The sequence below is a fragment of the Coffea arabica genome, chromosome 6e, assembly GCF_036785885.1.
Source record: "Coffea arabica cultivar ET-39 chromosome 6e, Coffea Arabica ET-39 HiFi, whole genome shotgun sequence".
Lineage (NCBI taxonomy): Eukaryota > Viridiplantae > Streptophyta > Magnoliopsida > Gentianales > Rubiaceae > Coffea > Coffea arabica.
The window spans coordinates 10,161,869-10,223,502 of record NC_092321.1 but is presented as its reverse complement, the minus strand read 5'-3'; the positions used below and the strand labels follow the sequence as shown (position 1 = coordinate 10,223,502).

The window sequence follows — 61,634 nt, the reverse complement described above, 5'->3', positions numbered from 1 at the left end:
GCCTCCTCAGGTTAAGAGTCTTGAACTTATCGAGTAATGCACTCAGTGGAAAAATCCCAGAAAATTTGAGCCACTACGTAGAGATGATAGCTATTGACCTAACCAGTAACAAGCTAGAAGGGAAAACTCCAATCGATCAGCTAAGCAATTTGAAGAAGCTTAAACGATTATATTTTACCAAAAGCAATCTGACAGGAGAGATTCCCTCTCCCATTGGGATCTTATAATCATCATTGATCGGACTTGGCCTTGACTTCAACAATCTGGAGGGAATTTGCCTCTGAAGATGGGGCTTTTGAAAAGGTTGGTTCAATTATTTCTCGAATGAACGGGGATTCAATCCACTGAGGCTTCTCTCAAAATGGATGTGAAGGCTCAGACTTCTTGCTATCTTCCCAAGCCAGTTAGTGGATCGAGAGAGCTCCGCCCAAAGAGTGCCTACAGCCCGTGCTAGCCCAAGATCCGTCTAAGCATCCCACAGGTGATGAAATAGTACCGACAACTGGTGGAGTTTCTAGGATCAGATCTGCAGCTCCTTCTGTAACAGCTTAGGGTGGATTGGTTTGAATAGCCCTATTGACTAGGAGAGTCAGCATTCCGGCAGCTTTGACTCTGTTGCAGGAAGGACTACTTGGAGTTCCATACCATGACTTCCATGGCAATCTCCCAATTGATGTGGGTCTCACCCTACCAAATCCGAAACTATTAGCTGTTACGGAAAACAATTTCTCTGGAATCTTTCCCACTTCAATCACCAATGCTTCTGGGCTTGAGGAAGGAACTTGAGAAACTTGCCCTAAAGAAGAAGATGCTATTTTTAACTTCCTAAATTGACCCTGCATTTTGTTTTGAAAATCCTGCAGACAGACAGATCGGTGAACTTAACGGCTAAATCTAACAGAATGGCCACGAGTTTTAACTTTATGCATTTTAGTGATCAAAATCAGACTTTTAATAGTTGAATGACAAAAACTCAACGATTGCAAAAGTTTAGTGGCCAACCGAATAATTTGCTCTATATATTATGACACAAAATTTGGTGAACTCAAGTGTTTGCATGTAATCATTATCACGGGTAGTCCAGCAAGGGGTTGCGCGGCTTCTTTCCCTGTATTTCCATATTACAAGAAGGTGTTTTCCAATTTGCTCTCCCACGTGGTGCTCACCATTTCGGACGTTTTCAGTGGGATTGTTAGCCTTGAATTTTTTTCTCTATTATTGGCTATTATTCTTTTATCCCAAGCAATATTTTCTTGTGATGAAATTTAGAACCATTAGGGACTAATTCTCGAAAAAGAGTGCAAACGAAAGATGAGAGCAAAGAATTTATGGGACGTGGGAGACTGAAGTTGTCAGCAAACTCCTATGCTTAACCTCGTAGTTTTAACTCTGTCCTTTAACTCCAGAGTTATTGGTATCTTGCAACGGTAACGTCTACATGTTTTGCTTCTCAAACGTGAAATAGCCAGTTTCTTGCAAATAGTCGTCATAGAAAGACCTACTATATTATTTTCTGCCTGAACTGCAATTATACATTGGAAATGTAAATTTTGCATCCCATAAGGTCCGGTTCGAAATGCTGGAGGAAATTGACCAAAATGATCCCACACATTCTCAAAAAGCCAGTTTTTAGTTATTAGTCTGTCACATTTAAAATGGAGCAAAATGGTCCCTCGTATATATAAAGCATACATTTTTTGTGCCAGATCCTATATCTGGCTAATTTTTTGGCATGCAAGCTCACAACCAAATTATGTCCTAATGATTTATTGGGACAAATGAGAAATGAAAACTAAAAAAATGGCACATTTATCATATTGCACTTCTCCTAAAATTGAATGCTAATCTTTTTTATAATTACCTAATGTTGGTTATTTCTTGTCCTCCTTTTCAGTCTTAACAACATTCTTTCAACCTAACTCTAATATTATGGCTATTGTCCTGTCCAGTCCTGCTTGTGATGGCCTTGGTCGGGTAATTACGTTTCAGTCCGTGGCTCTTTTGCTAATTAGGTCGGTTGCCGTCTTATGATTCAAATGTTATTCTTTGTTTATCTAAGGAAAATGTCAATGCACTCCAAAGAAGATTGGATGCCATTAATAACAGTTAGAGCGCCCTTAATAACAATGTTTTGAAAATTGGATTGGATTGATTGGTTCGATCAGTTTAATCGCGAACCGACTATAACTGCAATCCGATTCTATATTTAACTTAAGAAGTCAAATGAATCGGTCATATTAAATCAAGAACCGGCCGAAATGGTCAAAATCGATCATTTTTCATATATTAATTTTATCCAAGTAATTTAATATTAAATTAATTAAAAACTTTAAAATCATTGAATCGGATCTCTTCGTTCTCTTTTTCACGTATGTAGTAGTTGTAAAGGAACAATTAGAAGAAAATATTCTCATTCCTTGTATTTTTTTTTTCCATTTTTTCTGAACAACATGTAAACTCTTTGTTCAAATTTTTTTTTTTTTTTTTTTTACTTTGCGTTTTCTTGCTAATCAAAGAATTTTTGTCTAAAATGCAAAAATCTTGAGTGACTTAAATTTTATGCTTTGGTCTTCGAATTTGGAAAAGCTGTCCTAAAAGAAAATTGAACTCTTAGATTTAACGAAACTTCCACGATTATAAACTGAGACATTTCTCAATTTGAGAGATCAAATTAAGGTTTTAGACCATTTCAGAGGACCAAAATGAAATTAACGCAAAACTAGATGCCTCTGTGTCCGTGTTTGCTGCTTTCGACCGTATTGTTAATCGTATCGTACGTTGAGGTCAGCAATCCTCCACGCCAAAAACCAACCCAGCCAAAGCACATTATCAACTGCCATAGGTTCCAGTTCTCAATCACTTCCCCCTTATCTATTCCGTTTTCTCAAAACAAAAGAGACTCTTGCATTTTGAGTTTAATCACGAAACCAAATTAATCCCTTTTCCCGATATTTCCATTTTGGAGAGATGGCTTCAACACCCCTACCAACCGCGAAACACAGTCTTCCTTCTTTACTACATGCTCAAACGCCTAAAACCCTTTTGTCTCGAAAGCTTCCTAATCTTCCCAAATCATTCCAGTCCCAGTTTTGTGGGGTCAAGCTCTCCCATTCATCCAATTTTGCAGTCCCTTCTTCTTTCAAGAAAAGCTCCATTCTTGCTAAGGTACATTACACTTTCCGTATCTCATTCCTGCATTTTTTTCAAATGTGGGATAATTTGTAATTGCTATTGCTTTAACTTTCTTAAAGGTGTCAAAGGGGTCTGTGGCTCCATCATTTTCATTGAAAGATCAAGACGGTAAGACTGTGAGCTTATCCAAGTTCAAGGGAAAGCCTGTAGTTGTTTATTTCTACCCTGCTGATGAGACCCCTGGTTGCACTAAGCAGGTAATAATGCACATTATCATTTCTTACGAGAAATATTCGTGCATCAATTTTTTACTGATTGTACAATTGAGCTACGCGAATTACGTTGTTGAAAGTTTTAGTACAATTTTCAATTTTAAGCCGAGTATCGCTTGTATTAGAATTGAAGATTCTCCACACTTAATGTCAGCTATTTGACATTGCTGCAAATTATTTTTAACATTTTTCCAGTACTAAGTTTGATTAGTTGTTAGGAACAAAGACATGGCATTAGGATAATTAGGATATTCTTGTGATGATACCTAGTTTTGTTTTGGTTTTCCTCCTTTTGAAGCTGCTCAACTTTTCATGCCTAATTGGAAATTGGAGATGTGCATTAGACGAATGAGAGGTGTACTTGTTCCGAAATGTGGCAGACCTAACAATTACCATGAAGTTAATGAAGTTACCCTAGTAGCACCGTCATAGTTTGGTACAATCCTTGTGTAATTGCCCATTCTGTTCAGATATTAATCCACTGGAGGCCTGAAACAAAACTAATGAATTTGCTCAGGACTTAGAAGAGCATCTATTCCTTGTTGAGATGTTCTTTTCCCTTCTCTGTTGAAACTTCCAAGTTGTACAGATCTGTAAACAGGAGGGATGCCTTGGGGCGCATAAGTTGCCATAAAAATAGTTAGATTGGCCATACAAGATTAACCATGACTCTTAAACTATATTTTGCTCATGCTGCTGCAGGCCTGTGCCTTCAGAGACTCGTATGAAAAATTCAAGAAAGCAGGAGCTGAGGTTATAGGAATTAGTGGAGATGACCCATCATCACACAAGGTATCATAGACGTTTCTAGTTGGTTGTGAACCTTATTTTTTGTTCGAAAAAATAGGGTAATATCTAATATACTCAGAAAGAAATTATTCTAACCAGATAAAGATCATATAAATTATTATGCATCACATTTAGGAGATCTTCAAAAGTCATGAAAATTCCAAATATTTTCATGTCTTTGTTTGCTACTAGCGTGTTTCGCTATTCTCTTTCCAATTTCATCTTGTTATGTCTGAAACTTTCTAAAATTGCCTGCATAGACGTTACACAAGAATGCTGTTATGAGTTTTTGTTCTCAACATTGAATTTGTTGACCTATTGTCATACAAGCTTGGGGATATATCCATTTTCTTGTCTTTATGAGAACTGTATCTGCTCAATTAGGCCTTTGCCAAGAAATACAGGCTTCCATTTACCCTTCTAAGCGATGAGGGTAATAAGGTCAGGAAAGATTGGGGAGTTCCAGCTGACCTGTTTGGTACATTGCCTGGTAGACAAACTTATGTTCTTGACAAGAATGGAGTGGTTCAACTCATTTACAATAACCAATTCCAGCCTGAAAAGCACATCGATGAGACCTTGAAGTTTCTTCAAAGTGCCTGAGCATTTCAGAATTTTGAAATTTATGCCTCTTTTGTTCTTTCCCTGTAAAGGAACGTGGTTATGTATGAATGCCATTCTTCTGGGAATTTGATTTTGTAAAGGAAATTCTGTATTACATCTGTAGCTTGTTGGTGGACTGGGCTGCTCTGCATCATTCCAAACTTGTGAAAATGTTCAATGACTTGAATTTAACTTCATATGCAAGTGATTGAGAACTTTGCTGATGCGCGTTGCTTGGTTGCTATATGTTATAGCCATTGAATTATAGCGATTTTCAATTTATTGCAACTATCTGCTATTTTAGAATGTTTGGTACCTGTCAAACTGTCATCTTTCCTTAATTTGCATACAGAAAAGTAATTGATCTGATTGCCTTTGAAGCAGAGAATGATGCAACCTTGATTGTCCTTACAATATCGCAGATAGAAATAAGTTATTCTCATTTTTAATAAGCTTCATTTGTATACTGATACATTTAAAATCAACCTTCTTGACTCTTATGGTCAGGTTTATAGTACTCCTAGACTCCTCGCAATCTTTATTATGTGGTAAAAGGAACTAATAAAACAATAAATAGAGTTGCCATATGTCTAGGACCGTCCAGATCTTATTTATTAGTCGATGTGCTTTTGCTCTTGATAATCTTGGCTGCAATAAGGGCTGAATGCCTCAGCGAGCCAATTGTTTTTCCTCCATGATTTCCATCCCATCTCTTCACAGATCTCATCAGTGTGGTTAATGCTGAAAGTGGAAATGCAACTTCTCTTGTAAAATCTGGTGGTCTTCCTCATGATCCCCATCTCTTTCTGTGTTTGTTCAAGCATCTGTCCAACGCTTGGCAGCTTGAAATAATTGTCTGCGAGTCTAGACAGCCATTTGCAACGAATCTCAGCTGTGTGCAGGTTTGAAACGCTCTCAATATAACCCACGAATGCCATATTGGGAATCAGTGGATGGATTGTACCCCTGCAATTAATGTAAAATAAATTTCCATCAGTAGTGGCCAACTTCTCAAAGCATTAAGGTCTCTATGGTGGATTGTGAAGTCGCAGTGGTGGCATTGTTCAATACCTGTATAAGGGCATCATGCCTTCAGTTTCAAGCAGACTGCGAAAAGGCTCAGGGAGGATGTTTCGTAACTTTCGTTTGCCATCAAAACCGGTAGCAAGAAGCACAACATCAGCCTCCAATTTGGTATTGTCATCAAATTCAACTCCTCCCTCCCAAAAGCACCACTTTGATGCTTTTTTGAAATCAATCATCCCCTTCTCTGCCTCCTCAAACAATTCCTCTGGCAAGATAGCCATTTGGCAGGATCCATAGTCCTCCACAAACGGATGATCAGGTTTCAATCCGTATTTCTCCAGTGGAAGCCTCCAAACCAAATAAGACTCGATTATCTTTGACATTGCTTTTCTCTGTTGAAATCATTATGGATCAGACTGACTAACTAATATCCGGGCAATAAGCTTTGAAAGAAGACGAAGAATTTAAGACTTACCACTGGAGACAATAGCTTGCACAAGATGTTCCTGAGAATCCCTTGGTTTGGTCTTTCATGGAGGAATTGAGAAGCCCTTGTTGAATAGAACAAGTAAAATGGCAGACCCCAGATAGAATAATGTGGAATTGTCCAGTGTAACGTCCTGACCACAATGGTGCATGATTGTCCTTCAGGCCCTAGAAGAAGTCAAAAGACAGAAAACGCCAAATTTAGCATTTTCAATATCCAGCAATGACTCGTAAAAGTTTTCTTGCAATGAGTGACTTATTATGTTGTTTGGGATCAAAGTTGACCTGATTTTGTCAATAGTATGTCCCAAACTTAAAGAGTGTGCAAGACGTAATATAGAACCAATTATTCCCCCAGTAAATGTAAACATTACGTGAACTCATTCTTTTATTTTTTATTTTTTTTTTGGGGAATATAAATACGTTGTAATCCTATGGATAAAGGTTTTATCTTTGGAACCAGTTCCATCAATATTATTTATTGTTGATTCCCATCATATCCCCTAAACTAAATGTCCCTCTTCTTTTTAAACAATTTTTACTCACCAGCTTGAAGAAAATGGATTCAACATGGATAGCCCCAAAATTTTCAGCTACGTGGAAAAACATTAGCAGCATAGGAGACTGATGAATCTTGCTCAAACGTGTTAACTACTTGAATATGCCCAAAAACCCAAACATGATTAGGATCTCAACAGAAGTTCCGTGACCATGAGAAGAATATAGTCGAGATAGGGTCCTCTATTCATGTATAAAACTATTTCATCTTTATTTTGCATCATGATTCGTGAGTGTAGTTATATTATCTTGCTTTTAGGAATGGAAAATGTAAATATACCTTGGTTTGCTTTTGCGCATTCGACAGCTAAATCAATAGCTGATTTCTTGTACCCGACTACTACAACCTTTTTGTCCTTGAGTAATTGCACGGAGTTTTCTTCATCCAGTTTGCAGTAATCAAGGGAATGCAAGACTTGTCCTTTGAACACTTCAGGGCCCTTGTTGTGTGGGAACTGGGGTATTATTGGGACGTCACCATATTTCCCAGTGCAAATCACCAACAATTCAAAGGCATACCACTGAAAGTAATTACATTGATAAAGTTAATAAAAAGAGCTGATCAAGAGAGAATGATTAGAACTAACCATACAATAGTAGGATTAGTTTCGAAAATCCTTTTTTTTTTTTTTTTGCATTCTTTATAAAGAGAAATAGAAGCCCTTAGCATCCCTTGGAAACCGTAGCCATGCAAGCTCTTTATGTAATGCTTCCCGAGGAATTTTTTTTGATTTATCAGGTGATCCAATATATTATACAGAGTGTAACATATAACCTTCTTGTTTATCACAATTTGAGCAAAAAAAATGGTCCAGCAAGAGATATTCCAGTTCGTGCTGCATCTCTTTCAAACGTACAATTATTGGTACTAAACAGTTCTGTGGCAATAATATCACTTACGCCATCTAGATGAAAGAATGAGCCACACAAAAAAAAAAAAAAGAAGAAAAAGATCTCTAGTTGATTATTTTCTTGTTAGAAGTCCAAATAACCAGATCTATATAGATATAAAATTTCAAAAATAACCTTAGAAATCACGATGAATCAACAGATGAAGCTTATATTCTGAATGATGAAATAAAACGTTAGCGTGAGATTTAAATTTAAAAAAATCAGGTTTTTTTTTCTCCTGTGGTTTGATGAAGATGATTTGATGATCAGTGTAAGGAAAACAACCTCAGCTGTGTCAGAATCGCTAGTCTGGACAGCAACCTCCCAGACGGGCTGGCCATTGAGCAAATTTCCATAGCCGTTAGAGTTAACCTGATCATCAGGATCATTGGCATGATTACCAACAAACCTGATTTCCACCACCTTGGAGTTGAATTTGATGAGTTCCACCACCCCAAAATGGGTAGCATAAGAGTGCAAGTATTCCAATACTTCCAAGTAAGTAGGAAAGCTGGAATTATCCCTTTGAGTCCAAGGAAAATCCGAGAACTCGTAATCACAACGAGGGGTTTGCAGCTTAGTAGACCTATAAGAACAGTGTTTCCAGACCCCTCCCAAAGAATCCGTGGCTTCAAAGATAATTGGATCGTATTTTCGGAGCTGTTTGGCAGCAGCTATGCCGCTTATTCCAGCCCCTACGATTCCAATTTTGGAGAAGATGGCCATTGCTATATATAAGGGAACGAAATGGGAAGGCGCTCAAGACTAGAAGGTGAAGGGAGTTTTGGGGTGTGTATGTATTCAAAGGCTTAGCATATAATCTCTAGGATGATTAGCTTGGAACGATGGTTTTGTGAACGTAGAGGAGATTTTGGGAGGTATTTATAGGGGGGTTTTGCATGAAAAATGAGAACGAGTAGGTCATGCTGGGGGCACGTGAGCGGACTTCAGACTTTCAAGACTTTGGAGAACCCGGAAAAAATTAAGAAATATTTGTTTCTTTCTTTCTTTTCTCGCCCTTCACACAGACAAGATTACAAGTGAAGACCGTGTCTTCTTTTGTAAATAAATACATGCACATTAATTCTTGCATTATAGTAATATATTAGTAAGTTAGTAAGGAAATTTCGTCCAAATTAAACCAGCGGTTTGGTTGGTTTCTAAATTCTAACCGGTGGTTGGTTGTTGAGCTTAAACAATTTCTATGTGCTAACTTCAATTTTTGTTCACTGTACGATCCTTAGATTCATCATATCAACTGCTCAATTCCTCATATTTTCCGAACATTAGAATAATTCCTCGTATATCTATTGAAATACATTTGAGCTCGATCCCTAATAATAACGTTAATTAGAATAGGTCAACAGCTGACTATGAACTTGAACGATTCATAAAAAAATAATTCGTGAAATCAGGTCTACTCGATCGGCTTCATTGATCTCGTTATGCGGTCCACAAGAATCTGATTCTTCAAGTACGCTGGTGGTGGTATATAATTTTGTTATGAGAATATTACATGGAAAATGCAGAGCAAATGAGACGATGGATCGAGCTTCATGTTGTTGATGAAATCGTAGGCCAATTCGATTTCGGTCTGGACTAGTTATTTTTTGACCAGTGAGGAGTTGGTTTAGTTTGATTACATTACATGTGTTTTGACCAAGAAGTTTCTTCCATTATAAATTACGTTCAACATATACATATACATATACATATACATATAATCCCTTGGACACCTCCCTTGTCTCTTAAATTTGTAGAAAAATGTTTAGGGGAATAAGCAACTGCGCTTCTGACTATTATATTTTTTGTTTCTTTTCCTCTTTTTTTTTTTTAGGTGGGTTGGGGGGGCAAACAACAAAATCTCAGCACACATCACAGACGCACAGAGACAAATGTGTGTCTGCGGCTGCGGGAGATCAGTACCATGAATGATCAATCGTTCTCAAATCTAAGAAGTGAAGAATTGCCTTCTTACTTTCTGCAGCCTATTTGATTAAATGGAAACGTCCCAGAAAAGAAGAAGAAGGAACATGGGGAATGGACGACGCCATGGAAATCAAACACAGACATTCAGATCAATAGAAATTTGAAGAGTGCACGCCTCTTGTAATGTAACGGGAATTCCATCTTCCACAAAACCATGACCATCTTTAGCTCAGATTCCATTATTTTCTCCAGTTTGAAGATTCATTCTTTCTTGACTCCATTATTAATCAGCACCACCACCAATTTTACGGTATAAATATTTTGTACGAATGCTATATATGCCTTATCTTGGAAATTGATTCGACCGAGTAGCCTACCTACCAAAACAAAAAAGAAAGAAAAGGGAATGCAACACTATTTTCCACTCTTGCATGGCATGCGGGCGGCTCCGGGACGATTTACTTGCTTGGAAATTGGAATGTCCCCGCACATAAGTTTCAAAAATAGACACCTATCTATGCAGCTGAAAATGTTGGATTTAGACTTGGCTATATATGCATGATAGTAGTACAAATTCTGTAATTCAAGTTTACAAACTGACATATATGAATCTTTCATGCTACGCTGATATCAAATAATTGGATGAACAAAACAGTTTCTGTGATCCATAAAAGATCTCCCAAATGGTGGAGATCGCCACAAATATACATATGTTCAGTTCTTCAAAAATTTTCTAATTTTTATATTATCTTCATGCTTTATTGATCAGGGAACCTTCAATCTATCTTCAGTCCAAGCTGTAAACGACTGTAAGAATACGTTAATACGTAGTTCAAACTGACCTTTTCCTTCTGCATTCGTTTTTCTTTTCTACAAAACAAAAAGAAAAAAAAAGAAGGTCATCCAAGCCTCCAAGGTGCTAGTGGTAATTCACAAAACTCTAGAAATCACTTTTTTGTGAATCACGTGACGTCAAGATTAGGAAGTCGTTTTCAATATTCAATATTCAAAACAGCTGTCTCTCTTTTATTTTTTCCTAGCTATTCCCGAATGGTAAACGTATAGTTTATTTTACTTGCCATCTGACCCTTCTTTTTTTTTTTTTTTTTTCTTGAAGGAGTGATAAAAAAGTATAAGTTTGACTGTAATGTCAGGTTATCCACTCCAGAAATCGTGATTCTCACGATCTGTAGACCACAGTAGTAAATTGATTTGTATATGACTGCTGTTTATGTATTTTGTCAAATTCTACAGAATGTTCACCACTTAATAGTTAATACCAAGGTTGTGGCGGTTTTCTTGATTTAACTCACTTGTAATATGAGAAGTCAGGCACTAGGATTCCGCAACGTATCTTCTGTCCCACACCCTGTGCCATTCTCTGTCTCACTTTTTATTATATTGCTATTTCTCCTTCATAAACATCATGTTTTAGTTCTTTTTTGTTTCCTTAAGATCCAATAACTACAAATTCAGTAAAAAATAAATACAACAGCTTCAAAAAAGCAATATAGAATAGAAAATTAAAAAATGCAGCAGAAAATTCATAAAAAAATCTCATTTTTTATGCATTTTGATTTTTTGAGTTTGTTAAATTTTGTGTATTACTAAATTAATAGTTATTGGATCTTAAGGAAACAAAAAAGAACTAAAATATGATGTTTATGAAGGAGAAATAACAATATAATAAAAAGTGAGACAGAGAATGGCACAGGGTGTGGAACAGAAGATCCGTTGCGTTGGGATTCTTAGCCCCTCCCTCCAAAAAAATAATACTCCATCCGTCTCATTTTGATAGTCCTGTTTTCCTTTTTCGTCTGTCCCAAATTGTAGTCCACTTTCCAATTGAAGAATGTAGTTGTATTTTAATTTTCCTAAAATACCCTTATTCAATGTAAGTTGTTGTTACTATAAACCTACCCCATTTAATGAGAGTTGATTCTTTTTTTACCATCAATTCAAGTTCCCATAAAGTTGTGCTCTAATTAATGTGAGGATATTTTAGGAAAATAGCTACCTAAATTGATTGTTCCAACAAAGTTAACTACTTTTTCTTAAACTGTGTGAAAAAAAAAATCAGGACTATCAAAGTGGGACGGAGGGAGTAATAATAAGAGGTCAGACATCGAGATTTTTAGTTACTTTGGGAAGAAAATATTTAGAGGGAGACCAAAAAACAAACTTAACTGGAAGAAGTTTGAATCACTTGAAGAAATTAGCACCATACCGTATTCATTATTATTTGTTTATGTACCCGAATTGTACGTCTTTTTTGGAATTGAAGTGAAATTGAAGCCATGTTAGTATTCAGCAAGTTAATGGATGAGTGAAATTTCTGAACTAGTTGAGCATTGGGAAGATCATTACGTATAACCATACATTCTACTCCCTCCGTCCCACTTTGATAGTTCTGTTTTCCTTTTTCGTTTGTTCCAAATTGTAGTCCACTTTCCAATTGAAAAATGTAGTTGTATTTTAATTTTTCTAAAATACCCTTATTCAATGTAAGTTGTTGTTACTATAAACCTACCCTATTTGATGAGAGTTGATTCTTTTTTTACCATCAATTCAAGTTCCCGTAAAGTTATACTCTAATTAATGTGAGAGTATTTTAGGAAAATAGTTACCTAAATTGATTGTTCCAACAAAGTTAACTACTTTTTCTTAAACTGTGTGAAAAAAAAAACTATGACTATCAAAGTGGGACAGAGGGAGTATTTCATATTTTACACACTGTGTTTCCTCAAGCCTCTCTCTCTTTTTTTCCTTCTTTCATCAATTTTTCTGTTTCCAATAGGTTTCTCAGTTCCATAAATATTTCTTGGCTTCTACATTATATATTTCTTAGTTCAAAGAAGAACAATCTAACTAACATCTTGAACTCGAGCGTTGTAATTGGATAAATCAAGCCCTTTTGTCAAACAAATCGAATTGAATCGTGGATTTGACCTTGACTCTGACTCAAATCTAAACACTTGGACTCTGGGGCATAAATCAATTCAAATCAAACGTTACCTGTTCAAGATTTGAAAGTGTCAAAAATCAGCTCTAGGTTTAGCTTATAATGACCGATCTCATTCTTTATTCTCGCATGACATTCGAAGCATTTGAGTCGAAGTTCATCTTCTCTTTTCTGTTTAGCTAATAAATTCAAGAACAAGTATAAAATGGACAATCATCAGTTGCATCATGTCCCTCGTTGCAAGAAGTTGTGAGTTGTCTGTGGTCAAAGTTCTCTAGTAACTCTACTGTACGCAATGTATTAGAAATCTACATATTCAATTTTGTGGAGCATACTGAGCAAATTAAGCCGCCTCCTTACTTCTGATTTAACTCACATAAAGAAGCAATAATAAAGAAGTAAAAACTCACTTTCTTATGCTTTACTTGTTGGCCCAATTCTCACACCATACACCCCAAGTCAAACTTTCATGTGCTTTCCATTCACATTGAATAAGAATAAATAACTTTTTCTACCTGCCTGGTACTAGAATAATCGAATTAATATTTTGTATGAAGTCAAAACCTGATTTGCCTGTTCCTTCCAAAGAAGAAAGGGACAGAAAATTGTGTTGGATGTAGGTTAAGCTGGTGTAGTAGTATAGGCTATACATGCACCTATGCTAATGCATTGAACTGATGTTAGAAGCCAAACGCTGTTCAATTAAGCAAGCAAGGCGCTAGTGTTTATTATCATGTTAATTTGGAGTATGTTCAATTTGCACCCTTACAGTTTTTGGATTAATTTTTCATACACTGATCGTGTATATAATATTACCGTTAAATGTATGACAACTTATCTATATTTAAAATTTGAACATATACTTAATCACGATAATGTATACACTGCTAGCGTATATAAGATGTATTCAAAATTTTTTAGCTAATTTCCATGTTTCACACCATAAACTCTTATGTTAAATAATTAGCATCTAAAAGATTTTTTTTTTTTTTAGTTAAATTGCAAATTTTTATTGATAGAGAACTAAAACGTATACGAAGTGGCATACACACGCTATCTATACATCAATGAGTCTCTACAATTATTCACAATCCAAAATTCAATACAGCTCATCAAACTGTATCAAAACACTTATGAAAAATACCCCACCTACTTACTCAACAATCAGCGACCAATTCTCCTGAATCTTTGGCGCACATCTTTTCATGAGGCTCCAATATACCGGTTGGTAACAACGTTGCTTCACTTGCATGTATCACGAAAACATCTGCTTTGCTTGCATGTATCACGAAAGCAAGCAAGCCGGAAAAACAGTTTTGAAAATTCCTGCCTGTAATAGATAAATGGTTCTTTTGGAAAAGAAGAATAAAAAAAAAAATATGAACATAAAAGGGAAGGCATTTAACGGCGTCCATTATTCAAAGTTTGCTATAGTGTCTAGCTTGCAATTTGCACGAGAGGATGACTACCGTCTTTTTCAAGGATATTTTAAGAGATACACACATTACTTGGACCTTCACAATTTTCACATTGAGTAAATAAATCATGTGGAAATTTCGAGGTAAAACGAAGGATCACAACCAGCTTAGGTCTGAACAGTCATTTTTTTAATACTTTCTAAAGTAGACTATGGTGATCACTCATAAAGCCAAAATTGGAATCTTGCATTCTATGTTGGTTATGGACTTGAATTCAGAGCATGGTTCAAAGTCGCGGTCGCGGTCGCGGCCGCGGCCCGGAACGTTCCACATCGGTTTCGGCATATCGGTCGCGGTCTCGGTGAGACGCAAATTTTAAAGTATTTAATATTCTAAAAATTGTTAATAATATAAAAAAGTATGCTAAATAAAAATAATTAAAAAATAGCAAAAGAAACGGCCAAGTCAATCCGTCGCGGTGTGACTCGGCTGATTTCTCGTCTTGATTCGGGATAATTCGGAGTGACTCGGTGTGACTCAGCCGAGTCAATCCGTCACGGTGACGACTCGGCCAATTTCTCGACGAGTCAAGTATTTTGGTATCGTTTCGTCACGATATCGTATCGATAGGGGCCGAAACGGTGACGATTCGGCCGAGACTTCGAACCATGATTCAGAGACAGGCCATCACACAATGTTCCAAGTTAACAGCGCCACGACAGGAGGCGATGCACACCCGTTTAGGGTCAAAACCATTTGCTGGGAACGAAACATTGCCAGAAGAATGTCTTAGACCCCAGGATCATGAAATGGAGAAGTTTGAATTTCAACTCTGATTTTCAGGCTAGCAGCTCCGTACCTACCCCAAATAGTCAGCCGTGGTCCGATTGACCAGCTAACTAGGATTTTTTTTGGGCAAACAAAGATGAAAAATCAATAGAATCATCGCCATCACCCCTCATGCAAACATTAACATACACACAAATACACACGGAATTAACTAAAAGTATTACTAGTTTTTACAAGCTTATGCACATATTATAATACATCTATAGCCTTACTTGTATTTTACACTTTATTTTATCAAGCCAGAACCATTCCATAGCCTTCCTTTCAGCCAATGCCTAAGCAAATTAAAGACAATTGACGCTCTTATAGTTAATGCTTAGGTACAATCCACAATAACTACTGATCGTCTTTTTTTTAAAAAAAAAAAAGACTCGAAAATGTCCTACTACTAAATTACCCTACCAACTTATATCTTGAGGGGACAAACCTGCCAAGCATTAGGCTTAGTGTCTCCGCAAGTAGCATAACATGAAGCAATCAGTTGTTCTTGTATCAGTAGCCGTAATGCCATTTTTCTTTTTTTTCCCGTTTGTTTCTTCTTCGGTTGAATTTGTCAGATCATTTTTTACAACTTCTTGGTTAAGTATTTTATCCTATTTATGTGTCTCATTGTCATCCAAGTTCCAAACAGAGGCTTATTTAAAAGATAGTAAATCATATTATCATTTCAGCATTCGTCAACCAAACAGAATTCCAGTTTTTCCCCCTTTGACTAAACAAATGATTCTCAGGGACTTCAAGGGACAGGACGTGATTTTGTTAAGTTAGACCACCTTTGGTGGATTTGCTCTATTAAATTGTGCACTAATTTGAATTTCTATTCCGTCTTCCTATTCAGTGACTTCGCCAGTCCATCTCTCTAATCAAATTATATATCCCAAAATGGAGTTTCAGAGCCATCAGTATGACCATGCAGACAGAACCTTGATGCTACTTCTGTGAGTCAGTAGACTGAAAAATTCAAACCCCGCTAGCTTTCTTCCTGCCTAGAACACAATTGTTATAAGAGTGAAGAAAATCTCTCCAGTAAGAGAAAATATAGTGCACAATTGAATAATGATAGATCACAATGACATCGCCTGCCATTTCATTTTAATATTCTTGAAGGGAGTACCGATTTGATGGTCCAAGAAATGAAATGAAACTTGTTCTAGAAATCCAAAAACCATTGCTATGAATTCTGTTATAATTAAGAAAACGTACACATCATGCAATCAATAAACATGCCCGAAATCTGCATATTGATCTAGAAGAGTTGAAGGCCATATAGAATTAGTTTAAGCCTTCTCATTAGCCTACAGTAGAAGTTCGGTATACCCGGAAAACCGGTTTAAACGCATAACAAAATTCGGAACCATCGAAGTCCATGTTCTCCTTCAACGCTCACATGACGCGAGCCATAAAATTGTTCGATTGCTCTCTAAAAAGCATACATTTAACTCTTCAATTTACCACAACTTTTGGTTATCATACTTCAAGAAAATGTGTTTATAGGTAATACAAATTACGAATTCTAAAATATGCAAATTGTTTGTACATAATATGAATCTGAAAGTTGTAGCGGGAGTCCAGTAATACACAAACAAAAAACAACCTCAAAAACACCAAAAACAACTTCAAAAAATACAAAAAAACAACCTCAAAAATATATTAAAAAAAACTTCAAAAACGTAATAAAAAAAAAAACAACCTTAAAAAATACCAAAAATACAAAAAAAAAAAAAAGAAAACCTTATATACAGTAAAAGTTTTTCAATTACATTGCTACGGTAAAATATTTTAATAACATCTCTAAAATAGTTAATCCAAACGGATCCTATATCTTCAAGGCAAAAGTAGAGGAATCGATTTCTTGTATATAATATATGCTCCTTAACTGGTAGTAAAGGTATAGAGTCTCAAGAATCAATCGTATGCTTGCACAGATACAAGAAAAAGGTTAACGCTTTAATTTTGATGTAGGTGTTGGAAACAAATACTCATAATTTACGCCCTGTAGCAAGGCATCTCAAGAAGGATCAACAGACCATAATTAATGGATTCTTGGTGCTGGAGTACTATTAAGCCTTCGTCGTGAAGGGCTGGGACAACTAGGCCTTCTAAGCCATGTTTGGTTAAGTCGAAATTTGGACGACTATGGAAAACAAAACACATCCGTCCGACTTAAATTAAATCCTTATGGGCTCGAAACCCTCAGTCAGCGTACATGACATGCAAACTGACATAACAGTTACAAAGCCTAATTAGGCTGGCTTGCAAGTAATTAGCAGTTGAGCGATATTTTTGGCTAAAAAAATTAGATTAGTGACCAAAAACGTTAATAATTTAGTGACATTCGGCGTCATTTACTTCTCTCTATAGTCTATATGTTCAATGCAAAAGTGAAGGAACCGGTTTCTTGTATATGTGCTTTTCATTTATTGGTGAATTCTTACGCATGTAAATACAGAAGAAGAGAGGCAATGCTTTAAATTTGAAGTAGGTGATGGAAACAACACTCATAGTTTACTTTTTTTTTTTTGGAATAAACGAATTCTATTAAAATAACATACTAGGATAATTTACTGATAACACCTTTCTTCTGAATATGACGCTTTTTCACAGCACCAAGGCATATGAAGAAGAACCAGACGATAATTTACTGATCTTTGCTTGGGTTGCTCTGCTAGGATAATTTGGTTGATTGAAGCCTTTCGACCTAGATTACCAACGTTTATTTCTGAATGGGGAAGCCATTCTTGAGTGCTCGAGAGCAAGAAAGCGTGGTCTTTTCACTACGCCTTTGTTGTCAAGGGGTGGGACGATTAGGCCCTCTGAGTTTGTTATGAGCAAATTGGGACGACTTAGAAAAGGCAACACTTCGGCCCAAGTTCGCTCCTGCTGGGCTTAAAGCCCTCAATCAGCCGACTGATCACAAGAAACTTAGCGTAAAAGGTTGCAATATCTAATTAGTTTCGCTTGTAAAAAGTTAGCTTTAGCTTTTAGCAAATTGACATAACTATAACTAATTGGCTTTTGGAACCCCTATTCACTAGTTTTTGCTCTTGTGAATTCGATCCCATTTATTCTTATTTTCACAAAATTCCTCAAAAACAACAAAAAAAAAGGAATTCACAAAATGAACGGTGATTATTTATATCTTTGAGCTCCCACACAATCCAAGCAATGAAAAGAGGAAGTACCAAGATTATACTCAACCCAATTGCCATACATCATTGGCAGGAAAGGAGCAAAGATACCGCTCACCCTCTGTATCTTAAATTACCACTTACTTAATTTAAAATCGTGGAAGGAGCTTGCGTCCCATAATTATAAGGTCTTAAGTTCAATATTCACGGGAATGGAAAGGATAATACTGGGAGAGCTTTTTCCTACAAAGGGCCTAATCTAATTGGAATAGGATCAATCGCAAACTGTAAAATGGACGCGAATAGCTGTGGTTTATACCAAAATATGGTAACGACAAATATAGGTATCTTCCGTGAGATGTATAGTATACAACTCACCGAAGCGCTCAGATGAATGAAGCCTACTTAACAAAACGAATGGGCCAAGTTCTATTTTGATTTGGACAAAAGACCTTCCATTTATTTATTTTCTTTTGGGGGCAAAAGAGTAGTATCTTTCCATTTACTGACACCACGATAAGAAATTCGGACGATGTATTTGGGCCCCATCCACGAGTAGTTAACATCGCAGCCCACAAAATCAAACCTGTGGAGGAGGGCAATTTCTCATAAAATCGTTGCAGTTATACTGGAGGACCACAATTAAAAACATATCAAAAAAGGGATATTGCAGGGCTTGAAATCAGCGGGATAGTGTAGGCGAACCACACATCTCCAGATCCAGGGGCCTCTCCAATCCTCAAACTCCACAACCCCTTTAGAGTTTAGCCTTTAGCGCTCCAACGAGCCAACTAACCAATCACAGTAAATGACAATAGTGTCTTGCAAGCTGCCTTCAAGAATCCATTCCATCACCTTGACCTAACCTCAAACATGCTATGCTAGTAAGTAATCCTCCTGGTCAAGGATGCTGTCACCTTCAATTTATTATTGTTGTCTTTCCTAGTCCTGTCTGGTCCACCAGCCAACCCCTTACATAACAATCCCACCATAAATTGGATCGTCCATCAATTTATTACTACTAGGAGGGGAACACCGCGCGATGCGCGGTGTAATTTTCAAGTTTGCCCAGAAACGTTCAATTATTCAAACTGGGATATTCAATATAAAAAGTTACATGAAGGTGCAACCAAATGTTTGTGATTATTTTTTATAATTTTATTATGCAATGAAGAGAGCCACAATTTCAGTCTAGTTGCTAAATGACAGTCATTTTTGGTATGCTGACTAATTGGACAGCAATGGCAATGTCATTAGTTTGAAAATAATATAACACTGTGTAATGCTGCCTTATATTTTTTATGTACACCAAAATCTGTGACTTTGTAGCTCAAAAAAAAAAAGAGAGAGCAGTGTAGTATTGCAGCAAGGCTTAGCCTTATTTTTAGACTCTGATACAACCAATCCACTATTTTCGTAATTGCATCAAATTAACCCAAAGACTGAAAGAAAGACCCATTACTTTGTAGTACAATAACCAAAATGGCTTCATTAGCTTGTAACTTCAAGAAATCTACGGAAAGCAAAAGAATTGTGCTCACATATCAACCGTAGTGAGATAAACTGCATTTGACCAAAAACGGAGGAGGATTACCTAATGCAGGTGTATCTTCTCAATACATCAATAGCATAGGGGATGGTCAACTACTCAATACACAAAAAAAAAAAGAAAAAAGGAAGTTTCACAGGCCTCGATGCAATTCTACCCTTGATCATTTGATGCATGTCAACAACCAGAATCCCGAAAAAGGAAAGACAAGTACATGAGATAATGTAAAAGCCTGCATTTATGAAACTTACGACCAGTAGACTGCATTCCAGAGGTTCTCATTACACATCAAAGCTGTTCCAGCTCAAAAAGGAATATAAGAAAAAGAAGAAAAAAGAAATGCACAGTGTGCATCAAGCCTTTTCCTTGTTATTAGAATCATACACTTCAAAATAACCGAAAGACCGAAAAATGCATTACTCTGTAGTACAATAACTAAAAAGGTTTTCATTAGCATATAACTTCAAGAAATCTAATGAAAAGAAACTGTGTTTACATATCAACCTTAGTGGGATAAATTGCATTTGATCAAAAAAGGAGGAGGATTATTAATATAGGCCATACTTCTATCCTCTCAATACATCAGTAGCAAAAGGGATGGTCAAACTCTTGGCACAAAATAACTCATCCAGTTACACAAGATTTTAAACCAAATAAAAATATTATGATAACACCATCCGCGTGAGATATAATGCATCAAAAGCTGACATACATATACAGCAGGTAATGCAAAGATCAGATAGCTACAGTTAGTGCAAAATCTAGTATCCAGGGTCATACGCTTCAAGGCTTTGATCTTGATAAAGCTTCAAGGGTGGCCGATTCTGCTTCCCACATAAATAAACACGTAGTTTTGTTAATCAAATGGCAGAGGCATTCTTGAGTGGTACTGCAAAAATCCACTTCGTATGGTTAAATATTAGTAACAATTACCATATTCTCCAAAAATATATCATAGATTTTTTTCTTTTATCATTGTCACTTCCATTTTAATCTAACTTTTTTCACTTACAGGAACATCATCATTAGCGCCTATCTATGCAATTACCTATATGGCAGACAAGTTTTTTCCATATAATTATCCCTGAAGGCAAAAGTATGGGGCAAAGGATTTTGTACAATTCATAGGTCGGGGCATACTGCACCAGTGTGGCCAAAGAATAAACGAACAATCTTCAATTACAATATAAAACATGCAATAACTACAAATGAACAATTTTCCATTACATTATTATATACACAATATACACACTGTTGTAAAAAAAATTCCATTCATAGAGATGGTTACATTAAACCGAAAGGTGAAAGAAAAAAGGTTAGAATCAGCACCTTAAAAGTAGTAGAAGGCCATCATTTGCTTTATTATATGCCGATAATTTTAATACCTAATTCCATCATGAAGAGCCAGGTAGCCATCTAATTTAACGCCAAATAAGGACACAAAGAAATGGTTTGCAAGCTAAATAGCAGAAAAGATAATTAACAGAAACTTAATCATTTTCTCATAATTAACAGAAGCATAATCAACAAAGACATCTACTAATTATTAGTATACAAGCACATCTATTTGACTAAGATATTTTTTTAAATAAAGTGTAAACAGCTTACTTGTCTAAAGCTGAACTATGCTAAAAGGCCAAAGCTTGGGCTTAGACTGACTGGTACTAAACGAAGCATTACCCCTATAAAATTCAACCCAAAAGTTAACAAAAATAAACAGGAGCAAAAATAAATTGTTCATATGCAAAATGGAAACAAGTAGCAAAAAAGAAGGCTGTAAAATGTTACACAAAGATAATCACCAAGTTTTTAGCCAAAGACATTGTGCTAAGATTTAAACAACCCATGAATCCAAAACTATATGGTCAAAGAAGGAAAAGAGATCTAGGGATTTTTTCTTCTAAATAATAGGTTTTTTGGTAAACATACACCTTTCATAACAGCATTTGTGGCCAAAGTGTTATCTACCAACCAATCTAACAAATTTTGCCACTTTAACCTCCTTTCCCACAATTAGTTGAAAATTATTCAAAACTATAATTAAAAACTTCAAACTAAAGTCATCAAAAGATGAAATAAGTTCAATTCCATTGGAAATTGACAATGGCGGAGACATGAAAAAGAAACAAAGAAAATTGACAATTTAAATTATTTCGAAAATCCCAAGCAACAACTAAACAAGAGCTGGGAAATTTGAGCATATAACATCTCGAGTGATAACCAATGCAATCTTGATTTTGAGCTCCAAGACTCCAATTGATCAAGTAGTATAGTACAGCATAAACTGAAAAGCATGAAACTTTTGCACTAAAAACCAAAGCCAACAGATGAGATAACTTATTTATGGCTTGGTTCCTAAGCTTAAATGACACCACAAATACAGCAATAATAAAAAATCAACTTTAATGTGCTCAAACTTCAAAGCTTGCGACGTCTGTGCAATCACTCAGTTGAAATTTTAGCTCAAAACACTATACAACGGAAAAGGAATAAGCAAAAGCACAAAAACACATAAAATCCGACATTTTAAAAGCAAAAAAAAATAATCCATGGAATTAATGTTTGGAACCTTTTTTACGGCATGCAGTGCAGCTCCATGACCACTGACGCCAGCGCCAATAATGATGAGATCGTAATCAAAGGATTTGGGAGGGCTTCCATTATCATCCGAAGATGCAGAAACCTTCGTTGGACTCGCCTGCGCTTTTCTCGGAAAAATTAGCCTCTTTGCTCGAATAAACTGGCCGCGCTTCAGCTGCGAGGGAACTGAAAACCCAGAGATTTCTAATATTTCACCTGCAAGATCTAAGCAGAAGAAAATAAAAAACATACTACGGGTAGGAAAGCAGATTTCTAATATTTCACCTACAAACTCAAAAGCATACTCAACAAGAAAATAAAAAACAGCAGATCTCTGGGTTTATAAATACTTCTGACTTTCGCTGCTTTTGGATGAAGATTTTACTACAGCTTTCTTTGTTTGCTCAAAGAAGGAGATGAAAAAATAGTATTTCAGACCTCTGGGTTATTAATCGAAAGATTAACAAATCTTAGCAGGAAAAATGTCTTTCTTTCTTGAATAAAGGAAACTGTAAAACTTTGGGGAAATATTGGAGCTTACCAATTAAGATGATTTCTGTGTCTCATGCGTTTAGTAGCTTCATATCCAGACCAATTCTAACAAGGGAAAAAAATCAGTTAGAATCATATAATTGAAAAAAAAGGAAAGAGAAGAAAGGAAAAAGGGGGGAGGGGGGAAACGGGAAGGAAAAACAGAGAAAAAAGGACCAAATAAAAACAACAAAAAGGAACAAAGAAAAGAAAAGAAAAGAAAAATGGAAGGGGAGAGGAGAGGAGCTCTGGAGAGCAACGAAGCGGCGGACATGAATGAGGGGAAAGAAAACAAGGGAAGCCCTAAAACAAAATTTTTGGCACGCGAGTCCCACGTGATTGACGACCAAATTCTAGCCAATAAAACCCAGCCACGTCAGCAAAACAACCACCACCCTTAACAATCCCATTCGCGCTTTTACTATATAGGTTGATTAATAAAGAAAATTGGGTTCTGATCCTCAGTTGTCAGTGTATTGTTATACTTGTACTTAGTGGTTTTGGTTACATCATCTTGCACTTCATTAATCAAGCAATTCTTCAATTATTATCCCGGAGTCTTCCAACCGCCCTTCATTACATCCAAACATGAAACAACAGTAATGATGGTTCGCATGGAGTGATCATTGTGTTCGATTATGCCATATGTAAAGTCACGCCAATTGTTTGATGGGCTTCTTAATTATGTGCAAGTATTGCTCGTTTGTATACGTACGGTTTTTAAGGGTCGGTTTCGAAATTCGATAACTTGTTAAAAAGTACTTCATCAATGGAGCATTCGATAAATAAGTACTTTTTAAAGTATGTTGTCTGAATACATAATTCAATATTAATCGCTTATTGTGTTGAATAATGTGTAATTTAAAATTTTTTAAATTTTTTTATCTCTTTATTTAGTTCATAATATAGGATAAAATAATTAAATTCAATGTTTCATTTTTTAAGCAACAGAAGTTATTTTAAAAGTACCAAATTTAACCTTTTGCTATTTTTAATTTTATGAGATAATGTTTATCAAACACCTCAAAAAAGTACTTTTAGCACGTAAAAGTGCTTTTTAAACAAAAGTACCGTAATTCCAAACGAGGCCTGTGTGTAAGTTGAGAAAGATGAAAAATTTGTGGATATTCTCTTCTGTTATTTTCCACAGTAAAATAAAGCTCTTCTGTTAAAATGATCAAGCACGACAGTAAAAATTTCTAGTGGCTGCCAAGTAAACAGTAAGGTACCCAAGTTTAGCACGACAGCCACTCTAAACTATACAAGTGGCAACTGACATCCGCTAATTTGATAGAGTTCGGGTATCAATATTCGGATCTTCCTTTCGCATCTCACTCTCGATTCTTGGCATCTAATCTCAGATGCCTTCCAGCTATCCAATCCAACGGCCCCCATTCATCTCTCTCATCCCATAAATACCACTCATATTTTCACCATGCTTTTCCGAGAAGGCGGAAAGGAAAGAAATACTCTACTAATAAAAGGAACCGTCCTCTTACAGCTACTGTGTGACTGTGTGAGAGAGAAAGTGAACAAAAAATGAGTGCTCTGGATTCTCCGCTCGAGGTTCTGGCATTCGACTACCTGCGCTTCGGCCTGTTAACGCTCGTCAACAACGTCTGGACGTGGGTTGCCGTTGTTACGGCCGCCGTCAGCGTGTGGAGATTAAAGGCTTGGTCATTACCTCGCAGCAACTTTCCACGTGAAGCGTCGCGGCCGGTTGAGAGACTGGTGGCTGAGCCTGCATCGGCGACGGCTGTGGTGGCTTCTGCTATAGTCGAGGCAGCTAAACCTTCGACTGCGGCGGCTCAATCGTCGCCGTACTTGTTCAATGCAGAGGGAAGAACGAGCGGGAAGTTTACACTTTACTATGATCGGAGGGAGGAGGATAGACGTGATGACGTAAACGGAGAACTTGACTGCGAGGACGGATGTATCGGGGATGAGAAGCAATGGTTCGGGGAAGGTTGGTGGGAGGTAACGATGAGAATGAGGATGGGAGATCATATGGGGTTCTACCGTTATCAGGATTTAACGGTGCTAGACGGAAGTGTGGTGAGATTGTGGGACGGTTTGCCGGCTGAGAAATGGAGTTAGTAGTTGCGCCTCGTTAATTAGCTGCGGTGGCGGTGAAGGTGGTACCATTATGTGGTAGGTGTATTTTCGGTGGTGGATGCAGCAGCGCAGAATCAAATAGCCGGCGGGCTGGCCCGGCCTTGCCTTGCCTTGACTAGAAGCAAATTATTATTATAATTAATTAATAATACGAAGAGATAGTGGTATTTACTATTTAGTTTTGGAGGTGATCAATTGATAAGGATCATCCCAAAAAAAAAAATTTTGTACATAGTATCAAATATTTCTGCTTGTTAATAATTTAAGATTTGCATTTCTACAATGTCCCTCTCTCATCAAACACAATTACAAAATAACACAACATCTGGAAATGTGCCTGGGCTTCATTTCCTGGCGTATTTTAATTTTTCCTGTTATTGGGGGGTGTGTTTGAGTTTTATTTATTCATTACCAGTATTTTATTTGACTCAATTATCGTCGGAGTTTAGAATTACAATTTAAGGACTTTTTATTTTAATGTGATGTGATTACAGATTATAATGATGAGAAGCGATATCCAGTCAAAGCTTCTATTTCGAAGTCCGTCTCAATTTTCAGTCACGAGCGCAAAACGGCAGGCAGGCCACAGGAATCTCAAGCTGAGTGAAAGAGAAAAGAGAGTTAATTGATGACACGGCTCAAATTCTCGTGGTCTCGTTCTCAACTGCTGACTGAATTGGATTGCTATCCTTCCATTTCAAGTTTGGACAACAAATTCGAAAGGATGGTTTTAATTCCCTTTCTTTTTTATCGAAAAAAAAATTCCCTTTCTTCTTCGCCAACCAATAACAGCTAAGGGACTTCACATATTTCACCCAAAAAATTATGACCACCGGTAAATCAACGGATGAAACCTAAGTTGTTGGCTACCAAAAGAGAGACTCTACTTGGATGTATAGGTCAATAGATCATGTATAGATCAAGGGATCGATTGATCGTGTATAAGTTAAGGGATCAAATCGATCCCTTGACCTACATTTTAATGTCCAGAATATCCTGAAATGTTCAGTTCATGGGTGCCTACGTATCCTGAAATGAAATCAACGTCTCTACTGTTGTGATGAGAAGCAATGGTTCGCCAAGGCCAAAATGTGAATTCTCTACTCCATTCTTCCCTTTATTAAGCGAAGCATCAAAATTTCCTTGACGTTTAAGTCTATTATCACAAACCTATTTATAAACTTTCTTTTTCCTGTATCTGATAATACACTGAACAGCATATGACTGTTACTTTTTCTGATTACACTGTACACAACTGCTTAAAGGTCTTTCAGTCGCTTTCCCAGTATTAACTGTAGCAAATGCTTGTGCTTTTTTTTTTTCCCCCTTAAAGTAGTCACCCAGAGGCAAATTCTCATTTGGCCTCTTTATCATTTTCCTAAAGTAGATTGATGTTCATCTTATTGGCCAACAGTACAAGGATCCATCAAAATCAACCCCCGTAAGTGGAAGAATTCATCTCCCCATTTTATTTAAAGGAATATTCAATTTCCAGATTCCAAAATGCTTTGGTCTGCTTTTGTTCTTTTGTTCTTTCTTTCTTTTTTAAAATTTCCTTGCGACCCTATGGTGTCCTCGTCTTTCTTGCTTGCTTGATTCCTAATTAAGAGTTTTCCATTGTGTAAATATGATTATTATCGTTTGTTTTATTTTATCTAACTTAGACAATCGAAACTGCTTAAATTTGACGGCAATTTGCATTTTTTGCTTCTTTTTTGTAATAAACATTAAAGTAGTATCAGCCATTTCCTTCTTTTTTTTTTTCATTTTGTCTTTATTTTTAAATTTTGGTATCCTTCTAATTTTAGTATCTGTATTCCCTCTTATCGTCATATTCATATCAATTCTCATTTTAATATGTAACTGAATGCCATAAAAGCTTTTTTTTTGGGGTGTTAAAATCAAAGTATGCCCAAATTTGTTTCTTTTCAACTTTAAATGGATACTCAGTTAACTTGTTGTCCTATCATAATCTCTTTTTCCTTTTTTTTTCCCGCAGAAAGATTGGTGTCATAGATTAAAATAAATCAACAAATTTGTGAGTTACTAGAATATTTGTCCTTTAAAAAGAGCTCTATCCAAACACACTCACAGTATATAACAACCTGATAGATGTTAAAAGAAATCAATAAATATAACTTTGTAATCTTCAGGTTTCATTTGACGTTATAAAATCATAACTAGTTAAAAGTGTGTCGGGATAGTAAATTATTTGAGATAATTTTATTAGTATTTTTTTGATATGATGTATGTGAAATAAAAAAGGTGATTGAAAATATGTTGATAATATAAACAAGTTAGTGTATGTAAATAGGGTGTAATAATTTACAATCCAAACACACATATTATTGTCTCTCATCCGAATCAGAGCAAGACAAAGCATACTGTAACAACCTAACCCATGCATTCACTCATTTTCTCCCTCTAACTATGGAGGATTTGTAGGAAATATGGGACTACAAGGAAAGTGAAACTCTATGATCATCTCCAATATAAAATGGCAACTATAGAAACATACTATGGCGTGGACGCACGTGAAAGCTCCTAAAGGAGTAAGAGATACATGCACGTACTCCCTCTTATTTAGGGTGGATAGATGAATCAAGTTAATCGATATTCGAATTGAACTCAATTTGATAAGAATTTGTTCAAATTTGATTGAACAACATTTTATGTTTAATAACTTTCAAATTCAATAGAAGTTCATTCGAGTACGATTCGATAAATAACAGGTCAAAATTAAATAAAATTTCAAATCCTATTAAAATAATTAAATTAGTTTGAACGCTAATGTACTGGATTTGATTAAATTCGTTTACATCCTTGTCCATATTACTTAGCATAATTTCAAACTTTCTTATTCCAAAAACACACACAAGATTCTTTCCCACTCCCCCGAATTTTATAATCGTTTTCTCTTCAACCTTTGTCATTCTTTTTTTTTTTTTGGCCCCCAAAAAGGGGCCCACTCGACAATTTTTGTTTGGACATGACGACGCTGGGGGGACATTTCAGCCGCCGCAGATATGGTTGTCAATTTGACAATTCCTCTCGCCGTTAATGGCAATTTACTTCTACTTTTAGACGCCGAACCTCAAATTTAATATCGTGTAAAATTATGAGACCTACCGTAGCAGTCGTTTAACTTCTATCAGAGTTTTCCGGCCAACTTCATATTTCTGAAAGTAGTAATTTGAAGTAATTTACGCAGTACGCTATGAAATTAAAATAAAGACACAGAAACTGACACGGAATTTTCCTAAAATATCAGGACCTTGTGATCGTTATATATATATAAAAAAAAAAAAAGAAACTATAAAAATCTGTTTCTATTTGACTCGTCCAAGAAAATCAGCACCAGGACAGGAGTATTATTAATATCTAAATGGAAAATCCAACCGGAATTGACTGCTCAAATGGTCTTTCCAGCGAGACGCCAGCTTTGTGAAATTGCATGACTGGAATAAATTGCTTGAACAGGACATTAGCAGTAATTGTCGCGTCTGCCCATTTTTAGGAGCAGTGCTACTACTCTCATTTATTTTGATCAACAACTTGCGCTGCAAATTTATGCTGTCACTGTCAGGCGGCGGGCCTTTTTTGATCAAGATTTGACATCCATATACATATAGTATATTAATGTCTAAACATCAAAATAATAAGGTGGAATGCCCAACAACTTGTGCGTCTCTCTGCTTGCCACATTCAGTAATTCCCCCTCACTTCCCTTGTATTTTCTTCACTTAATTCTTTCTTCTTCTTCTTTCCCTAAATGATTGCTGGTTTTGTATCCTGTCAATCATTACCCCATTTGCAAGGAACACGCCCGCCTTGATGGCAAAAGAAAATTGTTGTTATATTCTTTTCTTGTTTTTCTTCTACTACGATGATGGTGGAAATTTGAAAGGACGCCTTTTAACACCAAAAAAAAAAAAAGAAAAAGAAAAGTCAATCGTTACCATGGCTGCTGAACATCGAGGAAGGTGGAAAAGTTGGCCTGTGAGCATGCAAAAAGCAGGGACGCGGGCGTGCGGTGCTTGCCTTAACAGTCGTGGATAATTGTCTTGATGACTTTCTTTTGCAATGATCATATGGAAATGTCGGGATGGAAATGAATCCTCGTCCGTTAATTGGTGTTTAAAAAACTTGCCATGTGGGGTACTTGTACTGAGTTACGACACCAGACCGGTGGCGGGTCAAGGCAGGGACGCTGAAGCCACGGGGCTGTGCCCACACAATTGCATATCCCTTCAATTAATTTTAGGTTTGCTCCCAATAAAACTTTCGGGTATGAATATATTGTAGGACTAATTTATGATTTGATGAAGTTGAAATATGAACAAACACAAATCAAAAGGTTTTGTCTCTGGTCATTTAGTTTCTTTGGAAGTTATTTATATGATTTGCTCCTTATTAGTCAAAATGACGTGTCTAGACATTTTCCAATTCTTTTTTAAAAAACAAATTACATTACTTTAATGGTGTATCTAGAATTAAGTAAAACATTATTATTTGATTAAAATCCGTACTAATGGTAGAAGTTACATCATCAATCATACACACAACTATCAAAGAAAATATTTGAAAAGAATGGATACTACATATCTAAAGAATAAATAAAAATTAAGATAAAATCATGGTAAACCTAAGAACGTGTATGTATGATTTCAATCGCCAAATCTACTAATTAACTGTTTCGAGTTCAAATATTACAATATGTCGAGTAGAATCAACAAATTCTAAACCTGACAATCAAAATCTGAAAAAAATTCAGATTTAATAATAGAAAAAAATATCTAAAACTCTCGCTACGAATCTTAGAAGAGAAGAAAACTACCTAGAACTCTCACAATACGTTATTAACCAGCAATTTAAATAAATTTAGGATACTTTTTATTAAAAATAGTTTTCCTGGGTTATATTAATCATGATGCAAATGCATTACTTTTGCTTGACATGTAAATATTATTGTTATGTCTTTTAACAAAAAAGTAAATTACAGTATCATATTTGCTTCCACTGAAAATTATTTCTAGCCTTGCCACTGCATGAGATGGTTGCTTTAGCTAAAGTACTGCCATCCAAATTAAGATTGCTAAGCCTTCACTAGTTGAAACTCCTTAAATTATCATATAGGAAATGAATTTAAGGTCTGACAAATTTGTGGACACATTTGGTTCTACCTAATGTACATATACCAATACACACTTTGTGTAGCAGTTAAAAGTAATATGTCTCAATTGCGGATGAAGCAATGAATCTTTACCATTATAATCTTGAACTCATATTGGGTTTTGCCCCAATATGAAGCATTTTTATGAGTTTTTTACCAAAATAACACTCTTTCTAAAAAATATTCTCAATATGATTCACTTTCAAATTTTATTCCCAAATCGATGTTATTGTTGCCACCTAATTACCCTGATTGCCATGTAGGATAACAAAAAATGAAAGTTTTAATCTAGTCTATAATTTCCAACAAAAATTAAAAATTTAAACTATTTTATTATAGAGGCACAAAATGATTGCGTAACTTTAATAAATTCCTTATAATTATTTAAAATAAATTCTACCACTATTGACCTTACTATTATTGCTCTCTGCAATATTTTTTAAATGTATCAAACTTATTGCATATATTTTTCAAAAATAAATTTGCAAAATACAAAAATTACAATGAAAATTGTAAGCAATAACAAGAAAAAGTTACAAAACTTCAAGACTATCATATTGGTTTATATTATACTTCCTACTCCTTGAAAAGAACTTTTACAAAAAATAATCAAACTATTGCAATTAAGATGATGCTAAAGTTTCTTGAAAGTAACAAAAGCCATTAATTGATGTTGAATAAATGTTCAAAAATACTTTAAATATACAAGATTATTTGATCATGTGATAGAGAGGCACTACAAATGAACATACTTATATATGTGGCAGCAATCAAACATATTGAATATGAATCTATGTTGTTACGTAGTTTTCTTCTTAACATTTTATCAAACACGGTGTGAGAAATCATTTGTTAAAACAATTAGTATTCAAATTTTTTTGAAGGTCATGGGAATGTTTCAAAAATTACACAATAGAAAAGATAATAGAATAATTTTCATTTACCTTGAGATTATCAATTTGAAAAGAATATTTTCATCCATAAATACAATATCAGGAATGATAATGAAATTTTAGATGTTATTAATGTAAATATTGGCTTCTCATAATTACATTTGACAAGGAAAAATAATGAAAGAAAAAAGATAGCGAAAGGAAAAAAAAAAAGGATAATTTCAGATACCTCCTTTGAGGTTTCTGACAGTCTCACTCTCCTCCCCTGTGGTTTAAAAAATATCACAAACCTCTCCTGTCAGAATTTTAGGTCCCATTTCTTATATCATCATGGCCAAAAAGACTTAAATACCCTCACAAGTTAGCTAATATTTCGTGATTATCAGGACAAATTTGGTGAAGTTAGTTATAAACACAATTAATGTAATTAACGATAAATTAGAATCCTTTAACCAATATAGAAACAGACAAGTAACTAACATCTAACATAATGTACATGTTTGTAAACTGATTATACCTCATAGATCACCCCCGTGTAAGGTGTTTATAGGTAAATTAGTATTAGTCATATAGATAAAATTACATACCCACTGAATCTTACAAAGAGATGCACAAGTGGGTCAAAACACCAATAACCATTCCAAATGTATGCATACCATTGCACTATGCATATTGCTGCGATGACTAATTACAATATATATGTGAACAAATAACTGCATGTTCAACAATTTATATGCATCGTACTTGGTCAATAATACGGTGTACATTATTTTAATCATATTGTATATTTATTAATTATTTATATACATGCTACTTATTGAAATAAACTATCTCTCTAATATTTCGTGATTATCAGGACAAATTTGTTGAAATTAGTTATAAACACAATTAACGATAAATTAGAATCCTTTAACCAATATAGAAACAGGCAAGTAACTAACATCTAATATAATATATATGTTTGTAAACTGATTGTACCTCATAAATCACCCCGTGTAAGGTGTTTATAGGTAAATTAGTATTAGTCATAAAAATAAAATCATTAATGCAAGATAATCAGGGCATTTGTGGTATATAGTTGTTTCTCTCTCCAACTCTCCATGTTTTATTGTTTGTATTTTTGAATTGGGTCTACTTTGAGACTGCCTATTTAATTTTAGGGAAAGTTTGTGGTATTTTTCAAACCACAGGAGAGGGGAATGAGACTGTCAGAAACTTCAGGAAAGGTATCTGAAATTATCCAAAAAAAAAAAGAGGAAGGTTAAGAGAGAGAATTGAGAAAGATATTAGTTAAAAAAGAGAGTTGAAAAGATATTAGTTGGGAAAGAGAGATGGAATGTGCCTCTATCTATATCCTGCCACATATGCAACTTATGTGGCAAAAAAAGAATTAGAAAGGTAATAAAATTTAAAATTAGGTTACTTTGGGTATATGTTTCAAAAAAAGAGTTAGTTTAGCAATAAACTCCATTTTTATCGTCTTGGATTCAAGTCTAATTAAGTGCGAGTTCAGTCTGTCGCTCTCTCTCTCTTCACACACACATACATATAGCGTTCGTCCAATCATTTGTAGGTTAGTTGTGACTAGTAATATTAATCGCACAAATTTTTTTTTTTTACACTAATAGTTTTGAATATATGCCACATCTGCATGATTTGAAATTTGAATTCATATTACGTGGCATAATCTAAACCTATTAGTGTAAAAATAATTATACAGTATATAAAATTGATGGCTAGCTCAAGAGTCACTCTATTGACGTGCAAGTCAATGTGGACTATCTCTGTTCTAAGCTATGCACTAAATTCTATCTTGGCCCAACGTCAAGCATGCGGGCACCACATGGATGGTCCAGTCCAACATTATCTGAGAAATTCTGGTGTTACTATTGACAAAAAATACTTACCGGATGCGGATGGATTTTATTGCATTGCTTGCGCTGTATAAACAGTTTGCAAGTTCCATGAAGCATTTATTATATCATTCTCAGAGAAATAACCTATTAATACCAATTTCTTTAGAGTTTTACGATTGCTTCTACTTCGTTAAAACCAATTTCTTTAGAATTTTATGTGAGAATATTGGCATCAATAATTTGCGAATTTCATCAACTGTTCTTTTTTTTTTTTTTTTTGCTGACGGAGTGGATGTCCGGGTCAAGTCCTTAAAGGCGGCCCGACTAATCCCACTTCGGCCCGGTCCAGAGCCCCAACCAGACCTAGCACGTTAGATGCACGGAGAAGCTGATGTTGTTGCGGAGATTCGACCCCGAGACATGAGGACCCGAGGAAGAGGCGCCAACCACCAGCCCATTCACGTGGGTCTTCATCAACTGTTCTAAGCTAGCTCAATTATGTGTGCACCAACGCATTGATGTGACTATCTGGGGCAAATTACTTCCCATCAATAAAAAAGCCTCCTACACGTAACATCATGCTTCCTAATATGGCTTGAAGCTTCCCATATGACAACATGTTCTAAAAGCCTAGCAAGCTTATCAGCAGAATCTCTATCATTTTAGCTTTTCCATCCAAAAAGGAAAGAAATTATTATCATAATCCAGTCTGAGCTGTTTCTGTTTCTTCTAGTACTTCTGAGTTAGGTATAGTGTGACTGCTACACTTCAGCTTCTAAAATCCCAACCTATTTCCGCTCTTGGTTTCTTCTTCTTCTTCTTCTCTCCCACAACCCCCTCCTCACGCACCGTGAAGATCTGGCTATGATGATACGTCGAAGGACTAATTATGAACCTCTCACTATATCCAAGGGCAACGGCTCACCTTAACTGGTCCATAGTAAACTTACAAAAAATTGCTGATGCATGGGACATAATAATGAAAACGGAGAAGCTTTAATAAGGTGACCAATGAAGCTGTTAAATGGAACGAGCAACTCGAAAGCTCGATTGAGCTCGACTCGATCAGGCTCAAACTTGGCTCGTTAATTGTGGTAAACGAGTAGAGTTTGAGCTCGAGATATACTCGACTCGTTGTTATTCGAGTAGTTTGATTCGGCTCAATAAGAAAAGGCATATATGTCATTTCACAATTTAAAAGAATAAAAATTGAAAAATATAGGTTTTTATTGTGACTAATTTGCATGAGTTCGAGCTCGAACTCATGAAAACTCGACTCGTTTGTGATAAACGAGTCGAGCTCGAGATCGAACTCGAGTCATATGTCCCATTTGATAAGTCGAATTCAAATATATTTCAAAACTCGTAGGCCTAGTCGAGCGAGCTCGAACCTGACTCGATTTAAGCTCGACAGTCAAATACTAGATTCCACTCGGCTCTCGATTAACAACACTAGTGACCATTAAGTTTTGACTCTTGAGCAACCACTGACTCAATTATTTTCATGGGATTACATCCTGCTGGTGCGCGATAATTTGCTTAAACCGGGGCATTCATTGGATTAGAACTTTTCGAAGTCGAAGCTCGTCTTGCAAATAAAAAGAAGAGAAGAAGAAGTAGACAGACGCAAGGAAGAAAGAAAATTTGATCTCTTTCATAGAATTGGTGTAGCTTCTTTTTTCCTACCGTACAACCAGCACAAGGATGTTGTGGGCAGCTTCTATTCTCTTGGTGCAATTGCAATATTTATTTTTTTTGTCGTCGGGAAGGGGTTCAGGTTTAACGAGATAAGGATTGATCAAGAGAGACGGGTCACAGTGCATATTGAATACGGAGGCATCACGAGTTGTTCAACACAGTTGATAAGTGTAAACTCTTTAAAATAAATGGCTTTAGCATTCACACACTAATCATAGCCCATGCACAGCGAGGAGTCTGGGCCCTTTCAAACCTGCAATGTCCTGCAGCAAGCACATGCCATGCTCTGCTACCCTCCAACAAAAGCGCAGTGCTTTCGAAGGAGAAATACAACGTTTAGATCACATGATTCCTTGAGGTTTCGTCCAATTATTTGATTTGGCATGGCGCCCTTTGTCGTACCATTTGTTTTCCAACTGCAGCTGAGAACCAAATATCAAGAACAGTTGCAAACTGGTGTTTAACTCCGAGTCAAACATGACTTCGTCCATTCCCTTAATTGGTTGGTTTTTGAGGTGTTTTGGTGACCATTTGAGACTTGATTAGGAGTAATTGGTTGGTAAGGATGCGCAAATTCAAAGCTTGAACGGGAGGGATGAGAGGGTTTGATTTCGTGTCCATGCTTGCTGGCCAATCACTACTTAATTTCTGGAAGCCGTGAATCGCTGTCCATGTCATGGGAGTAGCGGAACAAAAAGAAAAGAAAAGAAAAGATAGAAGGGCCCATTTGAATAGTACTAGATTATAACTCCATCAGGTCGGGAAGAACGAATCAAAAGAAAATGAAAGGCATTATAGCAAAACTGAGAAAAGCACTTCATTAAGAACATCAAGAAATTGTCCGAGTTATCCCGTCAATTGCAGACAAGATAACTTTTTTAATTTTCCACAATTTGTGTGAGGAGAAAATTGCTGTCATAGGTTAGCTTGCAGCAAGCACTGGTATTGAGTGGTGATTTTCAATACCTGTGAGATCGTTTGAATTGTAATTTATTTATTCATATAAAAATGAAAAATGCTACTATCATGGATTGATACTTCAGTACAGCATTAATTACTATGATATCAAAATGTGGGATCAAATTAACATGTCGGAGATTTTGTTGAAGATATGGAGGACAATCGGATTGGGTATGGAGTCGAACCCGTCGAACTGATCGAATCCATAAGCCGGGTGCTTCACAATAAGAAGAAGAAGATGCATGTGAAACTTCCTAAATTGACCATTTCTTTTGTTTTAGAAATCGTGCGGATAAACGGATCAGCAAACTTAACGACTAAATCTAACAGAATGGCTTGGAACCTTAACTTTATACATTTTAGTGATCAAAATCAGACTTTTAATAGTTGTTTAGTGATCAAAATTCGACGATTGCAAAAGTTTAGTGACCATCCAGATAATTTACTCGTATAAATTATAACAATAGACCAAAAATAAATAAATAAATAAATAAAGCGAACTGTGCATGGCTGGTAAATTTAGGTGGTGGAATTAATGTTGGACAATTGTGTAGCTGCCACTGCTGCCTTGCCTGCGGCGCATTAACTCCTATATGGGGCGGTCCATTTGTTTTTACGATGAGTATATGTAAATCGCTATCTCACGTTTTTTACTCGTAGGCAAAAATATAGTAACAAGATTGTGAACCTGACCAAAACATATTTGTATTCTTTCAAAGCCCGAAAGATCACCATAGCTAAGGACATTCTCATATTTTAATTTTCTCCAACTTCGAGACCATATACTAAAGAATCTCTTTCTACTCTAAACTCACCTATCCCTACAAAATAAAACCAATAACTTCCCTCTTTCTCACCCTCAAAGCCCACAACACACTATCTATGTACCTAGCTGTTAACGATTGAACCATCATTTCCCACCCCAAACCTACCTTAGAAAAAGAAACCAACAGGTAAGTAACAAGACACTGAGATACTCCGTCTGAGAATGGCTTTGCCTTTCTCTTTCCACCTCTCCCTCTTCTTCGTCGTCGTCGTCCTCCTCTCCTCCTCCCTCTCCTCCACCGCCTCAAAAACCCCCAAAGACCTCGTCCATGCATCATGTGCTCATGCCAGCTACCCCAACATCTGCCTCAGAACCCTCTCCTCCTACTCCGGCCAGGCCAACAGCCTCCGGGGCTTAGCCCAGGCAGCAGTCAAGGTCAGCATTTCTCGATCTCACAAAGTCTCCAACTTCCTTGCACGACTCAAAGGCCACAACAAGAGAGAGCGGGGGGCTTTAGGTGACTGCATACAACAAATGAGTGAGTCTGTTTATGAACTCACCAAGACTCTTTCAGAGCTCCAAAATCTCCGCCAGGGCAGCGAATTCAAGTGGCATTTGAGCAATGCAGAGACCTGGGTGAGCGCTGCCTTGACTTATGAAGATACTTGTCTAGATGGATTCAGGGAGATTGATGCTCAGGTCAGGTCTGATGTCAAAAGGGCCATCACCAATGTTGCTAAAGTTACTAGTAATGCTCTCTACCTCATCAACCGTCTTGATGGATCCCGTGGTTAATCAATCTTGGAATTACAACCTTCAAGAAAAAGGTAAAAAAAGAAAAGAAAAGAAAAGAAAAGAGATGCCTAGTACGTAGTACCATGCTTTTCTGTAACTTATATATATATGAACCTTTTTGTCACATGATGACTATGGATTTTCTGAGTTTTTATCAGGTCTGTAATCTGTATGAATTTGTGTTCGCTGATTGGTGAGTGTTAAATTATTAATCTTTTTTTGTCAAAGTAGTGGCTGTACAACTTCTTTTGCATATTATTATTGTTACCTTTCTTTCTTCTTTTCTCATTGAATGAAGAAAAAGAAGCAGATTTTGCAATAGTTTTTAAATTGATTTGACTACTGCCCATGAGTCATTCTGTATGACAAAAGTATCTGGTGAGTCATTCATTTGCGTAGTTTGAAAGAAATCGTTTCATGCTCTCTTGAATCTTGGCATAGCAGTAGCAGCTGTACGTACATGGCATATTGATGCCGAAATGATCAGCCAACAGCATGATGGGATGCCATGACCGGAGAACCCCACCACTTGTTCTTAAGCATCACGATTACCGTCTGTTTTAGCACAGGCATTCTAAGGATTAATTGTCTCTATTAGCTGGATTCAGGGAAAATCGTATTAGTAATAATAGTCTAGTTGCGCAATATTCAGGCTTCGGATTATTCAAGAATGAGGACAAATGTGAGTTAAATATTTCAGCTCAATAAATCCTTATCTCATAAATGCGCCTGTCTCATGCCCACTCGCCATAATTATTACTAGGAAAGAGTGTTCTGGTATGACGCACAACTGCAGATGCCGAATGCAATGCGCATATTTTGCCCCGCAGGGTCTGAACTAAGTAATCAGGGGATTTTAGCAACGAAAGAAAAGAAAAGGAAGATACCAGATGCTGTATTCATTCATATCAAAAGAACCAGCCTTCAAAAGAAAATCTGGAAATGCATCTAACCAAACAACTCTGGAATCCAAAAGTTTTGGGTTTGGGGTCTTGGAAACGAGCAAACGAGTTTGTTCTACCATCTTTTCAAAAGTTCTGAATAGACTGGAGTAGCTAGCACAGAGGACTGATAAAATCAACAATTTCATCATATCAAAGCTACGAATGATGATGATATTTTCTTACTCACGCAGCACTAATTCATTTCAAACCTAATTGGCACAGCAACATCAATCGATTGTCTTAAATAAAAGACTAGTAGTGTATAACATCTTTTAGTGAAGGAACTCTCAAAATCAGAAACTGTTTTCTTGATGTGAAGGAACTTTTGACTTGTTTTAAGTTACTTCACTTCCTTCTATCATCAATCTTTTAAGTTATTCCTGTTCAAAATGTTTACATTGAAGCTAATGCTCCTTGGAATTTTTGTATGACAACCAATAATGTTTTTTTAAGTACTTCCAAACAATTTTTAATTACTGAAATTCCCTACGATTGGCAAATTAGTAACAGAGTTTTTCCAATTGTTTTACTTCCCGCAAATATTTGTCACTGCATGTACATAAAGTTATGATTAATGATCTTGACTGCATTAAGAATTTCAAAAGTAATATTAAAATTGTTTAGTCTCGAAGGAGTTCTTATCACATGAAATGAAAATTTCGTTTGTTTTCTTCTTTTGGTAAATGCATGAAATAAAATGTAAAATCAGGTTATTAGTGCAGATTTAAGAACTACTTGGGATGCTATTGTGGTTATGTCAGACCTAAGGGGCAGTCATGTAATTTACTTTATTTCCATATCTTCTAAACGAAATAATAATAATACTATAATGTTAATATGTTCTGTTAAACCCATTTCCACCTAAAACCCTAGCGCCACTGCCTTCCGTCACCTGCTGGCCGGCTGGGGTTTCTCACTCCCTAACAATGGAAGGCATTGAAATGGACGACCCCCAATTCCCACACGATGACGTATGCGCTGAAATTCTCTCACAATTCGGCGACGCTGCAAACGAGCATCACCTCCACGTATGCACGGCCATCGGTGCAATGACGCTGGAGTTAAAGGAACAAAATCTCCCGCTCAAACCCCTCTCCTACTTCTGCGCCACCTGTTCTTCTCTCCACCGCCTCTCTTCGGCATCCGAAACGGAAACTCCCGGCCACCTCGTTGATGCCCTAATTACGATTTTGTCTGTCGTCACTGGGAAGTCTAATAACGCGGTTCTGAGGAAGAAATTTGGTTACTTGTCGGACCTTTTGATTCGGATTCTTCGGGTCAAGTCGGTTGGTCCCAATGGGATTGTTCCGGGTCTGAAGTGCGTCTCGCATTTGTTGGCTGCAGCAAAGGAGAAATTCAGCTGGTCTGATATGGCTCAGCTTTACGGAGTTCTAGTTGCTTGCATAACCGATGATAGAACAAAGGTCAGCCAAAAATAATAAATTAAGCAATCATTAACTTAAAATTTCAATAAACTTGTTGCTTTTGAGGTTTTTCAACGCCTTTTATGCATTTCATTTTGACCGTACTAGAGTATATCATATCAATATATTGGAATTTTGGTGTTAAAGTTTACTTCTTTTAGTTGTGTTTTCAATTTTTCTTTGGGTGTTTTCAATTGTTAATCCTGTTAAGTTATGAGCGTCTGTCCTTTCAGTTATTGTAAACTGTGAGTAACAAAATGTTGATGGGTTTGTAGCAGGAGCATGAATTATTCAGTAGCGAGGTTGATTCTTTAAATTTGTGTATTAGTTAAGAAGGATGTCAAGTATACTAGGATACAACTTTGAGCATGTGAAATGCTTAGTGCATCTGAATTAGAATAGGTGTTGTCCACCAAAGAAAGCAATAGAGCTTTTATGATATACTGGCGAAAGACGCAAGCGCAATCAAAGTGCTTCAGGGATTTGTCTTGTTATGATAACCAAATTATCTCCTTTCTCCATTAGCTTTGCAGTTACATGGTCGAGATAAAGTCCAGACACTGAAAAGATATAGACGTGTGTTAAAGGGAAAAAAAAAACATTTTGCTCTGTTTGATAAGAGGGAAAAACTGTGAATAGGAGTCAAAGCTTATTGATTCTCAAGTATTCATATGTTTAAGACATATTCAGTTGTACTGAATGTTGTTTTTACCATATGCAGGTAAGAAAGCAGGCACATGCATGTCTACGTGAAGTCTTGATATTGTATCGTATGTCTCCACTGCATGCTGCATTGCTGACACCAGCTAGTGAAGCCATATTGAAAGTTTTTGAACGGTCTCTTCTGCTAGCTGGAGGATCCAATTCAAACGTTTCTGAAGTCCCCAGAGGAGCACAGGAGGTTCTGTATGTTCTTGATGCTCTGAAAGTTTGTCTCCCTTGCATGTCTGGAAAGTCTTCAACCAACATCTTGAAGAACTTCAAATCTCTCTTGGATTTAAAACAACCTCTTCTCACTAGGCGAATAACAGATTGTCTGAATGCAATTTGTCTCAACCCACCTGGAGAAGTTTCCCCTGAAGCCCTTCTTGACCTTTTATGCTCCTTGGCAACTTCAGTCTCTTCAAATGAAACATCTGCTGAGAGCATGACATTTACAGCTCGATTGTTAGATGTTGGGATAAGAAAAGTTTATTCTCTTAACAGGCATATTTGTGTTGTTAAGCTTCCTATTGTATTCAATGCCCTCAGTGGTAGGTTATTCTTCTTGTTTGGAAAACTTTAAGTCCCGTCGGTCGTTATTCATATATATCTTCTTGTCATGCTTTAGCACTCTTGGTTTACTGATTTTGATACTTTGAAACTCCTGTATGACTATGAAAAGAAAAGCTAACATGGGAAAGCTCTTATTATTGACACCGTAATCAAGCTAGTTTAGAAAATCCTAAAGTTTGAGCAAGAAAATAAAATGATTTGCTTATAAAGGCATTAATGAAGTAGATTAACGTAGCATAGAATTTTTGTTTTCCTCAACAAATGGTTTCAACAAACCAATTCAAAAGTTTGATAGTAGAAATTTGATCTGTTGTTGGTTAGTTTCTTATGTGATATTTGGCTTCTGCAGATATTTTGGCTTCTGAACACGAGGAGGCTGTATTAGCAGCAATGCATGCATACAAGAGCCTGATAGATGCATGCGTTGATGAAAAGTTGGTCAAACAGGGTGTCGACCAGGTTATGTCAAACGCAAGGCAATCTGTGCCAACTATCATTGAAAAGGTGTGTGCAATTGTTGGAAGATTAGTTGACTATAATTTCTCTGCTGTCTGGGATGTGTCATTACAAGTTATCTCAGCAATGTTCTATAAATTAGGTAAGTGCATTCCTTTATCTTCTGTCTACTTCAATTTGGCATCATTTTTTGGCTCTACAGGACAGATATACGTGTTGCTATTGTCAGTCGCCCATAGTGCACAGGTCTCCTGGCAGTACTACATAGCATAGTGCACACAACGTTCCAAGTGCTTATGACACAGTATGAAATTAAAGCAAATACAAATAAATTCTTATAAGAAGTTTCATTGAATCTAATAAAGAGTTGACTATTAACCTATCCCTAATCTTCACAATAGCACAGCACAAATGTATAAATAACACTACACCGGGGCTGTTTCTGCCATGTACCACTTGTAACTAGGATTGCTAATTGACCAGAATTACATAGGAAGGTCTTACCCTTCCCCACAAAAACCAAATTGAAGGATGAAATACTTTTTGTTATTTTATGTACATAGTAAATTTTTTCCGGCTTCCACTTTAGTATGGTATACGTATATAAGCACATAGATATAATGCCACCATCTTTATTTTTCTTCAAGTTTTATTTTTTTCCAAGTATGTAATTCTTATATAACCCAGTGAAATAATGTCAGAAATCTGTACTGATGTGTGGCCAAAATGCATTTTTCAGGCCAATATGCATCATATTTTTTAAGTGGTACACTTCAGAGCTTGGCAGATATGCAAAAGTTGCCAGATGAGGACTTCCCATTCAGAAAACAGGTGGGTTTTTTTTTTCTCTTACACCATTGTGTTATTGGCTTACATACATAAGATGAGGAATAACCCTGGTTCTTTTTGGTTTGAAGATTATTTGGAAAAACTTGCATTTTTTACTCTTGCACTTTTTTGATGTGATGTGAGATAAAAAGGTGGTTGGTAAATGTTTTTGGGGAATACTAAGGTGCGTGTTTGGATTGGTGCTATTTGGAAAAAAATTTTAGGATAATCTGTAGAATTTTTTGCAACGTGACATGTGTGAGTCAAAAAGATGGTTGGCGTGATAGAAAAGTTGTTGGAAAACATGTTTACGATGCAAGCAAATAATTTTTCCAATTAATGTGGTACCCAAACACTCCCAAGGGAAATATTTTCTAAATAATGATTTTCAAATGAACCCACTTGTTTCATTATTCTTCCTTGTTGCAGTTCTGGTCTCTTAGTATTTTGTCTCCTAGGAAAAGTTGTCATTTTTATTTGAGAATTGTGCTGTCCTACAAAATACCTCTGCCCTGAGAATGGACCGCAATCGATCCTGATCATGTGCTAAATTTAAAGTTGGTCATGGATTCAAAGTGAATAGATTTTTGAAGAAGTCTAGATACCTCATTAGGATTGTGCCTCCAATGGAATATTTTCCCTTTTTTGTTCAATGATTTTTTTAATTGTTTCCTTGGCACCTACTGTACCCACCATAATATTCAGCTCTGCAAAATCTGATACAGATTTTATCTAAGTCTAGGTGCCTTAAGACATGATTCTAGCTCATTTTCTTCTATCTATGCGTGTTCTTGGAAAACTTTCTATCATCTATTCATGTGTTTTGCTTTCTCTTTGTTATTGATTGAAAAGCTTCTGTATCCTGGTCTTATATTGTGGTGCTTTGCAGTCGTAACATGCTAACATTTTGATGAATGCAAATATGAGATATGTGGTGCTTACCTTGATTATTTCTAAGAAAAAGCATATACTTTTGCATGCAATGGTGAAATCCTTGGCTAGCTGACCATGAGAAAGCCCCTCTTTTTAACCTGAAATTATTTCTATGTTTTGGAGATTTTAATAGTTGGTCTGATAGATAGAGTCTCAATAAACATACGATAATATGTGATGTCACTAAGTGCTTTTAGTTCTAGCTTATAAGTTATGGATATTTATATAAGCTGCTGGGTAAAAGCTAGTAATGTGCTATATGGACGGTTTCTGTAAAATTTTAGATGAGAAGACTGCCTACGGGAGAGGTAATTGGTGGATCTTATTTGTACAGACTTCTATCATTTTTGCTTCTTTGTGTTCAGCATATGACAGGTGTTCAATTATCATCTGATATCTAGTTTTCTTGTTGATTAAGCTGCATGAATGTGTTGGATCTGCACTTCGCGCAATGGGACCTGAAACATTTTTGAGCATTTTACCACTCAAGTTGGATTCTGAAGTCCTAACTGAGGCGAATCTTTGGTTATTTCCAATTTTGAAGCAATATATTGTTGGTGCTCGGTTAAGCTTCTTTACTGAGTCAATTTTACCCATGATTGGAGCCATGTCACGAAAGTCAGCATTGGTATGATATTTTGATGCTAATGTTCCTTCTAGCCGCCTCCTAATTCGTGTTGCAGAGTCTTTATTTTCATTTGCTTGTGCCAGCTTGAACGAGAAGGAAAAGTTTATTCAGCTAGGAGTATAGATGGAATTGTATACTCCTTGTGGTCCTTGCTGCCATCTTTTTGCAATTACCCTCAAGATACGGCTGAGAGCTTTAGGGATCTGGAGAAAGCACTTTGTTCTGCGCTTCGTGAAGAACCTGATGTTTGGGGCATAATATGCTCCAGTTTGCAAATCCTTGTTCAGCAGAATAGGGGACATCTGGAAGGAAAAGAGGACATGTCCATCTTTGACCTAAGTGTTCCAGAACAACGAGCAATTGCACTTTACAATCCACAAGTTGCAGCCGATAATTTAAGTGTCTTGAGGTCCTCTGCTCGCGAATTGTTATCTGTTATGTCGGGAGTCTTCTTGAAAGCTCCCAAAGATATTAGTGGCTCTATACAGGTCATTACTTCACAAAATTTTACATCTCCGAGTTGTAACTCAGTATTTCCTCTAAAGGTTGCATTGAATGAGGATATTTTGTTCACATTTTACAGTATAACTTTGAATTAGCTTCCAATTTAAATTGACTGTCCATCAAGTTGTGCAATGTTATGAGTTCATCTCAAATAGAGACTGGAGTATGGTTTTAGAATTGAAATTAGAAATTGCGCTGTCTAAGTCAGAACTCAAGATTGGTTGGCTTTTAGATTGTAGGTTACATTTTCTTGGAATTCAGGGGGTGCTGTCTGTGTTTTCAATTTGAAGATGCTTTCCAAATGTGAATATCCAAACTCTTTAAACAGTGAACTTGACTCTGTCTTGTGCCATATCTCATTTCAAACAAAATTATGGCATTCTTTTTTATTGTGCAAAACTAGGATGGTGATGAAGATAACAATCTTTTCTCTTACGTTTTATCATGGTACTTAAGAGTCTTTGAGAATTTTGAGGAAGCAGCAAGTAGATGAGAGGTTTTTCTTTTGGTCTTAGTTTTAAGCAACACCTCATTCAAAGTATATAGTGTGTTATTTACTTACTTTGATAGTAATTCAATATCTATTTTTTTGTTTGATACCTTTTATGAATTTTGAAAATTTTGAGGAAGCGTTGGTGGGTAACATAGTTCTCAACAGTTAGTGGAGTTCTTAAATGGGTTTGCTTATGCTCTTGATGTCTAGTAGAAATATAATACATAGTTAATAATTTTGCTGTTTCACTTTATGGTATCATTGCCAATTTTTTCCTTATAAATAGAGAAAAGGAAAACTTGTTGAATCTCATTTCCTGAACATGTGTTTAAATCCCCTTCTAACCTTGTCGAGTTTGATGAATTGTATAATTGGTATGTTTTACAGAGTACAATAGGAGAGCTTGCTTCTGTGTCAGAAAAAGAGGTAGTTGCAAGGTTCTTTAGGACCACAATGCAGAAGCTTTTGAAGGTGACTCAAGAGGCAAGTAAAGCGGAAAACTTTAGAAACTCCAAATCGATGCAGGTTGATGACATTTCTGGTGAAAGCTCGGTGTCAACAGCAAGGTGGGTTCTTTGTTTAGATTCTGCAATTGTATGCCACTTTGTGACTCACAGAAAATTGACTGGAATGAATGAGCTGCTATGAAAGTCTATGTTATTTTTGACTTTCTATTGTTTGGTTTGTTGTATGTACAGGGCACAGTTATTTGAACTGGCCGTTTCACTTTTGCCTGGCTTGGATGCCAAAGAAATTGATCTTCTATTTATTGCTATAAAGCCTGGATTAAAGGTCAAATGTCTCCTCTTCTTACATAAATTTCATGAAAGAAGAAAATTTCTGCATTTTGACTATTGTAGAAAAAATTTGAGTGCAGGATGTTGAGGGCTTAATTCAAAAGAAGTGTTACAAAGTTCTTTCCATTATTCTCCGGGTAATGCTTCCCTTTTCCCCCTTTTACTCTGACTACTCTGCTGCTGGGATCACTATAAAAAAGATCATTTAGTTGTTTGATGTGGTCAAACTGTTTGTGACTTTTTATTTAAAAAAAATAGTATGCCATAGGTGGAGGCTTTAAACATGTATTGCAAGAAAGTTCTCTCTTTTTTATAGCACTTTTATCAAGGATTTGCAAAGGAGTGGTATTAGACTGGTTGCAAGTTTGACCTTCTGTAGTACAAGACTCTGTTTAGATTAATGAATAATCTCTAGGGAAGCAATGGTAGTGAGAAATCTTGACAAATTTTTGGAAACTGGACATATCTTGTTACCAGGAACATTGACGTACTGTAGCTTCTTAGACACTGCAGGGTACATGAGTGATGTTCATTTTGGATGCGAGTACCTTCATTCTGCCCCCCCAACAAGCCAAACAGAAATTAAATCCATATAGCAGCAGGAGGGGAGAGGGGGGGGGTGAATAACATTTGTGTTTGCTGTGTTGGATATGGATAAATTTAATATAAAAGTGATGAGTTGTGCTCCACTTATACAATTTTCAAATATATGTGAACTTATAAGCCTTCTATTTTTTTCACAGAACTCAGATGAATTTATTTCGAGAAAGCTTGAAGAGCTGCTTAATCTGATGATTGAGGTTCTTCCTTATTGTCATTTCTCGGCCAAGCGTCATAGGCTTGACTGTCTGTATTTCTTGATTGTCCATATGTCAAAGGTGATTAGCAAGATCTTGAAATTCATTTACTTGCAAAAATCTTGTTGCTGAGAATGCATGGAAGAATTGTTTGTCTGAACTCGAGCATGAGAATTTATCTGCACTTCTACACCTTTGGCTGCAGGATTTATCTGGGCAGAATCAGCGTGACATCATCTCTTCTTTCCTGACTGAAATAGTTCTTGCACTGAAAGAGGTATAGCTTCTTAACTGCCATAATCTTCTTTAGTTTTTGCTGTATTTGGTTTGTTGGTTTCCCGACTGATATGGTAATTGCATTGAAAGAGGTACGGCATCTTAATCGCCATGACCTTCAGTTTTCTGCTGTATTTGGTTATTGTATTATTATAAGGGGAGATTTTGAAATCCAAAGTTTCTTGAGTTGCTTGTCTTGCAGTGTCTAATTGAAGAGTTGTTCTTGGTTGTCTTGCTATGTTTTAGTATAGCTTGGTATGGCATGCTGTTCGGGATATTGATGAGGTGGTTTTGTAGCGAGGCTTCACTGGGTGGTTGAGAGGTGTCAACAATCATGGGAAAAATGGCTTGTAATGGTGAATTTTTGGGGAAAGGGGAGGAGGTTCAGGTAGTGAAGAAGGTGTGGTGGTTTCAGTAGAAGTGGAATGTGAGGCATGACTTATGGTACCCACTGCCATTCCAATATACACAGCTAATTGATAAAAGTAGAATCCACTACTTGGGTTTTAACATTGTAGTAGGGGCTAAGTACACGTGTCATATCTGACAAGTAAAATTATGTTCCTTATGATTTTCAAATTACAATGACTTCACGTTTTACTTCTCATATCCTTCCTAATTTTAATTTCAGCGACTTCTCTTCCTGTGGTCCTTCTAACATTGGTTTGGAATTGTAAGCATAGTTAATGTTGACATGATCATTTATGGAAGGTTCAATTGCATATTATTCGTAATCTCAAAAGCTACAGACACACTTGGTGATCATGACAAACCTGGGGAATGCAGTTCTAGAATTGGATACTAATTTATAATAGTTTTGCTTGGACAAATATGGTATTACTTCGGATTATCATTCTTTTTTCTTGAGTGAGGGGGGATATATATATATATATATTTTGGGGGGGGGGGGGGGGGGGGAGGGGGGAGAGAGAGAGAGGTTTCTACTGTAAGTGTGTGCACATTCTGTGAAACCTGGCTTACAGCTTAATGCAGTTTTAGATACAGTAAAAACGTCTCATTTGCTTGTATCCTATCTCCTAGGTCAATAAAAGAACAAGAAATAGAGCATATGATATTCTGGTTCAAATTGGACACATATATGGGGATGAAGATAAAGGGGGCAGAAAAGAAGACCTGCACCAGTTTTTTAACATGGTACAGAATCTTGGAGTTCTTACCTATTGAAATATTTCAATTTTGTCTGTTTTCCATCTTAAAGATGCATATCTTACTGTAATAGGTTGCTGGAGGATTGGCTGGAGAGACCCCTCAAATGATTAGTGCAGCTGTGAAGGGTTTAGCTCGCTTGGCTTATGAGTTTAGCGATCTTGTTTCTGTTACTTATACAGTTCTTCCATCCATGTTTCTCCTCCTCCAGAGAAAGAACAAGGAAATAATCAAGGTTTGCTTTACCAAATAGATAGCTACACTTGTGTTGATGTAACCTTTGTTGTAACCAGTTAATCTTCAGGTTGTCAATCATGAAATACTGTGATCCTCTAATATTTGCTTCTAATGTAGGCTAGTCTAGGATTGTTGAAAGTGCTGGTCGCTAAGTCCCAGGTTGAATGGTTGCAAACACACTTAAAAGGAATGGTGGAGGGCCTATTGAATTGGCAAGATAGCAGGAAGAACCATTTCAAAGCAAAGGTTTGTCTTTCCTTTCCTTCTGATTGCTTCTTGCTTAAATTTGGAATCTAATTTCTTGGTTGGGTAAGGTTCACATATTTTTGCACATGGGAAAGCACTACGCATCCTATTTTTGTTTTAACTTCAGTGAGGCCATTTTGAAAACTAAATGAATTTTGTAATATTTTTTACACAAATTGGAAATTTTTCTTATTTTTCTCATTCAACATTACTTCACTTTGTACATCAGACCTGACTTTCTTCGCGCAGGTTAAAATGCTATTTGAAATGCTTATCAAAAAATGTGGTTTGGAGGCTGTTAAAGAAGTCATGCCTGAAGAACACGTGAAACTTCTTACCAACATAAGAAAGGTTTGTTGGAGATTGCCTGAAGAAAAGTGTTTTTGAAAGGCTTGATCAGGAACATTTATCATATTATGATCATGCAGATTAAGGAGCGCAAGGAAAGGAAACTTGCTTCCAACTCCGAGGAATCCAGATCTCATCAGTCAAAAGCTACTACATCCAGGTTTTTCTTTCTTCCATCTTTGTGAGCCTTTGAGCTTGGAAGCATGCTGGTATTACTCTGTTTCTGTACAAAATAGGCATTAAGCTTGTTTAATGTAGAGAGATTTAATGTATTTACTGCATTTTTACAAGAAATTCTAAGCTTGACAAGCACAGAATTAGGAAACCTAACAACTAAGCTTCATCGTTGTGAATTTGGTAAGGTACCACCCTTTGGAGTTTGTATAAGTTTAACTAGGATTTTATTGTTGCTGTAGCCGAGCTTGTTGACTCTGGAAATATACTTTAAGCACCTATATCCAAGTTCTCTCTCTCTATCTCTCTCTCTCTCTGTGGGGCAACCCTAGTACAGGGTTTAGAATTGAGCAAGAATTTAGAGTAATATATGCTAAGGAAATTATTAAATGGACTTGGATAAAAGCATTATTGAAACGTTTGAGCAAGTCTTATAGCTGATTTTAGTAACATGTTGTAACAGTCGTGGTGATTCATTGGCAATACAAAGATAGTATGGTTCCTCACATAATCAGTCGTATACTTCTTTGTGACAAATTTTTCAATCTTTTTACAGGCGGAGTAAATGGAATCATACCAGGATATTTTCTGATTTTGATGCTGAAGGAAGTGAGAACAGTGATACCGATTTCATGGATGTGAAGACACTTAATGGCCGGAAGATGGACACGTCATCAGTGTCAAAATCCAAAGCATCGTCACATAGGTCAGTTTATGGACATTTAGCTTTTTACATCTTTTTAAACCAAGACCACATGAAAGGTTTAGGATGGCAGTTTCATGCTCGTTAGTGAGACAGTGATACGTACTCCGAACTGTTAAAAAGTAGAATCTGTATGTTTTGATCATCATTAGGTCTGTTTCTGAACCTGGGGTTTCTATACTAGCCAATTGACTAATAATAAGAAGTTTAATATTTGCATTAGAGCGCTTTCGCTTTAAGCTTTCAATTAACAGTAATCTGAAAAGTACTTATGTGCAAACATCTAGGACGCGTAAAGCTACCAAGGGCTTGCAGGAAGACTTGCTTGACCAAGTAGATGATGAACCACTCGATCTGCTGGATCGACAAAAGACAAGATCGGCTCTTCGATCATCCAAGCATCTAAAAAGAAAACCTGAATTGGACGATGAGTTAGAAATAGATGCTGAAGGACGGTTGATTATCCACGAAGGTGATAAGAAACAGAAGACAAAAAGAAATGTGTCATCTGACCCTGACACAGATGAAAAGAGCCATGCAGATAGTCATTTGTCAATAAATTCACGAAATACCCAGAAGCGAAGGAAGACATCCGAGTCTGGGTGGGCTTACACTGGTAATGAGTATTCAAGCAAGAAGGCTGGTGGGGATTTGAAGAGGAAGGATAAACTTGAGCCGTATGCTTATTGGCCACTTGACCGCAAGATGTTGAGCCGGAGGCCTGAGCACAAGGCTGCCGCAAGAAAAGGCATGGCTAGTGTGGTGAAGCTGACAAAGAAGCTCGAAGGTAGGAGTGTCTCAAGTGCACTTTCCATGAAGGCAGTAAAATTGAAGAAGCATAAGAAGAAGGATGGCCAGAAGAAGACTAGGTAGATGTGAAACATAATTTTTTTCAGCCAGTGGAAGAAAGCTGGAAGGTACCGTGGTGGTTTTTTTGTACTTATGCCATGGCGGTCTGCTTTTATCGAGACTAGAGTCGTCAAAAAGAGATGCAATTGTGTGTGCTGCCGGCTGCTGAAGATTTTACACAGGAATTGATTTTTAATTAGCTCCGGCTGTCATTTGGTTTGGTTCATGAAGGATCGAAGGGGAATTTCTCATGTTGGTCTCTGCTTCTATAACTAGAGGCACGAGGGATAGGATATTTTCAATGATCCTAATGATCATACGTGCTTTTGTTTTCGATATTGTACGTGATATGGTATCAAACCGGGAGAAAATGTATTCTTCATGTATATATGCACGTGTTTACAGATAGTTTTGTGGAAAAAAAGGGAAATCCAGCTATATTAGCAATAAAGAATATATTGATTTTTAGAACAGTGACAAGCCAAAATGGGCAAGTGCATTCTGGCTGAAGCATGTCTACTTGATATAGTTATTCATTTATCATCATTGAATTCCAACAATTGTCTTTGGTATTATTGGCATTTACAGCATTTTATTTACTGCTGCAAAGTAATGATTTTGCAGATTTACAACGAGGGCAGACTCACATTTGAGCTTAGCTTTAGTGGGTAGAAATTTGGTTTAACAAGTTCGTATTTGGAGGGATCTGGGGCCTCTACATCCGCCCCTCACCCTATTTTGAAGTAATTTTTCTGACATATTCATGGCCCAAAATAAATTCGGATGTGATGTGAGCACGAAGTGTTCGATTATGATAGTTGTTTGACTTCTTCAATTGCGTCAGTTCAATCAAAAATAAATGCCACAGGCAAATTTTTAAGATCAAAATTTAGTGATACAGGTCAGCAATAATTACTTGTACAGGGAGACGGCTAAACCAAGCACAGGCACCTTGTATATCATCGTCAAAGCCCTACAATAATTATATGCATGAAATGAAGGGAATGTCTGGAGGGAAGAAATCCAATAAAATCTGCAATAGGTTCATAGGATTCAGAGGAGCTCGTGTTTTTCCCTTGAATAGCACCCCAAAAGACCCTTTGTCCGGGCACAGGCAAACATCCAATTCGTTCGGTAAAAGGAATCCAGAGAATATCACTAAGTGCACTGTGCACTAGTATATGATGCATTCTCAGTAAAGCAGCCACAAGAGCCTTGAGGATTTCTGAAGTACTCGAAAAAGTTAAAAAGATTGAATATCTTCCTGAGAATCAAGTTACATACATATCATGTTTCTTGTGATTCACACTATCAAGAGTAAGGTCACCTCTGAGGGACAACCTCAATAGAAATATTTATGAATATGATTATTCCACGTAAACCAATGAGTACATACCTAGAGCATCACATCAGGCAGAATCAAGCCCCCCCAAAAGAAATTCACTTGTATGGAGCGAACAATATTGAAGAGTTGTGCCCACCAAATCCAAACGAGTTGGACAAAGCTATTTTAATATGAAGTCGTTCTTTCTCCGGGCCAACCAACAGTTTAGTGTCCTGATTCAAGGTATAAAAGCATCGTGTCTTGTCAGACAGACCCCGCTTGGAAACAAAATGATAGCATAAAAAGTACTCCACCCCTAAAGTCCAAAATACGTGTAAGCATGAAATGCATTTTCTTCTTCAACATAAATACAAATACATATTAAGCATTTTTACTAGCAGGATTGGCATATTATGCAAGAGAGTATGCAGGACAGTTATTAAATAGAGCAGCATCTGGATCAAATCAGCAAATGCTATAAGACAACATTTCCTGACTAAGCTAGAAATTGTTCTACAGTAACAGCAAAAACCACCATGCCATAATCCCACCAAGTCCCTTCCAAAGCAATAAAAGATGCTACAGCAGTCACTCCACAAGCAAAACTAGATACTATAAGCATTGTAAACATACCACGTCATCATCTGGGTTTTCAAGATTGATGTTTGGATGAACCCATCCTGTCCTTATAGCCTGCAAGATAAGAAATTCCAATTTATACAGTCAAGCTATTCATTATGGCATCATTTTCTATAGATAGCTCATATGAAAAACATTACTGCAAAAGAAGATGGCAAGAACAAACACTTGATCAAATACCTCAAGTGTACTACTTCAACAAACATAATGATTTCCAAGAAAACCCTTCAACAAAAGATACTAAATTATATATTTCAATTCAACAACAAAGTAGCTCAGGTTTCCAGTAAAAAGCTATAAGAGGTCCCCTTTATCATGTAAATTGACAATTATGGATTGTCTAAGAAGGTTAACATCAGAAACACTCAGTCATCTAAGGCTGCATGGAGTGCTACAAGTTATAGAATTCAAGTTAATGGACCTAGTCCATCACTAGCCTCGTCTGAAAAAAGAATAATAGGAGACACACAAAGCTGATCTTACAAGGGGAAAGTGTGAGTTAAATTACTATTGATATCCTCTTTCCACTCCATGTCGTAGCTTCCAAAGTTCATATTCCTGGACTACTGCAGTTACATACACAGCGTCTAACTTTGTAAATAATGACTACAGCACAAAGTCTGCATCTTCATGGCATTGCCAATGATCAAGAAACAGCTGGCAGAGTCTTGGGTCTCAAAAATTTGGTAGCTTGTTTCTAAACTAAAAAGCAATAACGCCTTTGATGTTCAATCAAATTCTCATGAAATTGTTGGCCGCCTAGTAAGAAGCTTCTTTTTTCATGGTTAATATCCAAAGCTGGAATCATGGCTTTCCTTTTCCTTAGCAGCCTGATAGATAACCTGGCATCTCTTTTATATTCATATCTAACTAGAATTTCTTGCTTCTGCTCACAGATAAAGAAATTATGATACAACTTCAAGATAAATAAAGAGGAAAAATATAGCACTTCCTAATAAGGCAGACAGCATGAGAGTTACATCTCAGTGTTAGCTGCAACCATAAATTCTTAAATAGATGAAAAAAAAATAATACTCACTATGAATGCAGATAAATGGCATTTCTAGCATGCCTATCATCCAAAGCATTTCCACAATCATGCAATCGAATTAAAGTTACGATCCAAAAGACACTCCAAGTTTCTCAGGAAATCATGAATAACACAAGGTACCTGAACGGTAGCAACAGCTTCAACACCCCCAGCTGCTCCTAGCAGATGGCCAATCATGGATTTTGTAGAGTTCACACGTAACTGCAGGAATTGAAAAAAAAAAAATCACAAATCAGAACCATAAAACCCAAAACTGGGAAAAAGAAAACAAATATATCATGTTATAGAAATTGAAAGTAACCTCTCGGTTCTCGCCAAAACAATGAACAAGAGCTTGATATTCCTTAAGGTCTCCTGCGGGTGTGGATGTAGCATGTGCGTTAATATAGTTTACATCTCCCCTAGACACCCCAGACTGAGACAAAGCCTTCTCTATGCACAGGATGACACCAGTTCCTGCTTATGCAAGCAAACTATAAAGGTTAAACCACAATGCCACAGAAAGTTAGTCATACACTGCAGTTAATTTGTGCACTAACTTTTTATTATTTGACCTCCATTTAAGGGTATTTATGAACCCAGCTGTGACTATATTGCTTTGAAGCAGATACAGTTTCCAGATTTTGGGATGTCAAAAGATTCTATCTCATACTCAGATATACTTAAACCAGCATAAAGTGCATCCACACCCACTTGGCTAACCACATATATCAGTTTCAGTAAAGCTCTATGCGCATCTAATGAGAACTTCTTGCCATAAAAAGTTGCAGTATTTTAGCATCAATGTCATGAATCATAAATCAGTTACCAGGAAAATATGCGAAAGAACAAATTTCTACACTGTGACTAGAAGAACATTCACTCTATCATGTCATCCACAAGATAAAACAAAACCCAGAAGTCAGAACTGGCCAACATGAATTCAATTTAATCATCCAATCATCTTTTAGATAAACCCCAAAAGTTTTCACATACATATGATCAACCCTTGGATCTTCAAGCTGCACATGACAGCTTTTGTGGGATTATTTCCACGACTAGTTCAATCCTATTTAAACAAAATATTCAAGGTTGCGTGAGCACTTTATTCCTAGAAGTTACAGCAAAATCAACAAGTACTGTTTACCACCCTTCTCTCAATGATCAAGTCAAGAGGATACACATTCTATGATTTCCAATTCATGTTTATCCAGGAAAACAAACATTCAGAATGACGAAGATTTGTAAATCCTGACACTATCCAATCTATACAGCAACATGCGGCTGAAAAAAAAGCTCAGAAGATTACCTTGTGGATGTGGCTCTGTCATGTGATAAGCGTCACAAGTAAAGCTTCCACCCAAAAACTCTGCATAAATATTTGCACCTCTTCCCTGTCCATTTGGGAATAATAAATCAACTTTGAAAAGGATAAAATGCAAGCGTTGTTGTTTCATTGACAAAAATACACAATCTGAGTAATGTCTCAACCTAGCTTTACCTTGGCATGTTCAAGTTCTTCCAGAAGTAGAACTCCAGCTCCTTCTCCCATAACAAATCCATCACGATTCTGTTAAATAAGAAAATGAAGTTTTTTGTCATGTGCCCAAAAAAATAAAAAAATAAAAAGAGAGTTATTTGTCGTACAGAAAGAAACCCGAATCAGATAATCCAATTAGATTTAATCATATAGAACTCATTTTTAAGGCATGATCACGACATTGGTAAAACTTTTTCTTGGCAAGGACAACACGAACTAGGATTAGCTATCTTACCATCCGCCTTTTTTGCTCCAGAGCTCAAGAAACAACTCAGGACTTTGTTATCGACAGTGTACAATACCAAAACTAACAGAAGGTAATATAAACATGGGATTTGAAGAAATTACACTGTCCCAAGGGCGTGAAGCTTTACTTGGGTCACTGTTTCTTTGAGAAAGTGCTCTACATGCGACAAAACCGCCCAATCCTGTAGCCAATTTTATGACATTAAAATTCAAAAACTTATGTAGCTAAAATTAATATAAATCGACAAAATAATACAATGGGTACCAATGGGTATGATGGCAGCATCTGAGCCTCCACAAAGCATCATATCCTGCATGTTCGCCATAAGTGTAAGAAAGCATGGCAAGCAGCATGATGTTTTATCTCTGTATAATTACTTGTCATAATTATTTAAAAATGATACACAAAAGTAATATCAAAACAGCTTAGATGCATCAAGCTTGACTTCACGATCAATAATGCAAGACACCTACAGCTTCTCCTCTAATGATGTGATTAGCTGCATTCAATATGCAAAAGTTGCTTGTAGCACAGGCAGTAGATATCGAATAGTTTGGACCCATCCATCCCTGTATTCAAAACAAAAGTATACAATAAGAAAGACATCAACCGCCACTGGCCATTTGGTCCAGTGGTCATCACCATTAAAGGTGATGCTGGAGGTCAGGGGTTCAATCCCTGCCTCCCACAAATTTGCCACAATTTGTGGCGGTCTTAATTGACCTTCATCGATGGAGACTGTACTCACATCGAATCCCCTCCCCTTCCCCTTAGACTAGGCTAGATTAGGTTATAGGACATCTATCGTTGCGACAAAAAAAAAGAAAGACATCAACCAGTTTAAGTAATTTCTTCAGTCAGTATTAAAAAGCATAGGAATTAAACTAACCAAATCCATGGCCAGCATGGCAGAACCCATGTTTGTGGTTGCAAAAGGTACGCAAAAAGGATTCATCTTCTTGTATGAGATCCGTAAAGCTTCAATTGCATCATTGAAAACCTGCCCCATTCACAAAAATTTCAGGAAACCTTAAAAATCAGTTAATAAATTTGGACTAGTGTTTAAAATTTCACACAATCAATGGTAAAAAAGAATTTCATGTCCTTTTTCCTATTCAACAAAGGGATGTGAGAGTCCAGATACATAGTTTATGTCAAAAGTTTTTCTAAGATCTCACAATGACAGAAGCTAAAAAGAGCACTAGTAAAAGTAGTCGTCATTTTTGTTCTCGTATTAAATGCTTCCATTATGGCCATCTCTCTTTTAGCTAAAGAAAATTGTAGAGTGGTTCAAAGGTTCAACTTTCCAGCTTAGAAAACCAGATAGTGCATGAAAACCATTGAGTTCACAAGAACCAGAGCACTGCTTAATATAATCAGTGGAAATGATGAAGGACAGTATATGTAAGAAGGTCTAGATATAAAATCTGGTCAACTCATCTAGGTAACCATCATGGTCATTACATAACATCCTTGTAAGCACTTTTACAAATTAAGCACGTATGCAGCCTTATTACCAAGTATTTAAACCAAACTATGGACACAAAAAGACAGCAATGGTTCCAATTCCTACATGTGGAGGCATTCATGAAAACCCAATATGAGATCCATCAGTCAACTCTCTACTAACAAAGACACAAAACAGAAAATTTACCTGCATCCCACCCATAGCTGAGCCAATCAACACCCCACACTTAGTTTTGTCCAGTTCATCCATAATATCTTCAGTAATTCCACCATCAGCCAATGCCTTCTTCCCTGCAGTCAGCATGTAAAGCATGAACTTATCCATTCTTTTAGAAAGTTTAGGCGCAACCCAACCATCTGTTGTGAAAGATTTGATCTCCCCAGCAATTCTCTGTTTTTGAGCATAAAGATTGAATTATATACCAGTGGTATCCACCCAAAAAAAAAAAACCAAAAAAACAGAGATCATTAAGATGACATACTGTAGGGAAATTGGAACAATCAAAAGCCTCTATCTCACTTATGCCACTAACACCTTGAAGCAAATTAGTGTAAAATACATCTGGATTATCACCAAGAGGAGTCTCTACACCCATTCCTGTCACAACCACTCTCCTTTGCTTGGTGGGAGGTTTCTTCTTTGGAGCAGCTTCCATAGTAGGCTGCACTGCTATGGCTACTGCTTTCCCTGAAATCCTCCATGTCAATAGATGGAATATAACTTACAAAGAAAAGGGCTGCACCAGAGTGGCTTAGATTGCAGAAAAAGCTAACATCATAACCATTACTGAGCGGAAGTGCAAGTTAACAAGAAGTCTAAATAGGTGAAGCAGAACCAAGCAGTGAATAGCTGCATTGATTCTAAAAGATCACATTTCTTTATGATTTTGAAGGAATTAGCATCTGGAAACCTAAATCTAGTGAACCTATACTGTTATTGCTATGCATCCTCCAATTTAATGGCAGCAACCTTGAATATAAGCCATCCACAAAGCTGCTCTGAGAGCAATTGGGTGGATGTAAATCTCACAGGACAGCATATGTGAAATGTCATTGGCTGCAAGTTAACCAATAGCAGCTCTCTCTTGCAAAGCTAATAACTTGTGCAGTTCTTCATGCATAAAGACTGAATAGCATGTTGCCACCAACCTTCTTCTCAAATACCAAACTTGTGAAAGTAGATTTCACTAATACTCCTATTTATCTAATATACTATATTGAAAAAAAAAGTTCACAATATTCAGATGATTACAATTTTCTTAAGTAACAAATGACCAAAAAAATAAAAATAATAGGAACTGAAGCCTGCCTGAGTTTTTTTTTTTTTTTTTCCTTTGGGTTACTTTTTTAAAGGAAAAAACAATGCAATAAGGCCCCCGGCACTATAGGGTCTAACACGAGCTAAGAATCCGTCTGTAATCTCTATTACCAACCCAACTGACAACAGATAAAGCTTACAGTTCAAACCAAGGCCTCACCTTTAAGTCAAGTCCAGATCCCAAACAACATAAAACCCATAACATTTAGCCAAAAGCACTAAAAACCAGCAAAAATACAATCAAACAGGCAAATAAATGGCGAAATTCAATAAAAACACGAAAACGAAGATTACCAGAATGGACAGGTTGATTGAGCTTATTGCGCCTGCCATGACCGAGAGCAAGAGCTCCGTTATCACCACCAGATAAGAAAGGGGAAGAAGAAAGGGCTAAGGAAGGAAAAGAAGAAGAACTATTCCTGCAAAAGTCAGGGCAGGGCTCAAAGGCCAAACAAGAACTCATAAGATTACGAATTCTAGAAAATTGAGGGGGGCCAGCTGCACATTTGGGCGAAATAGGAACAGCCCTCCTCCTTTTACGAGCAGCCCATTTGGTAAATCGCGAGGACAGAGATGGGTCGGAGCTCATCATCGAAATGGTCGTCTTGGAGTCATTTTCACAAGCAACTGACATGCATGCCGCCATCAGCCATGAACACACCACGGATGAAGCCATCCCTTGACCCCCCCCCCCCAACCCCACCAATAATTGCCAACCACCCACGTGAAGATTATACGTATACCGCTAATCAACCTATAAACATGCATAAAAAGTATCGAAACTTGCTGAAATGAAGTACAACAACGGAGGCGATGGAGGCACAAAAGGATGCTAAGATTGGGATGGTGAGGAGAGCGGATGGGACATTGGTTTTTCGTAAGCTTGTTAGTAGTGTATTTCTGAATCTGAGAACGCTGAGGGAGAAGCCCGGGATGCTGGGTGGTGGGATGTGGTGAATGTGCGGACTATAGAGCTGTCGTTTTGTAGCGTGCGTTCCACCGTTTGGACTGGGAGACGCCAAGTAATGTTGGGAATTAAATAATGAAATGCGAGTGTAAAGACTAGGGACTGTGATTTGTTCATTTGTTGGACAAAATCTGAGTCGTCCTTCCCCGGGGCGGGCAGCAACACGGGGCAACTCACGGCATTGTACAAGTCTAGCTAGGTATAGACAGGAACGGTTGCAGGAAATGCAATCGTTTCTGAAGATTTATGGTCAAGATTTGATCCAAAAAAATATTTGTTTGGATAGTAATTTTTAAACTGTATTTTTCCTGAAGGTATTTTTCAATCATTTTTTTTACCTCACATATATTAAATTATTACAGTAATTTTTTCACAAAAAATTCAGAAAAATATAATCCAAACAAGGCTTTAAGATTCAAATTATATTTTGTACATCGTTTTTCACACTATGTGTGAGATTAATAAAATTTTGTTCTATAGTTACATATTATTTAAAGTGAATTATACCGTATGCATACAAAGTTACTTTTTGTGCATTTTTACACAAAATCGGCCTGAACAGTTTTCCAAGCAACCGTTCGAGGCCCCGTGTCCCCTGTGCACCTATCTGTTTCCTAGAATTGTTGATTGTAATCTCCTTTCTATTAAAAATTAATTTTCTATACACTGATAGTGTATACATTTTTACCATTGAATGCATGACACGTAATTCGAATTTAAATTTGAAACCCAAATTTTGATATGTGTCATGCATTCAACTGTAATAGTGTTTATACTATCAGTATATATAAGGTTTATTCTTCTATTAATTGCAATCTTACAATCATTTTTTTATCATATAATTTTTATTCGATCTGTCTAATAGGTACCTTATGGACACTCGTTAAAATATATTTTAAATGTTAGATTTTTAAAAATATAAACTTAATTAAGAGAAGTGCATGAATGTAAGGGAATTAACTAAAAAAAGTATATAAATGTAAGAAAAGGTAGTAATTGTTAATGTGTATATATATGTGGTAAGTTGAGTGGAACGGAGGTGTATTAACGAATACTCATTAGACACGCGTTGGAAAAATTCATTTTTATTTATTAGATTATATAATAAAACAAATAGTTGGAATGTAATTAACCAAAAAAAATAGAGTGCTAGTAATATTTTTCGTCTTTTTCCAACTCTACGTGGATTTGAGTTTTTTAATATGATTTCCTTGTTACGCACATCAAATTACCGAAAATAAAAGATAGGTGTGTACTCTTACCTAGTGATAGACTACTAAATCCTCCCCCCCCCCCCTCCCCCACAAAAAAAAAAAAAAGAAAAGAAAAGATGGGGTGCAACGTACAATTATGAAAAACAAAAGGAGAGAATTTACAACAACCATTCTTGGGTTTTTTTTATTTAAATTAAGGTCTAGTTTCATATTGCCTCATATAATTAGGGGTCAATAGCTTATTATATGAAAACTACTACAAATTGCCCCTGTGAATACTAACAAGCATAAGTATTTGGCCAATAAAAAGTTAATGATGTCCTCACTGAAAATAAATTTGTCATAATCATTCTCATCTTTCGTTTTCTTCCCTTTTGTTAATATATTTAAATTTATCTTTTCTCCTCACCCTTTCCCATTATAACATACAAACTTTAAAACAATGCCTTTCTTTACTAGGACTTGAATACTAGTTGCAATAAAGAACAAAAAGAGTTACGCATATGGTTCCAGAATTTGAAACTATGGTACTTTTTAAAACTGCTATTGAACAATTTCATTTTGAGAACAAAAGAAAATACCTTTTTACAAGTAAAAATTTAAAATTAGGTATCTAAAATAAACTAAAGAACAAACTCTAAGTGTTAGGAGTGCAAATATTCCTGGTTCGATTAATTGATCTAATGAGTTAGCTAACAAGGCACGACTCGAAGAAAACTCATTGAAGGAAACTACCTACTTGAGGCACAACGAGCTAAACTGCTCCCTCCTGAAATGGACAACCTCAGACAAGTCTTCAAGGTCATACCAATTAAATGATATTTCCCCCCTTTCCCTCTCAACTAACTGGGAGATTTTCAATCCTATCAGAGTATCATAACCTTAGTTGGGAAAAAAAAATGAACAATATGGTTATATTAAACTAATTTAGAGTATTAGGTCCATTTGGATTTTCAATTTTTTCAGAAAACATCTGTAGAATATTCTCAACTGTCTGTTTACTTTACACTTATCATATTGTCACAATATATTTTTCTATAATAACTTCAAAAAGCTCAAACTCAAATAGGATCTTAGCTTTTTACAAAGGCATAAATAAATTAACTAAGTGTTCGAACATACAGGGTTAACATATACGGTGTTAGTAATTCTGGCCTCCCAATTATACGCTTGTAAATTGTTCAAGTACTAAACGGCTATTATTATCGAAATAATCAAAAAACACAAATTTATTATTTAATTGTCTAAGTTATATGTATCAATCACATCATATTGCACGCTTAGTGGCACATCAAATAAAGTCATTCAAGAGTAGATGCACTATGTGACGACGAGTGGTGCTTTTCAATTTTCACGTGTTACATGCTTTATACATACTATCTCTTTTAGGTGTTGTTATTAATTATGACTCTATGATCCATCCTTCCAAAACTTTCTCTTTTTTTTTTCTTCAATTTTTAACTAATAACTCAACAAGTAGATCATTTTAGAAAGTGGATTGTTTGATCCAATTTTATTGTCAAAAGCAGAAATTTCTTCTTTTGTAATATTTCATCTACATCCGGATGTTGTGTTACAATCTATCTATGTCAATGTATCTATTCACCATTTTACATTTTCTAAAAGGTTTGTAATGCTCATAGGGCCTGACGCATGTCTAACAAACAATAGCACTACCAATGTCTTTTTCTTTTTCTTTTTTTTTTTTTGGTCTACGTAGGAGGTATCCGAGTTTCGAGTATGCCGGACCCGACTAATCCTCATACGGCTCAAGAAGAGATGCCCCTTCTCCTTGAACCGATAACCCTAGGACTCGATCCCTGATGGGGGAAATGGACAACGGATTTTGA

The 61,634-nt window shown here is 36.4% G+C and overlaps 6 protein-coding genes and 1 long non-coding RNA gene across 17 annotated transcripts; 4 read left to right on the top strand and 3 right to left on the bottom strand.

Annotated features, from left to right (window-relative positions):
• Positions 1–2,806: 2,806 nt before the first annotated feature.
• LOC140009485 (peroxiredoxin Q, chloroplastic-like) lies at positions 2,807–5,020 on the top strand. Of its 2 annotated transcripts, XM_072055173.1 has the most exons (4): positions 2,811–3,165; positions 3,252–3,389; positions 4,107–4,196; positions 4,578–5,020. In XM_072055173.1, exons 1-4 carry the CDS (start codon positions 2,968–2,970, stop codon positions 4,794–4,796), a joined length of 645 nt encoding a protein of 214 aa, XP_071911274.1. In that variant the 5' UTR covers positions 2,811–2,967; the 3' UTR covers positions 4,797–5,020. The 2 variants fall into 2 exon arrangements, with proteins under 2 accessions (XP_071911275.1, XP_071911274.1); XM_072055174.1 differs by lacking the exon at positions 4,107–4,196 and having other exon boundaries at positions 2,807–3,165.
• A 197-nt stretch (positions 5,021–5,217) lies between these two features.
• LOC140009484 (probable flavin-containing monooxygenase 1) lies at positions 5,218–8,575 on the bottom strand. Its single transcript, XM_072055172.1, has 5 exons — positions 8,043–8,575; positions 7,147–7,387; positions 6,298–6,476; positions 5,868–6,214; positions 5,218–5,762 (listed from the first exon to the last, which is right to left on the bottom strand). The coding sequence occupies exons 1-5, from the start codon at positions 8,481–8,483 to the stop codon at positions 5,411–5,413; spliced, it is 1,560 nt and encodes a 519-aa protein (XP_071911273.1). The 5' UTR covers positions 8,484–8,575; the 3' UTR covers positions 5,218–5,410.
• An 11,449-nt stretch (positions 8,576–20,024) lies between these two features.
• LOC140009483 (uncharacterized) lies at positions 20,025–23,137 on the bottom strand. Of its 6 annotated transcripts, XR_011816903.1 has the most exons (4): positions 22,714–22,998; positions 22,162–22,397; positions 21,201–21,274; positions 20,138–20,481 (listed from the first exon to the last, which is right to left on the bottom strand). It is a non-coding gene; the product is annotated as an uncharacterized lncRNA (long non-coding RNA). The 6 variants fall into 6 exon arrangements; XR_011816901.1 differs by having other exon boundaries at positions 20,025–20,481; positions 21,201–22,397; positions 22,714–23,002; XR_011816905.1 differs by having other exon boundaries at positions 20,025–20,416; positions 21,201–22,397; positions 22,714–23,002.
• A 994-nt stretch (positions 23,138–24,131) lies between these two features.
• On the top strand, positions 24,132–25,183 carry LOC113694349 (uncharacterized). Its single transcript, XM_027213278.2, has one exon. The coding sequence runs from the start codon at positions 24,243–24,245 to the stop codon at positions 24,798–24,800; it is 558 nt and encodes a 185-aa protein (XP_027069079.2). The 5' UTR covers positions 24,132–24,242; the 3' UTR covers positions 24,801–25,183.
• Positions 25,184–36,136: 10,953 nt separating this feature from the next.
• Positions 36,137–37,289, top strand: LOC140009482 (pectinesterase inhibitor 3-like). The gene has a single exon (XM_072055171.1). The coding sequence runs from the start codon at positions 36,387–36,389 to the stop codon at positions 36,957–36,959; it is 573 nt and encodes a 190-aa protein (XP_071911272.1). The 5' UTR covers positions 36,137–36,386; the 3' UTR covers positions 36,960–37,289.
• A 1,457-nt stretch (positions 37,290–38,746) lies between these two features.
• LOC140009480 (uncharacterized) lies at positions 38,747–50,511 on the top strand. Its single transcript, XM_072055165.1, has 18 exons — positions 38,747–39,327; positions 40,049–40,580; positions 40,952–41,200; positions 41,798–41,889; positions 43,238–43,447; positions 43,531–43,935; positions 44,832–45,010; positions 45,143–45,236; positions 45,322–45,378; positions 45,985–46,119; positions 46,244–46,315; positions 47,356–47,469; positions 47,555–47,716; positions 47,836–47,964; positions 48,214–48,315; positions 48,393–48,472; positions 49,043–49,192; positions 49,477–50,511. Exons 1-18 carry the CDS (start codon positions 38,830–38,832, stop codon positions 50,060–50,062), a joined length of 3,846 nt encoding a protein of 1,281 aa, XP_071911266.1. The 5' UTR covers positions 38,747–38,829; the 3' UTR covers positions 50,063–50,511.
• Positions 50,512–50,887: 376 nt separating this feature from the next.
• LOC140009481 (3-oxoacyl-[acyl-carrier-protein] synthase II, chloroplastic-like) lies at positions 50,888–58,403 on the bottom strand. Of its 5 annotated transcripts, none has more exons than XM_072055169.1 (14): positions 57,898–58,402; positions 56,768–56,964; positions 56,473–56,676; positions 55,708–55,818; positions 55,292–55,387; positions 55,083–55,128; positions 54,920–54,999; positions 54,533–54,601; positions 54,341–54,425; positions 53,354–53,508; positions 53,173–53,253; positions 51,996–52,055; positions 51,435–51,595; positions 50,888–51,302 (listed from the first exon to the last, which is right to left on the bottom strand). In XM_072055169.1, the coding sequence occupies exons 1-13, from the start codon at positions 58,277–58,279 to the stop codon at positions 51,479–51,481; spliced, it is 1,683 nt and encodes a 560-aa protein (XP_071911270.1). In that variant the 5' UTR covers positions 58,280–58,402; the 3' UTR covers positions 50,888–51,302; positions 51,435–51,478. The 5 variants fall into 5 exon arrangements, with proteins under 5 accessions (XP_071911270.1, XP_071911267.1, XP_071911271.1 ...); XM_072055166.1 differs by having other exon boundaries at positions 56,768–56,973; positions 57,898–58,400; XM_072055168.1 differs by having other exon boundaries at positions 51,044–51,263; positions 56,768–56,973; positions 57,898–58,401.
• Between the last annotated feature and the right edge of the window lie 3,231 nt (positions 58,404–61,634).

Excerpts from the sequence above, each read along its gene's own strand:
- LOC140009485 (XM_072055173.1), top strand. The coding sequence starts at position 2,968 with ATGGCTTCAACACCCCTACCAACCGCGAAACACAGTCTTCCTTCTTTA. Across the intron at positions 3,166-3,251 it reads AAAGCTCCATTCTTGCTAAG|GTGTCAAAGGGGTCTGTGGC; the intron begins GTACATTACACT and ends ACTTTCTTAAAG. Across the intron at positions 3,390-4,106 it reads CCCCTGGTTGCACTAAGCAG|GCCTGTGCCTTCAGAGACTC; the intron begins GTAATAATGCAC and ends ATGCTGCTGCAG.
- LOC140009484 (XM_072055172.1), bottom strand. The coding sequence starts at position 8,483 with ATGGCCATCTTCTCCAAAATTGGAATCGTAGGGGCTGGAATAAGCGGC. Across the intron at positions 7,388-8,042 it reads GCGATTCTGACACAGCTGAG|TGGTATGCCTTTGAATTGTT; the intron begins GTTGTTTTCCTT and ends AATTACTTTCAG. Across the intron at positions 6,477-7,146 it reads ATGCGCAAAAGCAAACCAAG|GGCCTGAAGGACAATCATGC; the intron begins GTATATTTACAT and ends GACTTCTTCTAG.
- LOC113694349 (XM_027213278.2), top strand. The coding sequence starts at position 24,243 with ATGAGTGCTCTGGATTCTCCGCTCGAGGTTCTGGCATTCGACTACCTG.
- LOC140009482 (XM_072055171.1), top strand. The coding sequence starts at position 36,387 with ATGGCTTTGCCTTTCTCTTTCCACCTCTCCCTCTTCTTCGTCGTCGTC.
- LOC140009480 (XM_072055165.1), top strand. The coding sequence starts at position 38,830 with ATGGAAGGCATTGAAATGGACGACCCCCAATTCCCACACGATGACGTA. Across the intron at positions 45,237-45,321 it reads CTATAAAGCCTGGATTAAAG|GATGTTGAGGGCTTAATTCA; the intron begins GTCAAATGTCTC and ends ATTTGAGTGCAG. Across the intron at positions 47,717-47,835 it reads AGAACAAGGAAATAATCAAG|GCTAGTCTAGGATTGTTGAA; the intron begins GTTTGCTTTACC and ends CTTCTAATGTAG.
- LOC140009481 (XM_072055168.1), bottom strand. The coding sequence starts at position 58,279 with ATGGCTTCATCCGTGGTGTGTTCATGGCTGATGGCGGCATGCATGTCA. Across the intron at positions 55,129-55,291 it reads ACATCATTAGAGGAGAAGCT|GATATGATGCTTTGTGGAGG; the intron begins GTAGGTGTCTTG and ends GCGAACATGCAG. Across the intron at positions 52,056-53,172 it reads AAGCTGTTGCTACCGTTCAG|GCTATAAGGACAGGATGGGT; the intron begins GTACCTTGTGTT and ends CTTATCTTGCAG.